Genomic DNA, 71,234 nt, shown 5'->3' on the forward strand with positions numbered 1-71,234 from the left:
TCCCTTTCCCCACAACAGACACCCTGTGAGGTAGGTGGGGCTGAGAAAGCCCTGATATTACTGCTCAGTCAGAAAAACTTTGTCAGTACTGTGGCTGCTCTTGAGGGTGGACTCTAGAGCAGTGGTCCCCAACCTTTTTATCACCGGGGAATGGTCAACGCTTGACAATTTTACTGAGGCCCGGGGGGGGGGGAGGTTAGTCTTTTGCCAAGGGACATCGCCACCGCCACCTGAGCCCTGCTACACTTGCTTTCCCACCGACGCCCCAGACTTCCCACCACCCGCTGGGGAGCACTGCTAGCAGCAGCTGTGCAGTGCCACACCGAGGGGGAGCCCCAGCCATGTCAGCCGCTGGAGAGCACCAAAGGTGAGCTAGAGGCAGAGTGGCAGGGCAGCCCCCGAGGCAGCCGCCGGGGAGGAGGAGAAGGAGGAGCCACGGCCCTATACTGACTGATCCACGAATCGGTCCCAGTCCCCGGACCGGGGGTTGGGGACCACTGCTCTAGAGCATTATAGCCCACTAAGGTCTCTCCCCAAAACTTGAGCTTCCAGGCTCTATCCCCAAATATACAGGGATTTCCTAACGCCACATTGGCAACCCTACTACACACTAGTTTTACCCTGGCTAGGGGAAGTTAGTCTACATGTTAAAAAATATACATACTTCTTACTTACTTGGAACTTGATCTGGAAGCAAACCGGTAACCAGTGCAGCCACCACAGCACTGGCTGGATATGGGCCCTCCAAGATGACCGAGTGAGGACCCTAACAGCCGCATTTTGTACCAGTTGCAATTTCCGGCTATTCCATACAACATGTAAAGGAGGGCTTGAAGGTTAACTAACCATCAACTGAACTATAATAAGGGACCAATCCAGGGGCCTGGTTAAAGGCCAATCAGGCTTCCCCATTAAGGGCCAATAAGAGCTCTTGATGGGCTGCCTGAAATATATATGTTGCCTGCATGCCTGTTTGTTCCCTGTTTGGTGTTTGGAGTAGGAGTTGTTAATAAAGAGCTGTTGTTTTGAAGAACCTGCAATCTGTGTGTTGCTGAAGCCACATATTACTAAGATTGCATGCAACCTAAAAGATATGGAGTACAAAAACATAATGCAAGAGGGCAGTGTATCGCTCCCCTCATCCGCACACTCAGTTTTTGTTTAAAAAATAGGTTCTCTATCCACCCCTTGCCTTAGTTGATACATATATAAATAGATGTGTTTCCTCCAACAAACATCTAGTTTGAATATCCCATAATAAATCTTTCCCTGGTCTACAGTGCTTCAGGCTGAAGGTGGAGGTTCACCCATGTAGGAGGGACTATGGCTCAGTGGTACAGCAGTGGTCCTGTGTGCAGAAGGTCCCAGGTTCAATGTCCAGCAGAAAGAACATGACTCGGTTTGAAATTTTGGAGAGGAGCTCCTAGCAGACAATGCTGGATAGATCTTTGTGTTCACATGTTAATGATGCTACATATACAAAATCCATTAGAGAGACCTCTTAGTAACTCTGCCCAGCCATGTGGGCAGTAGAGTAAAAATACCAGGGCAAATGGGGTGATTAGCATTGGGCTAGTTCCGCATTCTCGATTGGGAAATACCTGGGGATATTACGGCTGGAGGTGGGAGTGGGTGGTATTTGGAGAGGGAAGGTGCCTCAGTGGAGTATAATGCTAGCGTTTACCCTCCATGGCAGCCATTTTCTCCAGGGGAACTGATTTCTGTTGCCTGGAGCTGAGCCATAGATTACTAAGATTGCATGCAACCTAAAAGATATGGAGTACAAAAACATAATGCAAGAGGGCAGTGTATCGCTCCTCTCATCACCAGGGGATCTCTAGGTTGATGCCTGGACATTCACCAAACCAATGAAATTTCAGGCTGGCAACTCTGTCTCCTGAACACAGATAACTAGCATGTTGAGGGGATGCTAGTGGAGGAAGTTTTCAGTGGTGGTGCCGTAGTCCAGACTTACGCTTACCATCACAGAGAGAGGACTAGGCCTGTCTCATGCTCCCTAAATTTAGTCTTGGATCCTAGCCACAGAGGCTAGTGGCACAGTCCCTTCTGCTCTTATCTCTGCTATCCTTAATCAAATATAAATGTTACCATTACCTTCTTTGTCCCAGGTTAGTTTACCGTGTCATGGTGTTTTGTTTACACTTTTTTTGGCTTCTTTACTAACTTGAATTGCATGAGAGTTGCAATCTTGGACAAACCATAGGCGTATAGGTATGTTTAATGTGGACATACTCCAAAGCACTGTTCAAACTTATTAGCAAGACATTTATAAGTGATGATTCAGCCCAGTATTTCTTAAAAGTGCCATTTTGCCTCAGTCTTTTAGTTTGGATGTTCTGAATATGTATTAATTAAGCATATCATAAAACAAACAAAAGGGAGAAATATAATTTGAGATACAAAAGATGTATTTCTTAGTTTTAAAAACATTTCATTGTTACATTAAATGTTAAGGTCTCTCTGAAGATTTGTTTGACTTCAGTTCCATCAAATCCCAGCCAAAGCTCACAAAATGAATGCATTGTTTGTCCAATGAGAATTTGTTAGAAGTGAAAGGCTGTAAAAAAGAGCCCTGCTGAATCGATCAAGAGTCATTCTAGTCCAACATCTTACTTCCAACACTAGAGAGCCAGTTGCTTTGAAGGGGTGGGAGAATGTGTTAAAATACTGTTTTTTGTTTGGTCATAAAATCCAAATTACCAGAAAAATAAAGATTTCTTGCTATGAGACATTCAATGAAGGTACGATTACCGAGTGTATTCAAAATGATATTCATCTGTTTTTGTGTCCCCAAAATTTACCTCCAGATAGGCTTGCAATTTAGCTATACATTCACTCATTTGTGATAAAAGAACTATTATCACTTCTAAGATGACAATTTGTTTCACTATCAGCCAAACAAAATTATGGCATTTATTTTCTTAGGGACAACCTCCTTCCTTTCTGTTCAGTCTATTATTTTCTCCAGAGACAGACCATTGGTTGGAGTTGAAATTTCATCCTTTGAGGCGGGAAACAGAGGAAACCAACTAGACTCTTTTGTGCTTCCACTTTAGGTAACCGTGTCTGTCCCAGGGGGACATGTAGGAATCCAGTTTTATCAGCATTCACAAACCGTGGGGCAAACAGGGAGCACATTCAGAATTGTGCCTGAATCATGAGATTTCTGCATGAAAATGCTAGTAATTCCACAGAGCATCAAGACAGGCATTGTGTCATTTTTTTGTGGGGGTGGAAACAGCGATCTCTCCAGCCCCAGTCTGCCTATTAGGGAAGTTTCCTTGACACCTTATTTGGCATCGGTGAGAATTTCCTTAGCCCTAAAGTTGTTTTCTTTATATTCTTTATTCAAGGACTAAAATATGAAGTATCCATAAAATCTTAAAAGATGAATAAGCACACCACATGACCCTCTGATTTGATAAGGCATCTCCAGCATAACATATCAGATCATGGGGTTACTACCTAAGAGCTGATCTACTCACCCAGTAAACTTACCCGTGCCCTTCTATCTCCTATTCCTGATGGCAGCTCTCCTTCTCTCTGGCAGTGTGCATCAAGTTCCAGCCAATTTCTGCCATCCCCACAGGATCTTCAAGGAGTGGGACATACTGTGTGGGGTTACCACTGCCATGCTTCTGCATTTGTCAGTAGCCATTCTAAAGTGCTGCTTTGCAATTATAAAACTGCATTTGTTCAAGTTTAGTTATAGCAAAATTATTTTCCAGATCAAGAACAACAAATGATACAATATGATAAAATTAACCTGTGACAAAATTAGTGTTGAAAGTGTTAATTTGATATAATTAGAGGAGAGAGAACATACAAGATATGGTGGGGAATTTTTTTTTTTAAGGGCAAGTAATTTCGCCTTAGCAAATGCTGCAGTTCATGTTAGGTATTCCCCAATTGAACTGAATTGAACTGAATTAATATTCCTCACTTTGCAAATGCCCATAACAATGGTTATCAAATTTTACAATTCACTGTAAGCTGATCACAGTAGTTAGGAAGAAATGTTTAAACTGTACCATTGCATAACGACTACAGTTAATGGTGAGTCTTTCACAACGTTGAAAGCAATCAGGTTATATTATCTTGATATATTTGGGCAAATATTATCTTGACATACTAGGACAAACGGGTCACACTGTTAGGGCAGAAATTCTTGCACGTACACACAAAAATAGCAGCCAGCAGAGGTGATAGGTTTAAAGAGCAAAAGCATTTAAAATCCAGTAGCCAGTTCAGGACATTAATATTATTATAGCACTAAACATCCCATTCAAACAATGTATACATTTTCCTTTTAGTACTATATAGTACTATATACATGTATTCTCTTGTGTCACACTCTTATTTTTCAAGTCTATGTTGTGAGTACTGCTTCATCTTTGCTGAAATCTGTTTCCTCAAGAATGCTTGCACATGGTCTCTTATTAGCAAAAACAATTTGCAGAATTTTTATACAAAAAAACATTGATTCTCTGCAAAGTTGCTAATGTTAGTAAAATCATCATCTGATCTGATAAGAAATAAGACATCACAGGAGAATTGGATAGTAACTAGACAAGTGACCCCCCCACCCCCATGTCAAGCATATTTTACAGACAAGTGGCATCTGTCAATATGTTTCCTACTTCCTTCTTCTTTAAAGCATCTCCTCTTCAAATCAAAAGGCCAGTCTTGGTTTTCCTTATTCTTGTTGGAGCAGGAAGAACATCAGAAGAGCCCAGGCCAGAGGCATGATATTTATGTCTACAATGAGTACCTATTTGCCATTGTAAACAGCTGCCTCCATCACAGGCAGATTGGCCTTTGCCCCCTGGCATTTTGTGCCTGGCCATGTTCCTTTATGGTAGCCAATTTGTAATGGTGCTCACTAGACCTAAAGAAAGAATGCTCAAAGCAGGTATCATTAGCAGACTGAGGATTCTTTATACCATATTTCCTGATGACCTAATCTAGCAGCTTCATGCAGAGACTTTAGGGCTTAGGTCAGCCTTTCTCAACTTTTTTACCATTGAGAAACTCCTGAAACATTCTTCAGGCTTTGAGAAACCCCACTAGTGGGGCACTCTCCAGAGACCGCCTATCGCCCTACGCCCCTTGCAGGGCCTTACGCTCTGCGGGGGCTAACCTATTGGTCATTCCCGGTCTTAAGGAAGCTCGCCTGGCCTTGACCAGGGCCAGGGCCTTTTCGGTCCTGGCCCCAACCTGGTGGAATGAGCTCCCGGAAGAGCTGCGGGCCCTGCGGGAATTGTCATCATTCCGCAGGGCCTGCAAGATGGAGCTCTTCCGCCAGGCTTTCCTTTGAGGCCAGGCAGCAAGAAGATCTAGCCCCCCTCACAAATGTGACGGTTGCGTCTGTCATCTGCCCCCTCCCTTTCCCTTCTTAGTGGGTGCGGAATTGGGTTAGCTATATTGAATTTTGCCGCCATTCTTGTCTTAACTTTTGTATTAATTGTATTATGGTTTATTGTGCTTTTATTGTTTTAGGGGATTGGTTTTTATGTGACCCACCTCGAGCCTCCAGGGGGAGGCGGGATATAAATTTAATAATAATAATAATTAATAATAATAATAATCATACAGAATATGGTTGGGAAGCATAGCTGTGGACATGCCCTCCCAGGGCCCCGCCTCTTCCCACACGTTCCAGGCCCAATATGGGGCATTTTGTGAGGAAGGGATGTGTCTCAACATGACCATATACGGTCATATCACCTGATAAACGTTAAACAAATTATATATATATATATATATATATATATATATATATATATATATATATATATATATATATATATATATATATATATATATATATATATAATTATTTCTCTCACTCATTCAGGAAACCCTTCCAGGGCTATCAAGAAACGCTGGTTTAAGGAATGATGAAACCTTGTGGTATCCATCAAAGTAGGTGCCATAGGGTACCTTAGAACTTCTCTAGCACCATCGTTTGGTGAGGTTTAAGAACTCAGGAATAGGCAAACATTTTTGCCCAAGTGCCAAAAAACTGTTAGTGTGTCAGTAAAGGGGGGGTGGGGGAGAATGGAAATTGTACCTGGCAAGACACACTCAGGGCAAGCTGAGCCCTAGCAACATTGCCTGCAATTCAAGAGCTCACCTTGGTCTGTTGGGTGAAGAACAGCTCTTGCGTCTATGTGAATCAATGGAAAACATACTGTGTTGGTTGGTAGCCCAAACAGGAAGGCCAGCTCATAGGGAACTAAAAGTAAAAGGATTCAGATGCCTTTATACTAATGCCTGAAACATGGGCAATAAGGAAGAGCTGGAACTTTTCAAGCTGATGGAAAGGTATGATCTAGTAGGCATCACAGAAACTTGGTGGAATGATTCTCATGACTGGAATGTAATAGTGGATGGATATGAACTTTTCATAAAAAAACAGAAAAGATTGAAGAGGTGGAGGAGTGGCACTGTACGTGAGGAAAGGGCTTACTTGTCGGGAAATTCTAGTGAATTCGAAAGCATCTGGGTGAAAATAAACGAGGGGAAAATAAACAGTGTGGTGGTTGGTGTCTGCTACCGACCGCCTGACCAACGAGAGGATGTGGATGCTGCACTTTGGGAGCAGCTTGGGAAAATATCCAAGCGGCAGAACCTTGTAATCATGGGCGACTTCAATTTCCCAGATGTGTGCTGGGAAACAAACTCTGTGAAGCGTCCTCAGTCATGCTGAGAGGGGACATGATAGCCCTCTTTAAATATTTGAAAGGTTGTCATTTGGAGGAGGGCAGGATGCTGTTCCTGTTGGCTGCAGAGGAAAGGACACGCAGTAATGGGTTTAAACTACAAGTACAATGATATAGGCTAGATATAAGGAAATTTTTTTTCACAGTCAGAGTAGTTCAGCAGTGGAATAGGCTGCCTAAGGAGGTGGTGAGCTCCCCCTCACTGACAGTCTTCAAGCAAAGGTTGGATACACACTTTTCTTGGATGCTTTAGGATGCTTTGGGCTGATCCTGCATTGAGCAGAGGGTTGGACTAGATGGCCTGTATGGCCCCTTCCAACTCTATGATTCTATGATTCCAATCCCATACATGGCAGTGTATAAAAGTAGGTCTGTCACACGAAGAAACCTTAGTCAATCTTACGAATCAATTCTGTACCTGTATAAAAACAAGCCCTGATAGGGGGGAAATACTTGAATCTTGAAGGTAATATATATGTTATAGGCTTAAAGATAAAAAAACAGTATTGCAACATTTAGCTACCATCGTACAAACAGGAATCCCAGCAGGGATTTTTTTTTACATATTCAAAATGCAAGGTACCTTTTGATTTTTATATGCACCTATGAGATGTATATACCAATCTATGTGATGTCCCTCTTTCACTGCCACATTTGACACCCTTTTCTGGGCAGAATGGTTATTAGTAGTTTATCTCCTGCTGCTCTTATGAATGCCAAGGGAGTGTATGGACAATACAAGATATGTACTTGTCATTCATTTTAAAAATCCTAAAAATCTGTTGCCCTGACTAATCAGGGAACACTGCGTAAATGACCAAAAGCTTTAAAGGCGGCCTTCCGTGTATGCTGCTGGGCAGTGTGCTGAGTATGCAGTAGGCCACTCACATTTGCCTTCTAACAAATGAATAGCCACAGCTGCCCAATACATTTATGCCCTCTTCCCCAAGTACAGTTGTCCTGTCATTTTAAAGCAGAGCCGATTTTAAATGGCTGGGTTTTTTTATTCTGCAGTGCTTAAATATTAAAAGTCATTCAAAGCAGCGCCCTGGGTGCTGCTGCCAACCTCAGCATTCTGACTTGGATTGCCAACACAGTTGGAGAAAGATTCAGGTGGGTGGCGACGATGGTCTGAAATTGCAACAGAACAAAGTTTGAGTCTCATGGCATCTTGAAGACCAACAAAGTTTCATTCTGGGTCTAAATTTTCATGTGTCTGCACACTAAAGCTTACACCCCAAATTAGACTCTGTTAGACTTACAGGTGCCAAAGGATTCAAGCTTTGTTCTATAGCTGGAGAACAACAGCCTGTTCCCTTGCATAGAAATGAACATTTGAAGCTTTTCCTGGCATGAAGATAAAGAACATTACCAGTTAAATCTAAGTAACATCAGATGAAACCTGTATTAAACCTTCTAGGGAGTTGGCAACCCCACTGGCTGTGCTCATAAGTGAACTCATTTCGCCCCCGAAGTCCAATTTAGGCAGGTGCTGAACTCATTAGCTCCACGTATTCGCTCCGTACGGGTGTTAGTTAACTCAGGGGACGCGAACTTCCCGGAGAGTGCAAAGTTCCCCGGGGAAGGAAGCGCTTTTTGCTGCGCCAGGCCGCCACCTGCCACTCGGGCCCCGCGGGGCCTCCCTTTTCACATCCGCTTGCTCCGCGGCAATAAGCAGCAGCTCCTTTCGCTCTCCATACCACTCCAAGCGTCCTTTGCAGATTATACGTTTCCGAAAGGCCCAGGTGCGGCCAGCCTACAGGGCTCTTTGCTTTTCCCCTTCCCCTTGTGGACTGCCCGCCGAGTATCCCCTGCACCGTTTCCAACTGGGCGGCTGGGGAGGGGGGGCCGGGGCTGCCCGCAACAGGTGAGGGGGGGGCTCTGGTGGGAGAAAGGACAGCAGCTGCCGCGTCACCCAGGCCCCTTGTTGAAAGGTCTCCTAGCAACCTCGCGGCCAATAGGGTGCGGCGAGGAGACTGGGGGGGAGCGGAGAGCGCCAGTAATCCCGCGAGGAGTTCGTGGGCGGGGCCAGGTCGGTTGGCTCGGAGAGGGGAGGCAGAAACCGCGGAGATTAAGCACCGGCGCTGGCGGACCCGAGGGGGGGTGACTCCGCCCCCGCTGCAGCAGCAGCAGCAGGTGTGTGGGGAGGGCGGAGAGGTGCCGTTTACGGCAGAGAGAGGGAGGGCTGGATTTCTCGCGGGGGAGGGGAGCTGTCGAGGCGCACATGGAGGCGCGTGGGGAGGGGGCAGCCTAAAGTTCTTGCTCTCGGCCTGCGTGGGGAAGGGCAATCCGGCAGGGGCTCCCTGGCGCGCGCGTCCCGGTTGGCCAAGAGCAGCCTTTGGGCAGGGAAGGAAGGCAGGAGGCGCGCTGCTCGGTGTGCGGGCGAGGACTGCTCTCCGGTGGGCGCTCGGGGCGCTTCTGGCGGGGCGGCCAGGAAGGAGGCGCAGCGCTGCGGACTGGGCAAGGCGGGGGGCCAGTGAGTGGCAAGGTCCTGTCCGTCCCGTCCCCCCCTCCGAGCCCTGTCGCGGGAGGTATGCGTAGCGGGGCGGCATGTCGTAGCGCTGCCTTCGGTCTTCCAGCCCCCGTTTGGAAAAACAATAAACGAGACACATTTTTGGCCCCTTGCATTCACAGTGGGTTTAAAAAGACAATATTGCCCCGTTGATCTGACGAACTTTTTCTCCTTGCTAGCACGAATTTGTGCCAGATCCTTACTTGGCGTGTGTGTGTGTGTGTGTGTCTGGTGGGGGTATGATTTGAAGGGACTCCAGCCCATGTACAGTGGCTTGCAAAAGTATTCACCCCCTCTCAATGCCTGTTGCATTACAACCTGGAATTAAGCGTGGGGAGGGAGTTAGCACTTTGAAGGTGCAAAGTATTTTTTTTTTATTGTGACATAAATAGTACTAAAGAAAAAACAGAAATCATGACTGTGTGTAAATATCATCTGCCTTGCTATGGCACCTCTAAATAAGATCTCGTCCAATCACTTAACTTCAGAAGTCACACAGTAAGTTAATTAGGGTCCCCCAGTATGCAATCTGCCACAAGTCGTCTGGATAAATAGACCTGTTCTGAAAGGCTCGTGACTCTGCAGCACCACTAAGCAAGCAATGTGATGACCAAGGAGCATTCCAACAGGTCAGAGGCAATGTTTTGGAGAAGTATAGATCAGGGATGGGTTATAAACAGAAATCCCAAACTTTGGATATCCCACGGAGCACCATTAAATCCATTATAACAAAAAGGAAAGAAAATGGCACCATTACAAACCTGCTGAGAGAAGGCCACCCTCCAGAACTTACAGATCAGGCAAAGAGGGCATGAATCAGAGATGCAACAAAGACACCAAGGATAACTCAAAGAGCTGCAAAGATCTATCCATAGGAACACTTCAAGCCATGTACTCCACAGTGGGGCTTTATGGGAGGGTGGCCAGAAAAAAAGCCATTGCTTAAAGAAAGGAATAAGAAGACTCATTTGGAATTTGCCTAACTGTATGTGGCAGACTCCCCAAACACGTGGGAGAAGGTTCTCTTGTCAGATGGGACAAAAGCTGAACTTTTGGGCCAGCATGGGAAACACCATGTGTTGTGCAAACCCAACACTTCCCATCACCCCTAGAACACCATTCCCACAGTGAAGCATGGTGGTGGTAGCATCATGCTGTTGGACAGCTGAAACAGTCCAACCGGTCAGGATTGAAAGAAATATGGGTGGCAATAAATACAGGGCGATCCTTGAGGAAAACTTGGTTCTGTCTGCCGGAGGTTTGAAACTGGGTTAACATTCCAGCAGGACAGTGGCCCTAAACATATGGTGGAAGCAACATTGGAATGGTTTAAAGGGAAGAATGTTAATGTCCTGAAATGGCTTAGTGAAAGCCCAGACCTCAATCCAATTGAGAATCTGTGGCATGACTTGAAGATTGCTGTATACCAACACTACCCATCTAACTTAAAGGAGCTGGAGCAGTTTTGCCTTGAGGAATGGGCAAACCCCCCCCCCCCCATGGCTAGATGTGCTAAAACTGATAGGGTCATACCCCAAGAAACTTGGATCTGTAAGTGCAGCAAAAGGTAGTGATACAACATATTGATTTTGTGGGATGAATACTTACGCACAGTCATGATTTCTGTCAATATTTTACATCTTCAAAGTGGTCGGCTAGTTGTGAGAATCATATAGTGCTCCCCCCAACTTAGTTCCAGGTTGTAATGTGAGAAAACAGGACAGACACCAAGGGGTGTGTGTGAATACTTTTGCAGACCACTGTAGTATTTCCTTTGATTTGTCTGAAAATAACACTTCCCTAGGTTATCTATTCTGTGCAGTTTTCTGATTAAGAACTGTGAAGAGAATTTAGCATGATGCATCCTGCATTACTATGGCCTTGATGATAGCAGATTTTTTTTAAGGCTTAAAAGTTTATTTTTTGTTCAACGGATTGTCAACACTATGTCATTTGCTATGTTAAGTTCGAGTCCAGTGGCACTTTTATGACCAACAAGGTTTAATTCTGGTGCCACTGGACTCAAACTTTGTTCTGTTGCTTCAGACCAACATGAATCAATGTTACTACATTAGTTACACTCTCTAGTTTTAGTTGAATGGACATGAATGGCACTAATGTATTTCATTTGTGTGTTCCTCAGCAAGTATGCTAATACAGTCCCAAGTGGCAACTCATGTCAAAACAGAGATTGGCCACAAGACATTTAAACAAAGTTCACATCTCCTCTTCTGCTTGGCCCTGTTAATGTTCATGTGTCTCTCCTTCCACTGTTGATAGTAGTCAAGTTCTTGACTTGAAAAACAAAATTACCTTTAAGTCTAGGGATAGATTTGGACACTGAACTTCTGTGGCCCCTTCAATCATCCTTTGGAAAATCGTTTTTGTTGCCTCATGATAACGATGCAGTCTGAGAAGTGGATTACTCTCTAATGAATGGCTTAAGCTTTTATAAGCTCCCTTTGTAGTCTAATCTTAACAGTGTCATTCCCACTTATGGGTAGTACGTTCTGATGGGCCAGCTCAGTATAGATGCTCACATAAAAGCTGATCTTTGAAATACATGTGTACCATTGCGAATTTGGAGTATGTTAACTGACGTTGACTACTTCAGTGCTTTGTTTCAATCATCAGGGTACAATCTGGTGCTGCCGAAGGATAACTTCTCCTCTAGTCAATTAATCTGGTTCCTTCCTGTAGAAATATGCCTTCTGTAATGTTGTCCTAATCTTACGAAATTATAACCAAGGAAGTTGTAACGCCACTGTCCTTATCAGTCTTTTAAAAAAAGTCTTATTCAACAGGCTGTTTTTGTTGCTCTTTTTATGGTCACCAATGACACCGCTACTATTTGTTATTTCATAGAGTTTGTTGAATCTGTAGTAGCATGTTAAATCTGTCTGGTTTTTAATACAGCTATATCTCTTTATTTGCCTAGGGTCCTTTAGAGAAAAGTGGGGAAAATAGCTAGAGGAAATAAAAATACTGAGGAAAACAGCTGGTGTGTAGCATTTTTAGGCTTTTGGGTGGTACAGTATGTGGTATTGAGAGGTCAGCTGGTGCTGTGTGATTGCCCTGAAGTGCTGAAAATATATTATTTTCTGTCACTTAATTCTAAGAGCAGTAGGAGTAGAATAGCTTTCATTTTAGCAGTGTCACAGAGTTGTGGGTGTTTATATAAGACATCACACAAGAATCCTTTTCTGTTGACTTGTCCTTCTGGTAACTTCACCGGCAATATGATTCTTTGCATGCATATGGTGGTTGTGATAAAATGGAGGAAAGAAGAATGATGTAAGCTCTTTTAGGGAGAAAAGGCTGGGTGTGACTGGAGGAAATACATAAACGATTCCACGTTTAAGCGCTGCTTAACTGTCTTTACTGTGTTGTCTGCAAACATTTGTTCCTGGATGAACTCTCAAGGACCCAGCAGAAAAATATGAGGCAGCTGTGTTGAGCCAATCAAGCCCTGTCTTTTGTTTAAAACAGCAAGTTGTTTTAGGCAGTACAGAACACATGAACCCAAGGACAACGTACATAACTCAGGTACTCCTAGTGTAGGATGAATTTTGTACTACCTATAAGTATACTTTCATTCAAACAATATTGACATACTGATAGGTCAGGAAGGGCCTTTCTCTCTTCAACTATAACTCATTCTGTTCTCTGAGTCACTTTATGTCAGATTATATCTGTTGCAGCAGGAGGTGAGGTAACTGGTAGGAATAGATAATTATGGATCATGGAAATTATGGATTTTTGATATATCATCTCTTTGAACATAAATCACCCAGGTATTATTTCTGCTTTGTCAGTTTCACGTGGTGGCTCTTTCTGATGGCTGTGGTGAGTAGTTAGCAGCTTCTCTATCACTTGCTGCACACATCCATCAGTAGAAAATGCAATTTAGGTGTTCTTGAAAAACCACCACATGTCAGATTGGAAGAGTTAAATTGTATTTGTGCAGCTGGGAATTATTTATTGACTAGGAACAAAGCTCGTTTTGAAAATGGGAGGAAGAAAGGCATGGCGGGCGAGGCAGCAAGGTGGGATGGTACACTGATGCACAGATAGTTGGCCTCCTTTCTCGACATGCAGGAAGGTGGGGCAGCAGCAGCACACGCCCTGCCAGCCTCTGTTGATCAGGAGGCTGGCTTGGGAGATGCAGCAAGTAGAAGCATGGCAAGATGGCCTCCTGCACCCTCTCAGTGGCAAGGACTGAAGGGAGTGTAGTGCATCGCTGTAGAGGGCACCCCAGCAGGCTCTGTTGACCTCCCAGCATCCAGGACAGTGGGGAGGCCGGGGAGGCTCAGTGGAGCGTGCCCCACCAGCCTCTGTCAAATTTGTGGCAGCCTGGATGGCAGGGTGTGCTGGGGGCCACAGGGGACCACACCCAGGCGGGCTTCATGGAACTCGCAGTAGGCAAGACAGCAGAGAGCACCAGGTGCTGCAGGGGAGCACACCCAGCTGGGCTTTGTCATTCTCCCACTGCTTGTTCTCCCCCAGCTCTGCGGCTTGCCTTGTGTCAGCTCCGTGGGGTAGGAGGTGAGGGGGTGAGAAAGAGCCACTGATTGGCCCTCAGTGGGGGATAGCTATCCCACTGATGGCCAATTAGTGGGAAGTGCCGTGCCACTGAGGGCCAATTAGAGGGCTGGCACATCATTGAAAGGACCCAACACTTTTTATTAGACATAATGAGATGATATTGGCTCAGCAGGCCCAAATATGGCTTGGTTTTACTCATTTCAGGTAGAATTGAACATGGTATGTTGTGGATTCTGCAAGAGTCTGTTGTTCTGCTATTGGTCTTAACAAGTCCTGATAACCAGGATGTAGAATAGACTGAAAAATGTCTGGAAAATAAGGAAGTGGTAATGTCAACCTCTGCTGGTAGAACTTTATACCAGATAAGGATTTACTTGGAGAAATAAGCCGTAGCCTACAGAAGTTCTTGATTGCCATTAAGAATATGACAGTTGTTTAAACCGTACAGAACTCTTTTGGGAATACGTGCAGGGCAAAATTAAATGGTAAATAGTCATTGCCTTTACCCAAGGAACTCAAGGTCAGTAAGGTGGCTGTTGTTGTTAGGTGCGAAGTCGTGTCCGACCCATCGCGACCCCATGGATAATGATCCTCCAGGCCTTCCTGTCCTCTACCATTCCCTGGAGCCCATTTAAGTTTGTACCTACTGCTTCAGTGACTCCATCCAGCCACCTCATTCTCTGTCGTCCCCTTCTTCTTTTGCCCTCAATCGCTCCCAGCATTAGGCTCTTCTCCAGGGAGTCCTTCCTTCTCATGAGGTGGCCAAAGTATTTGAGTTTCATCTTCAGGATCTGGCCTTCTAAGGAGCAGTCAGGGCTGATCTCTAGGACTGACCGGTTTGTTCGCCTTGCAGTCCAAGGGACTCGCAAGAGTCTTCTCCAGTACCAGAGTTCAGAAGCCTCAATTCTTTGACGCTCGGCTTTCCTTATGGTCCAACTTTCACAGCCATACATTGCAACTGGGAAGACCATAGCCTTGACTAAACGCACTTTTGTTGGCAGGGTGATGTCTCTGCTTTTTAGGATGCTGTCTAGATTTGCCATTGCTTTCCTCCCCAGGAGCAAGCGTCTTTTAATTTCTTTGCTGCAGTCACCATCTGCAGTGGTCTTGGAGCCCAGGAAAATAAAATCTCTCACTATCTCCATTTCTTCCCCATCTATTTGGCAGGAATTGAGGGGGCTGGATGCCATGATCTTTGTTTTCTTGATGTTGAGTTTCAAGCCAACTTTTGCACTCTCCTCCTTCACCCGCATCAACAGGCTCTTTAGTTCCTCTTCACTTTCTGCCATTAGAGTGGTATCATCTGCATATCTGAGGTTGTTAATATTTCTCCCTGCAATCTTGATCCCAATTTGTGAGTCTTCTAATCTCGCCTTTCTCATGATGTGCTCTGCATACAGGTTAAATAGGCAAGGTGACAGTATACTCCCTTCTCAATTTTGAACCAATCAGTGATTCCATGTTCAGTTCTCACTGTTGCTTCTTGACCTGCATATAAGTTTCTCAAGAGACAAATAAGATGCTCTGGTATTCCCATCTCTTTAAGAACTTGCCACAATTTGTTGTGCTCCACACAATCAAAGGCTTTAGCATAGTCAATGAAGCAGAAGTAGATGTTCTTCTGGAACTCCCTGGCTTTCTCCATGATCCAGCGTATGTTGGCAATTTGATCTCTAGTTCCTCTGCCTCTTCGAAATCCTGTCTGTACTTCTGGAAGTAAGGTGGCTAGGATCTCTTAAAAAGAGAAATTCTTTGAAGGGAGCCATAACACCCTTATTGGCTTCATACTCATTTAAGTTTGTAATTTGTGTACATGCATTGTTCTTGTTGCAACAGACAAACATAACTACTCCTGAAATATGTATTTAAAAAACAAAACAATATGGAGCCTACTTACTTATTATTCTTCAGTAGAATTCAACACTGTATAAATTGCAAGTGTGTATTTGACCATCCTCCTAATCGGAGGAAGAAAACAGTGAGTGATGCTAGCCACATATGTTATGTTTGTCAGTTAGAACATTATCTTCCTGATGTGGCTAAATGCCCTGTTACTCCCTGGGGAGAGGATTGGTTGATGGGAACAAACGATATCCCATTAATCACTGTACAACCATATTCTCTCACTTTCTGTCTTGGAAATACTAATTGAGTTGGTCCTCCAAGTGATATCCTCTAAGTATGATCCATTTTTTGACATAACATATTTCAAATAGTGAGACATTGAGTAGCACGGTGAGGGATCCATTCAATTCTGGAGAATGCAAAATATTTTTAAATCTGGATATTTTAATGGGGAATTTTTACCTGATGTAACCCGCCAGAAGCCTTCTTGGGAGTGGTGGGCTAAATCAATCAATCAATCAATCAATCAATCAATCAATCAAGTCCACAGTGGAACAGCTAATTGGCAACTATCAACCACTTTCCCCCTGCCCAGTGGAAGTGCAAGTATAACTGCTGCTTTGTCTCCAAGTTGCTAGTATTTTGCCATTGTCTTCTGCTTTCTTTTTCTTTTCGTTTTTTTGGTCATCATGTTGCAGCTGATTTATAACTACCCCATAGCTGTTCAGAGATGAATTGCAACTGCTTGCCTCCACTTCATGACCATGGTATTTCTTGGTGGTCTCTCATCTAAACACTGACCAGGGCAGACTCTGTTTGACATTTGAGATTGTGTTAGCCTGGTTCTATGCAGGTCAAGTGGCCTTCTGCTATAGGAGGCGCTAAAGACTGACCATCTGAGTCTTCAACATGGTAAATGCAAGGAGGTGAAGTGAAATTAAACAGCATGTTTCTGATAAGCTTTTGAATGATAAAGCCTGTGTAATGGGCTCAGAAGCCTCCTTATCATTCATGGAATGATACACATAGAAGGCAAATTGCATTAGATAAAATTGTTCTGTCATTATCAGTTCTCTTTACTGGGAGCTGGTACCTTGTTTTTGAATTTGAGATTGACTTAAATCTCACAGATTGAAATAGCTTTCTGTTTAGCAATGCATTTTCAAATACCGTATTTCCGGCGTATACTCTTGCGAGTCCCTTGGACTGCAAGGCGAACAAACCAGTCAGTCCTAGAGGAGATCAGCCCTGACTGCTCCTTAGAAGGCCAGATCCTGAAGATGAAACTCAAATACTTTGGCCACCTCATGAGAAGGAAGGACTCCCTGGAGAAGAGCCTAATGCTGGGAGTGATCGAGGGCAAAAGAAGAAGGGGACGACAGAGAATGAGGTGGCTGGATGGAGTCACTGAAGCAGTAGGTGCAAACTTAAATGGACTCCGGGGAGTGGTAGAGGACAGGAAAGCCTGGAGGATCATTGTCCATGGGGTTGCGATAGGTCGGACACGACTTTGCACCTAACAACAACAACAAAGACGACTGGGCGTATAAGACGACCCCCCCCCCCAACATTTCGACTCAAAATATAGATTTTGTTATATACCTGGCCCGCCCCTGCATCTCCCTGTGACCGGCACTAGTGCGCAAGTGCGAGCTCTGCGTAGACAAGGGGTGGGCCGGAGCGCCGCTGCTTCTGGCCGAGCAGAATGAGCCAGTCACGCCAAAAAGGCTGTCTTGCTGCTGATGCTCGCCGCAGCCATGCTTATGACCCGCCGCGGCTGCGTTGGATACTGTGCGATACTGGATGGAATGTAGAATGAGGTGGGTGGGCATCGGGAGGCCACTATGGGCAGCTATGTCTATCCCAACTGAAGTGCACCCCGCGTATAGGACGACCCCCCCACTTGGAGGCATGTTTTTCAGGGGGGAAAAGTAGTATTTGTCTAGTCATGAAAATCTAAACATCCAAAAAAAGTATTTAATGAAATGCAATGTCTACAATGCCTGCTTTATCTTCCAGTTTGAATTAAATCAATTAATCTAAGACATTCTTGCTATTTTAGGACATGCTGACGTAGGAGGCTTAACCCACAATGGTCCTAATGCTCCTCTCTTGAAGCAGTTGATCAGGTACTCTGGATGCATTTGTTGCTATGGGAGATTGGAACACTATTGCAGTGCCAGGACAATTACCAGGTAAAATACTGAAATCAAAAGTTGAAATGTGGGAGTGTTTAATGCAGGGGAATAATTACTTAGCTGTTTATAAACCACTTAATAATTGCTGATCTTTTAAATGCTCAATTTGTTTTTAAAAATGGAAATGCTGAATGGTGTGGCTTTAGAATGCATTGTGTTGCAATTGCTGGCTTTTCCAGAATTGTGATATATCCTTCTATATATGTGATGTCTTTAGAATAGTAATTTAACATCACGCTTCTAGAGTCCGAATAGTACACTGAAATGTTCGGAAGACAAGGAAGATCCACCATGAAATACTTGATTTTACTTAACATTTATTTGAGAGGCTGCTTTGCCATAATAAGCAAGCCCAAGGTGGCTGAAAAGTAAAATGAAATAAAGTAATAAAACCTCAGTACATAAAATAACGTCTAGTATATGGAAGAAGTATGTTTTTTAATCAATTGGGAAGTTTCATAGCAAGCATTAGCCCCAGGGTTGTTTTGAAATTGTTCTGATAAATAACGTTATCAATATTGGTGTTTTCTTCCTCTTATACCTGAATAATTCTAAATGCTTAGTTGGCAGTGACCTACTGGAGTTGCACATTTTGTTCTTCATTGTTAAAGATTTACAGTAATCAGTAGTAGCATGCCTGATTTGCTTTGGAATAGTTGGGGTTTTCTTTCCCATAGATAACAGCATTCCTTGGTATACCTCAGCCAAAAAGATGTCCCCCTCAAGCTTAAGTGTACACATTCTGAGCTCACCACAGCCTTTGTCCAAAAGTGCGCACAGCTTTCCCGGTGCCTTTTGCACAGAAGAGAATGTTGAGCAGAGCCTCTCCTATCTTGACACGGTAAGCCAGCTGGTTGCTCAGTTGCATTTTTGAATGCAAAGAAGCTCTCAGGATATTCCCCACCCCCACTGGCCTCCTTAGTGGCAGAAGCTTTGGTGGAATTTGATGCCGTCTGAAGTACTGCTTGGAAAACGAGTTTTCTCTTTTTCCTGAGGTAGGAGCTGACCACACTTGGCTTCCCTTCACTTTATGCTGATTCCAGAGGGAAAGAGTTGCATGTGGTGTCGGTTTTAAACTGTATGAACGAACTGCTCCAACTCCAGCGAAAGCATCTTCGAGCTCAGGAAGAAGCTGAAACTCAGCATCTCAAAGTGAGCAGTGATATGGACCATCTGCAGAACTGCTATGCTAAATTAAAGGTACAGTAACTTTTTGATACCTTTCACTCTAGCATCTTTTTATCCTGCCCTTCCACCTAAGAGCTCAGGGGTATGGTTCTGTCCACCGTTTCATCCTCCATACAGCCCTGTGAAGTATATTTACCTGAGAGAGAAGAGACTGACTGGGTTGAGGTTATTCAGTGAGTGTCATGGTACGTTGTGACATTTGCAAAACCAAAAAAGGAACACAACCCAACCTTAACAGGTAGGAACTCAGAAGTTGATCTGTACAATAAAATAATGTAAAACTTGTTGATTATTATAGTGCACAATTAAAAACAGAATAAAAACTTCATAAAAACTATACAGAACTAACAGCACATAAGACCAAACGCGTTTTGACCCTTCCGGGTCTTCCTCAGTGGTCAGAACTGTGATAATACACTCTGTATAAAATATCTATATTAAACTGTTTACATTGTGACATTTGAACACAAGTCTCCAGGAGCCTATACTGGCCTTCTAACAGCTACTTCCCAAACTCTCCAATTTGTGAAAGTGTTTTAGGGTTTTTTTTCCTAACAGGAAATTTGCCAAGCAAATTAATATGGGGGAAAAGTTGAGTATCAGAAAGTTATAAATTCTCATATCTCCACCATACCTAGAATTTGCATTCCATGTACTCTCTAGCCTCTGTGCACAGAAGTGCAGGAATTGGTCATTATTTACCCTTGTGATTAATTTCTAATCAAGTAGAAGCTGAGGCTAGGCTAGAAGTTAAAACTTTAAATCTGCTTTACATGATCCAGAGAGACTGCCTCGTGTCTGACCTTATTAGTGCTGCAGTCACTCAGACTGGCCTCATTGTTGAAGCAGGCACTGAATCAGTTTGCCATACAATCCTTAACTCCTGACTTGGTGTGTCTGATTCAAAAGTAATGCAGTGGCTTGAACATAAAATAATACTTTTGTCTAAGCAAAAGTGATGCATTCATTTATTTAATCCAGGAAGGCATCCAGCCAGTGTAATAATTCAGTTCTTCCAAAGCTGTTGAAACTGGGTTGTTAGTCTCTGTGGTGTAATGATCTCCCTACTCCTAAGAAGATCATTCAGTACAGGCAGGCTTCATAGCACTGCACTTCTTTCAGAGCAGTGGTATGGTGGATTTACATGTGGCTTTCTCTTTCAAGATGGCACTGTTCTGTCTTTGACATGCAGTGTGTTCTGTGTGGCTTTCATCTTCCCTTGTCAAGCCTTAGAATGATAACAGATCTTAGATCAGCAATTAAATGGATTGCTATATGTGCAGCTGCTGTAGTTTTGTGCTATGGCGGTACTGAATGTGGTACTGCTCTTGAATAAATAGCCATGTGTGGAGCTTGGTTCATCTGGGGCTAACCCCCTGAGTGTATGTGGCAAATTGAAGTGAAATGACTACAGTCAAGAAGTGAAGAAAGGTAGAAATCCTGTTTGAGCAGGGGGTTGGACTAGATGGCCTGCATGGCTCCTTCCAACTCTATGGTTCTATGATTCTATGGTTCTATGATGCATGAGCGTAGCTAATGCACTAATGCTTTAAAATGCCAAGGTAATAGTAGCCAATTTGCAGATGCTTTTTTTTTTTGGCCCTTTTTTAATAGGAACAGCTGGAAACCTCTAGAAGAGAAACAGTTGGGCTCCAAGAACGAGATAGACAACTGCAATGCAAGAACAGAAATTTGCTCCAATTACTCAAAACTGAAAAAGATGAGGTTAGTCAGCCTGCACTGTGTGGAAACTGTGTGGTAGACTAGGAGGCCTTCATAAGCATGGCTCATCTTTTCATTTTATAGGAAACTAGATTTAAAGCCCATTTCACAAGCAAATGAAATGGGCGCTAGATGGCCTGGGAGAAGGCCTACCCCCCACCCGTGGCTCTCTGGAGCCTTCTCCCCACCCGTGGCTCTCTTGAGCCTTGAAATTGACTTAGGGAGGAGCTGTTGACACTTGTTCTGGCTGCAGTCTCCTGTGGTCATATGTAAGATGAATTTGCCATAAACGTCTGTGTACAGTTTGTGATTCCTCACAATATCTGCCTAGTCTTAAGCTGCTCTTTGACCACCTGTGCACATGCTGGTCTGTAATGGAATGGTTGTGGCCAGGATATTATTATTATTATTATTTAACTTACTTTATTTATACCCCACCTTTCTCCTAATGGAAATCCAAAGCAGCTTACATCATTTTTGTCTTACCTATTTTTTCACAACAACTTTGTGTGGTGTGTTAGGCTGTGACTGTGTGCGACTGGGTCACTGAACATTGTATCATTCCTTAGGGTCTCTGAGTTTTAAACCAGATGTGACTTAGCCCTTTCATATGTAAGAAACTGGAGGGTGGTGGTGTGATGGAATGGCAGGTTGACTAATATTTCATACAGAAGATTGTTAAATCTGATTTGTTAAACCCAAACTTCATTTTAATCATTTTTTTGCATTCAGAAGATGTTGGTTGAACCTGCATAGACAAAATAACTGCAACATATTCCAGTCCTGCCAGTCAGCTGCCTTGATTATCTTGGCTTACTGTCTGCTACTAGAGAATTCTCCACTCAGTTTGCTTCTTATTAGTACAGACAACTAGCTTTATTTGTACAGTTGCTTATACTGCACTCTCAGATGACAGTGAATCAAGAGTAGGGGTAGGCAGGTACCCAAAAAACCTGCTTTGGGCAGCCCCTGAAGCAAACCCTGAACTGAGCCGCAAAGCCCCCACCTGAACCGAGCTGGTCTGGCAAGCTTGGTTCCTCCTTAGTCCTGGACATGACTTACCACAGCTCAGTTATTAGATTTAAATGGCCCCGAACAACTGAATGGGACAAAAGTCTGGTAAATGTTCGAGGAAAGTGCCTTCTACAAACATTACATCCCATAATATTTGTCTTGTGGTGGTGGCCGAGAGGAGCTGTGACTCAGTGGTTGAACACCTTCTTTAGATGCAGAAATCCCCGGCTCGGTCCCTGACATGTACAGTTAAAGGGTAACAGGCAAGAAGGAGAACTTTTGAGTCTTTGGCAGGAAGAGTAGATGATAGTGAACTAGATAGCACAATGGTCTAACTCTATACAAGCTAAGCTTGTACAGCTGAGTACCAATGGTTTTTGACTTCCCTCTTCTTCCAGCCTTTGATTCACTCCTTGAACATATAAACAGTCAAGAGACCAAGAGATCTGGGTCAAATAATGATTATCTGAGTGAGCTGCTCACCAAAAAAGCCTTTAATCATATTCTTCCTTGTAATTACTGCCATCTTAGCTTTCAGTTGTGGTCAACATCTGCTTCAGTTGACCATTGGAATTCCCTTGTTATTGCGTAGCTAGTGATGCTGAGTATAGTTGCTGATCCTAAGCAGGTTTCTTATTAGGGTGATGGGCACTTTAATTTAAAAACTTGAGTAAGCTTTTTAAAATGATGGTATTTTTTTAGGTGCAGAAGCTACAGAGCGTAGTTTCAAGTCGAGCTACCCAGTACAATCATGATATGAAGAGAAAAGAGAGAGAGTACAACAAACTGAAAGAACGTTTTCACCAGCTGCTCATGAACAAAAAGGATAAAAAGATTGGTGTGTATATTACAAGCCTGTTGAAGCAAGAATGTTGGTGCCAGGCCTTGACCATTTGCTTTCTGTTCCATCTTTAGTGGGTCCCTCATTTATCTCCTCAGGAACTTTTATGCAAAGAATAATAAAGATGTAGTATATGTTAAGGTGGGGCCATTAACATGTACAGAGAAATGGCATGGCAGAGTTCTGACTTAGAAATGGATTTGGCCACTTTACATGGCAGGGTCATATTTCTGAATGTGCCCCTATGCAAACAGAAAACTACCTTAAAAACCAAACAAGAAAGTCTCTGTTTTTTAATCTTCTGTTTAAATGAGGAACGTTTTGTGGGAGGAAACATTTAAAAGTTGAACCCATCTCTTACAAGCTGAATTATCACAGTTCAGGGCTCTGCTATTTCATTCCTTGTGTGAATCAAACCTAGCTCATAGCTAATTGTAGCAGCACATCTTGAAACTTCAGGGAACACTGTTCCTTGGGATATCTATATCCAAACTGTTTGGGTGTAGGAAGAAAAGCAGTATGTTTTAAATACAATATTGATCCCCTCCCCCCCTCCAGACTGAGGATTCAGCCTAAAGGTAGAGCTCACGGTGAGTTGTCTTGATGTTTCTTAGTATGTTCTTAGAAAGAGAAATTTGTGTGTAGAGGATGTGGAGTTGGGGTGGGGGTGGAAAGTCTGTTGAAGGCTTAGCAAAACTATGTCTGCATACCTGAAAGTAGAATGGGCCATCCATTTGTCTCATGTTCTGTCGCTTTTCATCTTCCCACATTGGGAACAGCTCAAGGTATCCTCTTCCTAGTATCTCTACTCCCTTCTAGCAGTTTTAACCATCAAGTCAGCTGACCAGGTTCCCTTGCTGCCATGGAAACAAAAACATTGCCATTGTTGTCTCAAAAGCATTTAAGAGAATAATACAGTGTTATAGGTTAAATCTGCAGACCATGTTATGGTACAGAAGGGACTGTTTGAAGTGCACTCAGTTTGGGACCAAAACAGTGCTTTCTGATATTCTTTGGGTCTGTTCTGTCTGGGTGAAGCCCATAGTTTCACAACCATTATGCAACTAAAACAATGGTGTCTATTTTTTAACATTCGTTGAGTGTGATTTTCTCTCCTTGTAGCTATGGATGTTCTGAACTATGTTGGGAGAGTTGATGGCAAGCGAGGTGGATGGAGGACTGGAAAAACAGAGGCTAGGTAAATGTGTCTTTGTGTAACTATTATTGCTGATTCTCACTTATTAGAATAACTTTATTCTGCCTTTCTAGAAAAATATGCCTAATATGATACAAAACCAAAATGGGAACCAGAACCCAACCTAACTAGACAACTTAGGAACCCAAAGGTTCCTACAAGGATAATTTTAAAATGCAAATATTTATTACAATAAAGTGTACAAGTTCAAAATTAAAAACATAGATAATTCACAATTGGATACTGCATAGTATTTCACAACTACACATGGGACTGAGACTGAGACTGGGACTGAGACCAAATGCGTTTTGACCCAAATGGTCTTCCTCAGTGGGCAAGTTATTTTATAATGCACTAATACATAAAATTTTGGAGCTTGTTGGGTGATAAAGAAATTCTTTACTGTGTTGCTTCAACTGATCTATCTATGCAATAAAAAAAATGTCTGGTTTGGAGCCCACAGTTTAAAATATAGTTCCAAAGGCCACCACTCTCTGCATATGCCTGGCTCTCATCCAACAGTGCAGGGGTAGTCAAACTGCGGCCCTCCAGATGTCCGTGGACTACAATTCCCAGGAGCCCCTGCCAGCATTCACTGGCAAGGGCTCCTGGGAATTGTAGTCCATGGACATCTGGAGGGCCGCAGTTTGACTACCCCTGCAACAGTGCATTCTCACATGTCGTGTAAACAAAGCATATGATGGCATGTTGGACTGAAGCACAGGAGTTTTGTGTTCCCTTAAAGACCAACCAGTTTTTGTCCTAGCATAAATGTTCATGGTCTAACAAATAACAAATAACAAATAAAAACAAATAACAAATAAAAACTTCACATAGCATTTAAGGTGCCACAAGACTTTTGTTTACTTTTTGACCCAACCAGGTTTATGTGATTGCCTCTTTGGAATCACTTCAGATATCATTATTTTAAATTCTCTGCTTTCAGGAATGAAGAAGAGATGTACAAAGTTCTCCTCAGTGAGTATGAACAGCGGCAGAAGCAGCTTCTGGTTGAAAATGCAGAGCTCAAAAAACTGCTTCAGCAAATGAAAAAGGAGATCATTTCTCTCCTTCCACCACAAAAACAGAAACCTAGAGAACGGCCTGGAGATGGCAGTGGAAATGTAAATGTGTGTGTTTTGTATTTACTTTATATTTATTTTAGCAGCATTGCTCCATGATGTGGTAGTGTCACAGGTTCCTGAGAAAATGTTTGTTTCTGTTGCATTTGATTCCTGGAACTCTGCTTTCCGAAGGAGAGAATTTCACCTTCTACCAGCTACCTCTTAGGTAGCTCTGAAAAGTAGGGTAGATGAAATTCATGGGTCTGGTTCTGTGGGTAAATGGCTGAGCTTTGGTCCAGGATTGCCCTGGATCAAATCTCATCTCTCCTACAAATTCACTAGGTGGTCTTAGACGTAAGCCTTTCTCTCTCATCCTTAGCTCCTGATTGATAACACATTTCATCAGGATCATGTATGTAAAGTGCTTTGAACACTGAAAGTGCTAAGTACTATTAATGATTCATTTTTTTCCCTATATGACAAAATAGGAAAGCAAGTTCCTATGTGCCTTGCAGAAGAGCACAATTTACTTCTAGGAGTGCTTTTCAAGAATTGCTGGAAACTGTTGCTCTCTATATTCAGAATATTCCCCATGTATAGTACTCCTGAATAGCATTTTATTTTCCTTATTACACAAACTGCAGTGCAAGATTAAATGCGGTGGTCTGGGTTTGTAATCCTTTAGGATCTTTACTATGCTACAGTGACTACCTTACAAAAGAAAGGCTGCATTCAGAAACATGACAACAAGCCATGACTTGTCATCCCTTCCTTCCTTCCTTCCTTCCTTCCTTCCTTCCTTCCTTCCTTCCTTCCTTCCTTCCTTCCTTCCTTCCTTCCTTCCTTCCTTCCTTCCTTCCTTCCTTCCTTCCTTCCTTCCTTCCTTCCTTCCTTCCTTCTTATATTTATATACCACCCTCCACAAAGGCTCAGGGCGGTTCACATGAAACAGAAATGATACAGATAACTCAATTTAACAAAATACAATGATAACGGCCAGCAACATAGTAGAACAATAGAATAACATGGGGAACATTAATGCATACTGATAGGCCAGTGGGTTAGGCGGAACTGTAGTGGGTGACATAGGAGGAAGGCTCAGGAGGAGGGCCCATGGGAAGTAGTAGTTCAGGTCAACCTGGGGATGACAAGGCACAGGAGGACTCTGTGGAAATATTTACTTCTGCAAGCATTTTTGTTCATGGGAATTGAGGTCCAGCCCAGAGGGTTTTGACTTCACTATGGGCTTTGGTTACTTAAGTTGTAAAGCTTGCTCTTACAGGCCCTGTCGGATGTGGAGGATGACTCTGGCGAAATAAATAAAGAGAATGTGTGGGAACTGTCTTGTGACACAGTGCGTGAACAGCTGGCTAATAGCATTCGAAAGCAGTGGAGAATGCTGAAAAACCATGTGGAAAAGCTGGACAATCAAGGTAAAGAAACTGAGATCAAAATTGTGCTTGTGAAAGTTTTGTTTGTTTTCTGTACTTGTCACAGACACTGAAAATTAATAAATACACGAAGGTAATAGCATACTTTTGAAAACTAATGATGTAGCAATCTTTGCAAGACAACATTTGGCAGTGGAAATATGGGGTGGACCAAAGAATGGGAAGTGAAGCAGATTCTTAGTTGTCCTTCCTTCGTCCCTTTGTCTGTATACACTTGGACAAAGGAGGATGTGAGATGGATCCAGCTCAGAAGCTCTCCCTGCCTGCAGAACAAAATATTGAATATTACAGTTTTTTATTTAGTTAAGAAACACTGCTGGGGGGGGGCAGTTCCCACTGCCTCCTACTCACTATTTGGGCAGGGCATGTGCACATTTCTGGCAAGAGTTTTGATTACCCTGAGGAGGCACTTGATTGCCCCAGTCTGTGTTTTATTAACTCTATGGGCAGATGAGCTTCCGCAGCTTTCTCACCTCATTGAGGGGGGAAATGCAGAATACCGGAGGAAACCAGCATTGGCTTCCTCTGCTTTCTGTATGCTGGCAGCATCAACAAGAGGAAAGAAGAAGCTGTCTTGGATAGATCACTCCAAGACAGCAACTGGAGCCAGGCTTGTTCTCAGGACAAGGATCTATGATGGCTGCCTGAACCTCTTCTTTAGCTACTGCTCTCCTCTCGCTGCTGAAGCAACAGCAAGGACAAGGAGTGGACCGCTTGCACTCTGTCAATGGAGACCTACACTCCTTATCTCAGCCAGCACTTCTTGCCCCTGTGGCTTCACAAGGCCTTGAGCCTCTGCAAGTATAAGAGCTGAAAGATGGTTTCTTTCCCCCGCCCTCCATGGGAAGGGAGCCCCAAGCAGGCAACAAGGGGTTTCATTTGCCTTCAGAAGGTTGTTCTTCCCTTCCTTCCTTCCTTCCTCACCCATCATCATTGACAGGGCTTTACACCACCTGGAACTCTGTGCCTGTAATAACTATAACTAAAAGAGCTTAATAATTAGAAAAGGACATAAAACGGGCCTGAAGGGGAAATGCTTAATGTCTTTTTTAATGTACTACTTAATAAAATAAATGAGAGTAATTGTTCAAACTTGTAGTATTACATGTGCACTCTGGAACACTGAACAGTAACAATACAGTCTCAAGAGAAGAACATGAAATGGAAGTTGAGAGACTACAGATGGAAATTCATCAGTGTAAGGAAATGATCAAAACTCAACAGCAGCTCTTACAGGTAAGCATATTTCCCCAGAAAAGTGCTTATGATTGAGAATGGTTAGAGTATGAGATTGGAGTGTGAGAGACCTGGATTAAAAGCTCCTTTTAGCCACAAAGCTTGTCTGGGTGACCTCTAGCCTCTTGTTCTCTGTTGGCCTAATTCTACCACCCAGAGTTGTTGTGAGGAGAACATAAATGAGGGAGGAACTCTCTGTACTGGTTTAACTCCTCAGAGGAAGGTTCAAATTAAAATGTGACAAATAGGAATGCAAATAACAAAATACTTTTGAGTCTAATATATGCATGTGGTGAGACTTTCCCAGACAGAATACTGACAATAAACGGAGTCTTAAAACCGCCACTGGACTCAAACTTTGTTCTGTTTAGTATTCCTCTCCCCCCATTTGATCATGTGTGACTAACGTATGGAAGTTAATTTTGTGTTTTAAAATTGTATATCCTGCAGTCTTTAAGATGAAGATTCAGAAGTGGCTAATAATCCCTAAAGCAATTCTGTAGCGAGCAGAACAGTAATTTCCAAATAATCCCTGTTGATGCTTCTGTGTGTCACTCCCTTCTTCCTAGCAACAGCTAACTTCTCCGTCTGATGATGATACCAGTCTGTTGCTAAAGGACTGTTACCTGCTAGAAGAGAAAGAGCGGTTGAAGGAGGAATGGAAACTTTTCAAAGAACAGAAGAAGAATTTTGAGAAAGAGCGCAAAAGTTTTACAGAGGCTGCTATTAGGCTAGGACTTGAGGTACTCTGATACTTCATTATGTTTGCCTATGATCCTGGCACTCATCCCCTTCAGTAGTTGTCAGAAGCTGAAACTAAGACCAGTTTATGCAGAAGGTTTGGTTTTTAGTATGTGTCCCATGAAACAGTTGAAAGGAGATGTGCCAGGAAGTAGCAATCGACCGCCATTCCTCAGCACTGATCTGATAGGTCTTCCTTTTCATGTTAAAAGCATATTAAGTGTGAAGAAGCTTTTTGTTTTCAACCATACTTGATGGCAGAACCAGTTGGGTACCATTTTAACTAACTTTACCATTTCTGCAGAGCTCTGCAAGAATTCTCTCTAGTTTTTTGATAGTTTCCCACTGTTGTAAGCTGGTCTCTGCTTTAGAAAAAATGATTTTGTGCCTAGATGGGTGGATGTTCATCCTCTGTGAGTGTACTTTTAAGGGCTAAAGATGTTTCCTATTTTTCCTTCGTAGAGGAAGGCTTTTGAGGAAGACCGTGGAACTTGGCTGAAGCAACAGTTCTTAAATATGACTTCTGAACCTAATAAGTTTGAATATGTAAAACATCCAAGTGCCTTCTCAGGAAGTAAGACTTTTAATATTATGAAATACATGACATTCCCTTTACTACAAGCATGCATATGGAAGAGAGGGAGGTGTAAATTACCATCGCTCAGATATTTATCAAGTGCTGTTTAGCCTATACCATTTCTAGGTTGGATCCGGTGTAAAATTTCCAGTTGTGTTAGAACTTTCTGTGCAGGTAGAAGACATAGGTGGCGGCAGACAGCCACTTCTGTTATGTCTGACTTCTTGTATTCCCACTTACATTTCTGCTTGAGTGAGATCTCATGCAGTAGGTGTTACATCAGGTCTTGAATAAGTTGAATGTGCTAAGTCTGTTTCTGCTTGTGCATAACTGGATCCAAATCCTAATATACAAAATTGCACATTTTACAGTCAATTCATTGGTTATCAGTGTCCAGGTTCAACTCAAAGTGCTCGCCCTTCATGGCCTTGGACCTGTATATCTGCAGGACTACCTCTCCTGTCTCACCTCTATTCACCTGACCGTGGCCTTTTTGAAGATATAGAGACATCTGAGATCTGTCACAACCAATGTAAGATAGTTACAGTGATAGCAACATGTCCCATAAAGACGCTCTCACGGGACCTAACTGGGGACTAGCAATTTTACTAAGATAAAGCACCATCAAGTAAAGCTACAGCAAGGAACTGAACAACAGATGCAACATAATAAGCAGCTTAGTGAAACATAACTACAAATTCACTTAGACACAATTGAATATATAATAGCCTCTGCCTCAGGATTTTTCAGTTGTGGCTCTTACTGGGTGGAACAATTTATCAGAAAAAAATTAGGAAAGTCCTCCATGCTGCTATTCTTTTGCAGACTTTGGAAAACAGATTTTTTTAGCACATTCTGTTTTTGGTATTGTGTTAGAGAGAGATCTCACTGTGCAAGTTGGCTTTAAATATTTTAATTGATCCACCTAGTATCTTTTTGAGACATGGAAACTACAAATGCAGCTTATCATATCAGGACACTGAGACCAAGGCACTCAACTATGTCTCAGAAAAATCTCCACTGAAAACCTGAACACAGAATTGGATAGTAAACTGTCATTAAATGCAGATAAGGGTCTAGCCACCCCCTTCCCCCATATGAGTTCTGTCCCAGTAACATTTGGTGCATGTTTTGGTACACATTCCTCACTGCACCCAGTAAGTGATGTAGAGAGGGAAAATGCAAATCTGGGAAACAGGCTGAGTACTAGATGCTTGGAGAGCGGGAGGCTAGAGTTTTCTCAGGTGGTCATTGGGTCTTATGTAGATCTTTGGCGTATGGCTGTAGTGCAGTCATTTGCTGCCATGCTGTTAAATTTCTTCCTCTGGAGGCAGTGGAGGTCTGCCCAGTGTATCCTCTTCCAGCACTAATTTCGCCTCCACCATATGCTGGATGGTGGACCCAGGTTAGACATGGGGAAGTCAGAAAGGATTTGAAGCCTTTAAGTCTTGGCAAGTACATGCAGGTAGATTTTTGTGGATGTGTGTATCTTACATGGGCTCACCAAATGTTACTTTGCGTGTTGCCTCCAAGCAATCTGTGGTGCAGGAGAGGAAAAAACAAAGTCAAACAGAAACAGAGGCATGTTTAAGGTCTTCTCCATTTCCCAAGCTTGTGATTTCATTGAGGCTTATTGTGCATGGGCTTGCATTTATTTTCTCTGCCCTAAATTGACTGCTTGCATGTGCTTGTGGGTTGCTCTTTCTCTCCTCTCCACCCACACTCAGTGTTTCAGTGTGTTGTCTACGTGTCCTTCCTTATCCACTTTGATAGCTTCCTAATGAGAAGTATTTATCTTATAGGTTCTGACTCTGATAATCCATTGACAAACTTCAGATCTCGCCAGAAGAAACCTAGTGACTTGTCTAAAGCATCCACCTTTTCCGACATTTGTCAAACTACTGAGCATGACCTTGCGAACAGGTATCTGCATTTTCCCATCACTCTTCCCTCTCCCTTCCCCCAAATACTAAGTACTGAGGTATGAAATGCACCTGATGTTTCTCCCAGACTCGTGCTTCTGATGGCACATCTGAGTCTGCAGAGGTATGGCCCAGGGCAAATCTGTCCCCACTCCAATTGTATTACTGATAATAACCTACCATATTTGGGTACATCAAGGAGTGACTTAGTGTATTATAAAATATGGTCTGTAGAATTTAATGGTAGTACATTAGTTAGTCATAAATGCCAGTTCATTAGATAGGCAAGCAAAGCCATGTCCTGAAGATGAAAATCTGGACAGATCCAAATATATGCTTGTCATTTAACTGGGTACCATATAAACCAATATGTTGGTGTCCTCAGCATTGGAGGTCCCCAGGGCAGCTTACCACTTTGTCCCCCCCATTCCTCCCCCCATACACTGGGTAACACTACTGTGACTGCCAAGTCACACTCAGTTTACAGCTATGCATCAATGCCTGATGGATAATCCATAATCCTGCAAGGGAATCCATAATCTGTAATCTGTTTGTCACTGCAGAAGCAAAGGGTTATCATTACCAGCTGGTGAGCAATGTTTGGCTTGATGGGTTGCAAATTGGGCAAGGTTTTGGATACATATTCCATGCTTGTGTTTGTATATGGGAATATATATAAGTGCAAGCAAACATTCTTTTCTCTTTGGTTTCCTCGTAGCTCATGCTCTCTTCTGGATAAAACACCCAGGGACAGAAAATCAAACCAGGTTAAAAGGGAGCAGCTGCAAAAGACACAGCATAATGGCCCTGGCCCCGTTGCCCAGGACAACACTTACAGTTTACACACGTGGTTACCATCAAACTCGTGCACAGAGCGCCTGGATCACTTGCCTTAGATTTTTAGCCTAGCACTCTTTATTAAGCAAATGTGCCCATCAACTTTCTGACTTTATTTGGTGAAACAGGGTGTGATGAGTAGAATTGCTTGGCGATCACAGTCATGCCGCATGTGTGGCTTTTTTAGGGTTCTCTTTCCCCTTCCCCCAGTCTTTCTAGTCTATACCTTTATGAAAGGCTATTAAAATGTTTGGGTATCTGTATAGTCTTGTGACAGAAGTCTTGGTTCTTTGACTTGGAATGTATAGGGAGCTTCTGGTAATGATATACTGTAGCCTTTTGTATTTTTTACTTCAGGCAAAAGTAGCACTTTTAACAGTAATTTATGGTAAACTCTTCACTGAAGTGAACATGGACAATTGAAACTCTTTTCCTTCACTTGAATGTACAGTATATTGTAGAAGGTTAATGTGGCAGATTCTGTATTTATTGTGTGTATGTGCGCGCGCACACACGTGTGTATGTACAGATTACCTCTTTCATATCTGTTAAATAAAGGGCAAATCTTAGGTTGTGTCTAGAATGAAAGAGAAATGATTGTGTGACAATGCCATGAAATGAAATGCACAGATCCCCCAAATCGTAGTATTTTACATGCCAAATATAATCTGATTTTTAAAATTGTGATGCTATGTTTACAGAAGAATGTTTGTTCCTTAAAAGTCATGAATAAAATTTTCTTAAAATGTACCTGCAAAATTAATGTAATATGTATATTCTTCAGAATGCAGAAGAAGGTTTGAGTTTTCTTGCAAATATGGAATGCCTTGAATCGATGGTAACACATCCCCCCCCCCCCGGGTGTGTGTGCTCTTTGGCTTGCGGAAGTTCCCTACTTGGATATCAGAATCCAAAAACCCAATGGAATAACTCAAAATGAAAGAGACAAAAAAAGCATATGCCACATATCTTGGTTCAGAGATTGATCACATGCTGATAGGGCCAGATTCAGTCCCTGACATCTCCTGGTTAAATACCTTAAATAGCAAGAGTTGGGGAAGACCTGACTAACACAAGAGCCCAGGCAGAAAATGATTATCTAAATGATGTGTTAGATTACTAGCCTCTTACTCAGTATAACGTAACTTCATGTGTAACATGCATAAGGATATAAAACATGAAATAGATGGTTGTAGGTTTATTCCATATATATATATATATATATTCCATATATATTCCATATATATATATATATATATTGCCACAAACTTTTCTTAAGATCTAAAACATTGGCAAAAAACCCATGCATTCCAGGGAAGTCTTGGCCTACACATCATGTGTGTCAGTACCTGGCTTTCTGTTGTTTGCTCAGAAGACTGGCACCAGAGTAAGCTGATGAGACAGCTTTTAAAAAAATCAATAGCAGAGCTAATCGTACATGCTAGATAGGTATGCTAGATAGATCATAATGCAGGAGGGACAGAATTTTGTGTTGTCAGTGAGAATGTCTTGGAAGGAGAGAAAACCAGAAAAATGAACCATGCAGAGTCAGAGTTCGGCAGGGCCTGTAAAATGGAGCTCTTTCGCCATGTCTTTGGTTGAGACCAGGCTTAAGATCAATGGGCCCCTCTCAGGCTACACTATAACACTGAGCGATCCGGCCATCTTGATCCATTGGGATTAAGTTTGGTTTAGAGGGCTAGTATCTTATGTAACTTGCCTTTAGTCTTTGGAGTAAATTGGCTATAAATCTAATAAATACTACTACTACTAGTAGTAATAATAATAGTAATAATAATAGATATGAGGGTCCCAGACTCTTGAGGGCTTTAAAGATCAGCACCCCAAATTGTACCTGAGCCAGTCTCCAATCTGGAGCCAGTGCAGCTGCGAGAGCACAGGTTGAATATGAGCCCTTCATTGGATCCAAGTAAAGGCCTGGGGCAGCTGCATTCAATTACTCTCACACTGAATTGGCCGATGTGTGCTCAAGCCATCCTATAGAAATGTTTCTCATTGGCATAGCTAGTCATGAAGGTAATGGGAGGGGCAGTGTGTGACTTTGATCTTTATTTTGAGAGTAACTTGAGACCTGGTGCAAGATGTAGATGACGTTGCATTGGCTAAGCGCAGTCACTGCAATGGTTTTGGCAGAATATTCATGTCAATGGAAAGTTGCGGTAAAAGTCTGAAATAATTGCATTTGATTTCAAAAGCAGGAACTTTACAAAATTTAGGGGACACCAGAAGTAAGTTAAAAGAGAAGACTGTCAAATACCTTTAGGATGCTTGGAAACAACATAAAAATGCAACCACATAGAGGCTCAGATAGAATGCGCACCTCACACTGGGAAAGGTGGTGGTGCAAGTGGCGTCAGTTCACAGCTGATTTATGGTGACTGGAGGATTTTCAGAATAAGAGACATTTGCAATTGTCTGCCTTTGCGTAATCTCCCATCCAAATAGTAATCAGGGCTGACCGTGCTTTGCTTCCAAGATATCAAAAGTTCAGGCTAGCTTGGGCCATCCAGGTCATGAAACTTACTGCCAAGTCTAAAAGGATTCCTGTGTGGTTAATGATTACAGGAAGACACATAAGACAAAAACGCTTTTCAGAAAAGGGGGGTTCCTAAATGAAGTTAACAGAAGAGAGCACAAACAAGTGTACACTGATATGAGTGGAAGCAAAAAGAGAATTCCGGGAGTGGATTGCTAAAAACATTAAAACAAACAATCAGCACTTCTTCACATATATTAAGACTTTAAAGACAATGGGGATATGAGAGAGAAATACAATTATTTGCATCCCTTTTCACTATGATAAATGGGCCACATATCCATGCAAAAGCTGTTGTTTTGGGGAAGGAGGGTCTGAAGTACTGAATTCAATTCCAGTGGTAAGATCTGAAGTTATAGGACCGCCATACAAATTTTAAAAGCATAAGTCTCTGAATCTAGATGGTACACATTCAAAGAAATCTAATATGAAAATGTTGATAATGTCAGTAATATATGTAATGTATATGTAATACCACTAAAATCAACACTATCAGACAACTGGAAAGTAGCAAATCTCACACTGATTTTTAAAAAGGGGTCTAAGGATCTTTAGGACATTACAAGGCAGCCTAATATCTGGACCTTCAATTCTTAGCCTGAGGGTTGCAGCCTCACGCTGGCAGGATGAGAGAAAGCCCCTCTCTATACTCAGAAGCATCTCTTCCCCTCTTTCTCTGGTTTATGTCTGGTGCATTTTCTCTTTTGTACTGTAAGTTGATTTGGTTCTCCACTGGGGAGAAAAGTAAGATGCAAATAAACAAACTTTGTGGAGTTCTTTGAGAAGGTTAACAATCAGGTGGACAGTGGTGATCCAGTAGACATTATATACTTGAATTTCCAAAAGTGTTTTGACAAAGTACCTAATTGAAGACTCTGAAGTAAGCTCAGCAGTAAGGGGGTTGGGAGTTCAATCCCAGCAGCCGGCTCAAGGTTGTGAGATTTATTATTTTCTCAGATATAAGGCATCATATAGGCATCTGCTCTGATATAATGTGGAGTTGTTCTTTGACATACCCCAAAAGGATTCAATAAACTTTCGTTTTAGAGGTCAACATGCATAAGTAAGTATTCTTACAGGTGTCATGCATTTAAATGATTGAAGAGTATCAAGTTCTTTCATAAAAAGCAACTCAAATCCCAATTTGTGTTCAAAGCTTTTGGAGATAAGTATCCAAATTAAAAATGAAGTAGCATTCACATTGTAGTAAACAAATTTGGCTGTTCAAGAAATTGACCTAGTTTAATTATTTATCAACCGAAAAAGGCAAAGTAATCTAATTTGTGTTTTTGTTCAATCCAATGATGGACAATGGGCAACTCTGTGGGGCGGATGTTCATTCCTTGTGTCAGGCTGGCTTCCTAGAAGCCTGAGGCTGGCCACTTTGGAAAACAGGACGTTGGAGGTTAGACCTTTGGTTTGATCAGTGGGGCTCTTCTTCTGAAAGGCACAGGGCAGGGGAGTATTCTATCCACAGTGAAAAACAGAATTCAAGGAACTCTCATCCCCTCCAAATCTTTTCAGTATGCTATTGAGTACTGAAGGGTGTGGGGACAATCCTTGGAAGTGGACAAATAAGTAATGTTGAGGAAGGACCTGAAGAAGAGCTGGAAGATGATGGGGAAATGCTCTTGTGAACATTAAATCCTTCTTCTTGAAGATCTTGCCAGATCTTCCATTTCCCTTGGGTCTTTAACATGTTACTCCAGGAGGTTATAAAATTATTTTTGTTTCTCCTATTTTTAACATAATAAGCTGCTCTTGGAGGTTTCCACGGAGAGTTGGGGAGCACAGTAAGCTCCCACAAGAAAATCAAACTCTCAAAAGTCCCTCTCAGATCAGATGGAGATTTGACACTCGAAAGCTCCTCCACTGAAAACCTCATTGATCTCCTCTGAAATCCTTCCAGATTAAAATCGAGCAATATAGGCACTTGGTATTATATTGGTGTATAAAGCCTACAACCTTGGTTCAAATTAGTACAATTTGTTTTAATGAAAAGCAGAAACATTGAAATCCACAGGTGATCTCTGCCGGGCAAGCCTGGTGATGACACAGGGACACATGTTCCGGTGTAGGGCAGCGGCCCATTTCCCAACAGGTCCTCTGGATTCTATGTGTGGTTTGGCTTCTCCAAAAGCTCAGCTAGACACAGTCTTGCAAGGCAGAAACAGGCGGTAAGCAGGGATCATGGACTCCCCTCTGCTGGCATCCTCCAAGGATTTCCACAGCCTTCAGTTGGCCAACATCCACTGGGGTCTGTCATCCACGGACTTCCACCTGAGAATTGCCACTGGCTCCCATTCATCCATCATCCATTCACGCCAGTGCGCTGCACTGAGGGCGGAAAGCCCCTCAGTAATGGAACACCCCCATTCACACACACATTCACACACACATACTCCCCAGCTGCCATTCACCAATTTCCACCCCCTTCCACCAGCCGAGTTCTGCCACCTTCCGTCAGCTAACATCATCAGGCGCTTCTGACCATGGCACTCCACCAGCTTCGAGTTGCCAGTTACCACTGCATACACTGCCTTCTGGCACTTCTCCACTCGGCAAGATCAGCCTCCTCCTCTCTGCATTGCTTCTCCTCCTCTGCTGGCCACTTGGATCTGGGTCCCTGCCTCTGTCTGAGACAGAGAAGCAGAGAGAGAAGCAGGCCTTGAAATCCTGCCTGATAAATTAGGGGCAGTTTGACTTCAGCCAGCGGGACAATCCTCCCAAGCTCTCTTCCCTGCTCCTCGGGAGGAAGATCCCCCAACCAGTCATCCAGGGAGGGCAGCAAATGCTTCATCACAGATCCCTCAGTTTCCATGGACTCCCACCCTTCCTCCAGAACGCTTGGGGTGAATCCTTTGGGTCTCCTATCCTCCTCACAGCCCCCCTGCTCCCCACTCTTCCTCTGACTAGCCTGCCCGCCCCTGAGCTTGCCATCCTCTGAAGTGGACACTGTCCCCACGGTAACAAGGCCTCCTTGGAGAAGTGGCCCTGTGATGTCAGAAAAGAGCATGGAAATGAGCCCCTCTTCCTTCTGGCCTCCCTCCAGCAAGGACATGAGGACTCCCTTACCCCCTTCTGAGGGGAGTGTTTGGGAAGGAGGGCTGGTGGTTGGCTGATCTTGTGTGTTTGGAGTCCTCCTCTCTTCAAGAGGCCGTGGTTTCGTCCTCCACTGTCATCCCACCCCTGGGCACCACTTGAGATTCGGAAGCCTACCAATGCCACAGTATTTTCCCCTTGATCTGGCATGCCTCTGAGCTTTGACTCATTGTCACAGGGAGGCCATGACAGCTTGGACTTTCCTTTTCCTACACAGTTCTCCTGTGACTCTGTGACCATCCTGAGTTATTCCCATACAGCCTGGCAGAAAGATCAATATACCCTCCTGAATTTTCCCATTCATCTTTAGGGCAGATGACACATTTCCCAGCCATCTCACAAACAAGTGCTTGAGAAATCTCCAGGGCCCACCTGGATCATAACAAACCAATGATCACTCAATTGTAGGACAATCAAACCAAGAAACAAGACATTGAGTTGAGGCTCCAAAATTTGCTGTGATAGATGTTACTGTTTATTTAAAACAACCGCTGAAAACCAGCACTTTTCTCAAACATGGCCTGGTAAATAAAAATCAGTGTTTGCCAGGAAGATCCTATTAAATGAAATGCATAAGTGGACCATAATTTGAAGTGGAGTTAGCTTTACAGGAAAGTAAACAGTGAGACTCTGGGGGAGAACGAGGTTATCCATTTTTATTCGGCAACAACTTGGCCTTGTGGACAACAGGGACTGCACTTGCCATCAGCAGGCTTCAAGCTTCAGAAGAGCAGACATCACCAGCCAAGCAACACACTGTGCTAGCCAAGGGGTGTCTGGGGCCACTTGCATTCCTTTTGAAGGGATGCATGTGAAGGGGAAGAGCTCCAGCCTAACTGCCTGGACATGAACTGCATTTCTAGGGGTCCTCAGATCCCAACTGGAGCCTGGCATCTCTAAACCTCAATGGGGTTTGATGCTCCAGAGTCAACCCTCCAAAGCAGCCATTTTTGCCTGGGGAGATGATGCCTGAGATGAGCAGTAATTCAAGGAAATCTCCAGGTCCCACCTGGAGGTTGCCTGTCCCTGGTCTGGAAATATTCTTGAGGTTTGGAAGTGCGGCCTCAAAAGGGTATAATACCCTTGCAGCCACCTAAGCAGCCACATAACACCCCCTGGTCTGTTTCAGGTCAAGAAAACATTGCAGAGAGGAAGTAAGGTTGCCAGATTAGTGCAGGTTCATGTTCTGGGATTCTGCATTTCCTAGGTGTGCATAAACCTGACGGGTCATGACTATCATGCACAGAGAGGCTTCCTCTTAGGGTTGCCAAGATTGTACAATATTGAGGGCCATTCCGCACTCGTTCAAAATTGCACAATGGTTGCAAATTGAAATCGCTACTAATTTGCTGTTATGCAAAACGTTGTTGACAATCTGCCACACTCCTGAAACCGATCCGCAAAAAGCGCTTCATTGTAGTGCTTTCAGGGAAATCCCAAAAAGTGGATTCACCCTCCGGAAAGCGCTACACTCTTGCAAACAATCTGCAACACTAGCGGGAAAGTTCTGTGCGTTACCATTGTTGCGGTTTCTGCAAAGTCCCTCCCCCTGGCTCTCTCCTCTGATTTTCCGGCGAAGCGATTTTCACTTTTTATTTCTCTGAGCGAGTGGAGATCAACGCACCGGTGAGCCTTCATTTACCCACCAAGGCTTCCCCGGCTGCAGTCCCTCCCCGAGCTGTTTTAAGTCACCAAGCACCAAGCACCACACAGCCCCGTTTGCTGGTTTATTTTCCCTTTATTTTTCACTCTATTTTCGGCCGAAAATCACGCCCGTGCGGGGGGGGGTTTCACTCTGGGGGAGCGTGGCAACGATGAAATGGCAGCTCAAACACCACCTGCTAGCTAGATGGGTCTCTCAGTTGCAACGAATCAATGCAGATTCATTGCAACATTTTTTTTTAAAAACCTTCCTTAAAGGGAAAGGGGCTTTTCGGGAGCATGATAATGGCCGCCCATTGGCTGCTTGTTTGATTGATGGCCAGGGGCGGGACAAAGCTCGGCAATATCGCTTCCTGGCTAGCGATTTTTGCCAAGACTGGAAACCTGTGGGAAACGATAGAAAGCAACTGGATTCCACTACAAAGGCAGGTATGCATAACGACGAATTCCACTATTTAAAATGGTGTTTTTTCGTTCCGAAACCAATTTGCAACATAGATCCTGGTGCGGAATGGCCCTGAATCATAGCATGGTTTCCAAGTCATGAATGTTGACCAAGATAGCAGATGTTTTTGACACTGAGGTAAAGTGGTAGAACATTTGCTTGGCACTCAGAAGGTCCCAGGTTCAATCCCCTTCCCCGCCATCTGCACTTAAAAGGATTGGATGGGAGATGATTTGAACGACCTCCACCTGAGAGTCTGGAGAGCCACTGCCATGCTGGAACTTGGATCTGATTTACAGTATTTGCTGGCGTATGACTACTTTGCCCCCCTGAAAAACATGCCTCCAAGTGGGGGGGTCGTCCTATATGCCGGGTGCACTTCAGTTAGACATAGCTGCCCATAGTGGCCCATAGTACTGTAATGTAATGTAACAAACTATATTTTGAGTGGAAATATTGGGGGGTCGTCTTATACACCCAGTCGTCTTATACGCCGGCAAATACGGTAGTATGAGGCAGCTTCATGCACATGTCCAAAGCTTTTGGACTTGTTCATAGTTTCTGGTAAAAAGGTACGGGTATCCCCTGTGCAAGCACCGAGTCATGTCTGACCCTTGGGGTGACGCCCTCTAGCGTTTTCATGGCAGACTCAATACGGGGTGGTTTGCCAGTGCCTTCCCCAGTCATTACCGTTTACCCGCCAGCAAGCTGGGTTCTCATTTTACCGACCTCAGAAGGATGGAAGGCTGAGTCAACCTTGAGCTGGCTGCTGGGATTGAACTCCCAGCCTCATGGGCAGAGCTTTCAGACTGAATGTCTGCTGTCTTACCACTCTGCGCCACAAGAGTATCTTCATAGTTTCTGGTACTTGTATGTAAAATTAGTAGGCCTTAGTAACTAATTCAAAGAGTAATTTTGTAGCTTACAAATGATGTTTCAAAAAAGAGATAACGATAATCAAGTAGGAGCTCAGCCCTAAGCATTCAATTGAAAAATTTCCACTGATTGCAGTAGAAATTCATAGTTAGATAATCAGTTAATTATCTGATAGATTATTGAAAATTTAGCGAGGGGTGGGAAGGCTAAAGCAGTGGCATTGCTCAGATCTGATGATAAACCTTGGTTTAACCTGTTTTATCAGGCAATTTGACTCTCTGTCAGTCAGTTATTTACCCCTGAACTGTGTGCCCGTTTAAGAAAAGGGCAGGATCACCTCCCTCTCCCTCTCAGGTTGACATGACAACAAATCCCACAAGCCAAAAGTACAGATTGTGCACATTTATTTCTCTTTACACATAAAAAAGGTACTGGGACAAATCCACAAAGGTGAAACACTACAGGCTGTAGAAAGCAAAACGGAAAAGATTGTCTAGCTAACTTATTTTATGTAAGGGGGGCACTAGGTTGTAGTCACACCATTCGGATTTTATGTCTGTTTCACCTGGGGGGGATTGATGGGAGAAGGGGAGGAAAAATCAGGCTGGTGGTGGCACGTAAAAAAAAAAAAAATCAGCCTTTCTCCTTTGCATTTTATAACACTGAGAGATATACAGAAATTAATCCCTAGATGGTCTTCCCAGCATGAAGCAAAGCACAAGGAAAAGCTTCATCTGTTTAATTTTTGTGCTGCTAAAAACATGGTGAAAACAGCAGCAAAACAAGATAACAACTGAATTCTCCAAATGTATATCTCAAACAATAATCCCAGCCCTCAATACTATTTGGAAGTTCTCATATTCAGTTTCATCATCAACCTGGTCCAATTTTGTTATGCTTCACAGCATAAATTATCCATCTTAAAGAAAAGGTTTTTATAACTGTTCAGTTATAACTGTTCAGAAAAAACAGAATAGATTGAAGAGGTGGAGGAGTGGCACTGTATGTGAGGAAAGGGCTTACCTGTCAGGAAATTCTAGTGAAGGAGAGCATATCTACAGTGGAAAGCATCTGGGTGAAAATAAGCGAGGGGAAAACAAACAGTGTGGTGGTTGGTGTCTGCTACCGACCGCCTGACCAGTGAGGGGATGTGGATGCTGCACTTTGTGAGCAGCTTGAGAAAATATCCAAGCGGCAGGACCTTGTCATCATGGGTGACTTCAATTTCCCAGATGTGTGCCGGGAAACAAACTCTGCGAAGCGTCCTCAGTCATGCAAGTTTCTGACCTGCCTGGCTGACAATTTCATTTATCAAATGGTAGATGAACCCACAAGAGGTTCAGCCATACTGGACTTAATACTGACCAACAGGCAAGAGTTGGTGGATGAGGTGAAGGAGGTGGGGACCCTAAGGGGGAAGTGACCATGTCCTCATAGAATTCCTTTTGAGATGGGGAGCCAAGGAAGCTTGTAGCCAGACGCGGATGTTGGATTTTCGTAGGGCAAACTTTAATAAACTCAGAGACATGATGAGTGTCATACCATGGACGAGAATGCTGGAAGGGAAGGGAGCATGTGAAGGGTGGGCGCTACTCAAACAAGAGCTATTGCATGCTCAATCAATGACTATCCCAGAAAGACGAACACACTGCAGGAGCTCTAAGAAGCCAATTTGGATGAACAGAGAACTTCAAGAGGAACTAAGAAAGAAAAGGAAAATGTTCAGGAAATGGAGGGAAGGACAGAGCTCTAAAGAAGATTATCTACAGGTTACTAGGCACTGTAGATCAATCATCAGAAAGGCCAAAACTGAGAGTGAGCTAAGATTGGCCAGGGAAGCCCATTGTAACAAGAAAAGTTTTTTCAGTTATGTGAGGAGCAAACGTAAAGTAAAGGAGGCAATAGGCCCACTGTTGGGTGCGGATGGACAAACTCTAACGGAGGATGCAGAGAAAGCAGAAAGGCTTAGTGCCTATTTTACATCTGTTTTTTTCCCACAGGTCAAAGTGTTTAGGCACATCTAGAGATGGCCGTAGCCAAAGGATAGTGTCTGGGTGGCAGGTTAACATGGATAGAGAGGTTGTCGAGAGGCATTTAGCTGCACTGGATGAGTTCAAATCCCCTGGTCCAGATGAAATGCACATGAGAGTGCTCAAAGAACTTTCCAGAGAACTTGCACAGCCCTTGTCCATCATCTTCAGGACCTCTTTAAGGACTGGAGATGTCCCGGAGGACTGGAAGAGAGCAAACATTATTCCGATCTTCAAAAAAGGGAGGAAGGATGACCCGGGAAACCTCAGACCAGTGAGTCTGACCTCTGTTGTGGGGAAGATAATGGAGCAGATATTAAAGGGAGCAATCTGCAAACATCTGGAGGACAATTTGGTGATCCAAGGTAGTCAGCATGGATTTGTCTCCAACAGGTCCTGCCAGACCAACCTGGTTTCCTTTTTTGACCAAGTAACAGGTTTGCTGGATCGGGGAAATTTGGTTGATGTCGTTTACTTGGATTTTAGTAAAGCTTTTGACAAGGTTCCCCATGATGTTCTGATGGATAAGTTTGAAGGACTGCAATCTGGATTTTCAGATAGTTAAGTGGATAGGGAATTGGTTAGAGAACCGCACTCAAAGAGTTGTTGTCAATAGTGTTTCATCAGACTGGAGAGAGGTAAGTAGCGGGGTACCTCAGGGCTCGGTGCTCGGCCCGGTACTTTTTAACATATTTATTAATGATCTAGATGAGGGGGTGGAGGGACTACTCATCAAGTTTGCAGATGACACCAAATTGGGAGGACTGGCAAATACTCCGGAAGATAGAGACAGAGTTCAATGAGATCTGAACACAATGGAAAAATGGGCAAATGAGAACAAGATGCAATTTAATAAAGATAAATGTAAAGTTCTGCATCTGGGACAGAAAAATGAAAAACATGCCTACTGGATGGGGGATACGCTTCAAGGTAGCACTGTGTGTGAACGAGACCTTGGGGTACTTGTGGATTGTAAACTAAACATGAGCAGGCAGTGTGATGCAGCAGTAAAAAAGGCGAATGCCATTTTGGGCTATATCAACAGGGGCATCACATCAAAATCACAAGATGTCATAGTCCCCTTGTATACGGCACTGGTCAGACCACACCTGGAGTACTGTGTGCAGTTCTGGAGGCCTCACTTCAAGAAGGACGTAGAGAAAATTGAAAGGGTACAGAGGAGAGCGACGAAGATGATCTGTGGCCAAGGGACCAAGCCCTATGAAGATAGGTTGAGGGACTTGGGAATGTTCAGCCTGGAGAAAAGGAGGTTGAGAGGGGACATGATAGCCCTCTTTAAATATTTTAAAGGTTGTCACTTGGAGGAGGGCAGGATGCTGTTTCTGTTGGCTGCAGAGGAGAGGACACACAGTAATGGGTTTAAACTTCAAGTACAACGATATAGGCTAGATATCAGGAAAAAAATTTTCACAGTCAGACTAGTTCAGCAGTGGAATAGGCTTCCTAAGGAGGTGGTGAGCTCCCCCTCACTGGCAGTCTTAAAGCAAAGGTTGGATGCACACTTTTCTTGGATGCTTTAGGATGCTTAGGGCTAATCCTGCGTTTAGCAGGGGGTTGGACTAGATGGCCTGTATGGCCCCTTCCAACTCTATGATTCTATGATAACATGACCTCTGTGTCTCTGGAAAGGATGCAGTATGGCCAAACCTGGATGCATTCAGCAACAATCAGACTGACATCAATGACACTTGCAATCTTCCTTGCTTTCCTAAGATAACCTGTCTCTGGAGAAATTCAAAAGTTCTCACTGACCTGTAACTGCCATTACTACTGAGAATCTCTGCAACTTTTCTGAAAGGTACAATATTTGCAGATTGCTGGTACATGAAGCAACTACCAAAAAAACCAGAAAACTCAGAGGTCATCAAGACCTGAATAAAAAAGCCACGTCATACATTACATTGCCAAAAAGCAAAATAACCCCAAAATATTAATTATATATATATAAATTAAGATTTTTAGTACACAGATATCCATTTGTCCTTTTCTTTATCTGCAATTTTTTTTAAAAAAATATTCAGGCTGAAAATTTAAAGAATTTTTTAAAAATAACTTTGAGGAAATGGCTTTTAAATTTTCCTTTCAACTTCTCTCATATATGACAGTATGCACAGTCTCTGTGTTAGAATGCGGGTTATGTCAAATAATCACAGACCAGAGGTGTTGTGGGAGCCATGCAGGGAGATGAGGTGGATAGACGGAGTACACAGGCAACTTCAACGTGCCTCCCTGCAGGTGCTTTTCTCCTGGGAGTCTGGCTAAGAGAAATGTTTCCACAGCTTAGCAAAGGTTTGGGCATAGTGAGTGCTTCCAAATGAGCCCTGAGTCTGCAACAGACCCCGATTCATTCCTTTAGCTGCATTGTCAACAACACATTTCTCATATAGTGAACAGCACTTTAAGTTACAAGCATTAAAATGGAGCATAGCAATTATAAAATTTGTTTAACAGGTTATTTCACCACCCAGGACTTGATCTCAATGGCTACATTGTAAAATACCGCTACTTGTTCTGAAACCTGTACATTCCCAACAGCAAGAAGTAGAGTAACTCGCTGATTTTCTGAAATAGAGCTATTGCACTCCCTCTAACCTCCTCATAGCTATGCACATGTGTTAGCAAGATGTTATAATATGCTGGGTTGAAAGCTCTCCTGTGCTTACCTGGATAGGTCGGGCTAGCACAATCCTGTCAAATATCAAAAGCTAAGCAGCATCCCTGACTAGTATTTGGACAGGTGACCAACACGGAATACCAGGAGCCAGTGCAGCTGCGAGAGCACAGGTTGAATATGAGCCCTTCATTGGATCCAAGTAAAGGCCTGGGGCAGCTGCATTCAATTACTCTCACACTGAATTGGCCGATGTGTGCTCAAGCCATCCTATAGAAATGTTTCTCATTGGCATAGCTAGTCATGAAGGTAATGGGAGGGGCAGTGTGTGACTTTGATCTTTATTTTGAGAGTAACTTGAGACCTGGTGCAAGATGTAGATGACGTTGCATTGGCTAAGCGCAGTCACTGCAATGGTTTTGGCAGAATATTCATGTCAATGGAAAGTTGCGGTAAAAGTCTGAAATAATTGCATTTGATTTCAAAAGCAGGAACTTTACAAAATTTAGGGGACACCAGAAGTAAGTTAAAAGAGAAGACTGTCAAATACCTTTAGGATGCTTGGAAACAACATAAAAATGCAACCACATAGAGGCTCAGATAGAATGCGCACCTCACACTGGGAAAGGTGGTGGTGCAAGTGGCGTCAGTTCACAGCTGATTTATGGTGACTGGAGGATTTTCAGAATAAGAGACATTTGCAATTGTCTGCCTTTGCGTAATCTCCCATCCAAATAGTAATCAGGGCTGACCGTGCTTTGCTTCCAAGATATCAAAAGTTCAGGCTAGCTTGGGCCATCCAGGTCATGAAACTTACTGCCAAGTCTAAAAGGATTCCTGTGTGGTTAATGATTACAGGAAGACACATAAGACAAAAACGCTTTTCAGAAAAGGGGGGTTCCTAAATGAAGTTAACAGAAGAGAGCACAAACAAGTGTACACTGATATGAGTGGAAGCAAAAAGAGAATTCCGGGAGTGGATTGCTAAAAACATTAAAACAAACAATCAGCACTTCTTCACATATATCAAGACTTTAAAGACAATGGGGATATGAGAGAGAAATACAATTATTTGCATCCCTTTTCACTATGATAAATGGGCCACATATCCATGCAAAAGCTGTTGTTTTGGGGAAGGAGGGTCTGAAGTACTGAATTCAATTCCAGTGGTAAGAACTGAAGTTATAGGACCGCCATACAAATTTAAAAAGCATCTCTGAATCTAGATGGTACGCATTCAAAGAAATCTAATATGAAAATGTTGATGTCAGTAATATATGTAATGTATATGTAATACCACTAAAATCAACACTCTATCAGACAACTGGAAAGTAGCAAATCTCACACTGATTTTTAAAAAGGGGTCTAAGGATCTTTAGGACATTACAAGGCAGCCTAATATCTGGACCTTCAATTCTTAGCCTGAGGGTTGCAGCCTCACGCTGGCAGGATGAGAGAAAGCCCCTCTCTATACTCAGAAGCATCTCTTCCCCTCTTTCTCTGGTTTATGTCTGGTGCATTTTCTCTTTTGTACTGTAAGTTGATTTGGTTCTCCACTGGGGAGAACAGTAAGATGCAAATAAACAAACTTTGTGGAGTTCTTTGAGAAGGTTAACAATGAGAAGGTGGACCTCTGTGTCTCTGGAAAGGATGCAGTGTGGCCAAACCTGGATGCATTCAGCAACAATCAGACTGACATCAATGACACTTGCAATCTTCCTTGCTTTCCTAAGATAACCTGTCTCTGGGGAAATTCAAAAGTTCTCACTGACCTGTAACTGCCATTACTACTGAGAATCTCTGCAACTTTTCTGAAAGGTACAATATTTGCAGATTGCTGGTACATGAAGCAGCTACCAAAAAACCCACAAAACTCAAAAGGTCATCAAGACCTGAATAAAAAAGCCACGTCATACATTACATTGCCAAAAAGCAAAATAACCCCAAAATATTAATTATATATATATATAAATTAAGATTTTTAGTACACAGATATCCATTTGTCCTTTTCTTTATCTGCAATTTTTTTTAAAAAATATTCAGGCTGAAAATTTAAAGAATGCTTTAAAAATAACTTTGAGGAAATGGCTTTTAAATTTTCCTTTCAACTTCTCTCATATATGACAGTATGCACAGTCTCTGGGTTAGAATGCGGGTTATGTCAAATAATCACAGACCAGAGGTGTTGTGGGAGCCATGCAGGGAGATGAGGTGGATAGACGGAGTACACAGGCAACTTCAACGTGCCTCCCTGCAGGTGCTTTTCTCCTGGGAGTCTGGCTAAGAGAAATGTTTCCACAGCTTAGCAAAGGTTTGGGCATAGTGAGTGCTTCCAAATGAGCCCTGAGTCTGCAACAGACCCCGATTCATTCCTTTAGCTGCATTGTCAACAACACATTTCTCATATAGTGAACAGCACTTTAAGTTACAAGCATTAAAATGGAGCATAGCAATTATAAAATTTGTTTAACAGGTTATTTCACCACCCAGGACTTGATCTCAATGGCTACATTGTAAAATACCGCTACTTGTTCTGAAACCTGTACATTCCCAACAGCAAGAAGTAGAGTAACTCGCTGATTTTCTGAAATAGAGCTATTGCACTCCCTCTAACCTCCTCATAGCTATGCACATGTGTTAGCAAGATGTTATAATATGCTGGGGTGAAAGCTCTCCTGTGCTTACCTGGATAGGTCGGGCTAACACAATCCTGTCAAATATCAAATGCTAAGCAGCATCCCTGACTAGTATTTGGACAGGTGACCAACACGGAATTCCAGGGTCATGACGTGGAGGCAGGCAATGGCAAACCACCTCTGAATGTCTCTTGCTTGGAAAACCCTATGAGGTTCGCTGTGATCTGATGACAAAGGACAACATCTCTCCTATATTTTGGGATTCTTAAGATATTTAAATAGTATCTCAAATTTAGGTTCACGTTTAAACCTAAGGTTTAAGGTCTATGTGCCAAGGCATACTTGTTATGGTGATCTACGTCACAAATGAAGGAGAACATTTTGCAGAGTTAATTTCTTGGGTTGAGGCCGGGGCAGCTCTCCCACTAATCCATCAGAGGATCCCCTCCAATATTGAGATCTCTAACATTGAGATCATTGTTAGATCTATTGCATTGGCGCCAGCCTCTTCTGAATATTATTCTTCCCACCAGGCTGAACTTGGGGGGAAGTCGGGTAAATGCCATCCGAATTGTGACCACTGCCACTTATATGTTATATGTGACTTGTTGTTGATATAAATTGGGTTGTTATGGGGATTTTATTGTGTTTTAACTGTTTATGTTGTAAACCGCCCTGAGACCTATTTGGAGAAGGGCGGTCTAAAAATTAAATAATAATTAATAATAATAAATAATAATAATAATAATAATAAAATATGTGATAAGTTCATTGTCAATTGACTGTATTCCAGTGTTGTTTCCCCATCTTCTTAAAGACAACAATATTTTCTGCAATTCAGTCCCATTAAATTTCACTGTTTTTTTATATTAAAAAACATTTTTATATCATTTGATCCCAGCTCTTATTAGGGTACCACAGCATTCTTAACTTTATTTATTTCATTTTTATCTGGCCTTTTCTCCATGGATCTTAGGGTGCCATGGGTGCATCTGTTCCCCATCTTATTGCCAATAACAGCCCTGTGAGGTAAGTTTGGTGGAGAGAGAGTGACCTGTCCAAGGTCATCTTCATGGTACAGTAGAGGTCCTCCAGATTCTAGTCTGACATTTGAATTGCACTAAATGATTAATCAACTGGGAAGGGCATTAATTATTGCTCTTTGAAATTATTGTTGGAGGGAGACTTTAAAACTGTTTTTATTATCTTAATCAATAATTTACAAAATCATAACTTAAAATATATATACTGAATAGTCCATTTAAAAATGCACTGAGTAGTACCAAGAAAAACAATATTTAAAGTCTCCTAGTATATATGTACTTATATCTTTGTGTGTATAACACCATGAATGGTACCTGATTAAGGATCCTTTCCGATTGCATAATAACAAACATAAAGTAATGAATTAAGCATACCGTATTTATGATATTATTTTCAAGTAAACATAATAATTTGACCATGGCCATGGATTTTCATGGAGAATACAATGCTACATGAAGTGATACGTGGAACTCTCTTTTAAATTCTTCTTGTACCATAATGTTGGAAAGGTATTCATCAGCAGCACAAAAGGGTCATGGGGTGGGATTGCCCACTTATAAGACAAGAATGCCCATTCCTTTCTTTTTGTCCATATTGTTTTGTACTCTACAGAAGCTAATAGCTAGATACAATGCACTAGAATTACCTTGTGAATTCCCTCTCTTTCCAATATGACAATTCCATCCTGCTTAAAGATGGTTTAAAAAAAATAACCTCAGGCCAATTACATATGCCTTTCTCCCAAATATAGAAATACATTCAAGCATAAATGTAGCTGAAAATATGCTTTGACTGAGAGCCATAGAGCTATTGAATTTTGAATTTAAAAGAGTAATTAAAATGTAGTGTGGATGAAGTTTCATTTATGATACAAGCTTAGCATGTGAGAGGTTGTTATCACTTATCCATTAGGTAAACTTTTGCATCATAGGAAAGGTCAGAATAACTTACTCCTATCTAAAATAGTGTCCAAGAGGACCATGAGCCTTTAAACAAATCAAGTAAAAGAATATTCAAAGTTTTTTTTTAACTTGAAATACATTTTCATGAAAGATTTCAATAGCATAGAAGAGTCATCAAAATAAAGGAAACTCAAAACTTATGACCGGTTTTGTGACTAAAAAAGAATTATCACCCTTCAGTATTAAAAGTCAGAATGCCTGGCCCAATCTTCCCTTCAAACATTTGCAAAAACTGATAAAAAACCGTAACCTCAGCAAAATTCTGATCAGCAGGCATCACGTGCTCCTGCAGCTCTCCCTATAAAAGACCCAAGAAGGGTACGGACTACCATTCACCTTCACCATGAAGGGAATCATACTTGCTCTCGTACTCACCCTTGCGGGTAAGTTCATGTATTCTTTTATCTATGATAAAATTTTGCATTATTTAACCACACTATGATTTATAACTCATATGTACTTCTTCACTGCTATACTCACAATAACATCTCCATTTTCTTTCCACCAGGGAGTGTGAACTCAGCTCCTCGTAAGTACACAGTTTTCTTTTCATATTTAGCAGCACATTTGTCTGAGGTGACCTTCAGGACAGTAAGACCTCAGGGGAGGGGGTGGAAATTAGTTGAACTGCTGTAGCATAATCACTTTTAGTGCATTTTATTCCACCCCTTCCTCCAAGGAACTCAGGGTGGTTTGTGCCATTTTCCCCTCCTTTGTTTTCTCCTTCCAGACACCCAGTGAGGAAGATTAGGGTGAGTGTCTGTGACAGGTCCAAGGTTGCCCAGAAAGCTTCCAAGGCAGAGTGTGTGTTTGGGGAGGGGGGATCCAAAACGGATCTCCTAGACACAAGTATGACTATTTTAGCAGTGTGCTCTGCTGTCTCTCTAAGAAACTGAAGGGCAAAAATTCCCATTTCAAATGGTGCCTCTGCTGAAATACACTGGGTAGATTTAGCAAGCCCCTCTTCAATTAAGATAATATTATAAAGCTATCTCTTAGGTACGTCTTGGATTTACAATGAAAGACTACTTATGTACACTTGGAGCATTCTAAAGTACTGTATAAATGCATTATAGTTTATAATCTGGCTCTAAATGATTAATTAGTTAATTACATTTCAATATATTTGCACCACACCTAAATCTCAAAAGATGTTTTTTTGAAATACATTGCAGGAAGTCTGAGATTTTCCATGACCTGGTAAAAGCTGCCACTCATTGTTCAGTTCTATCCCTTTCTACAGGGTTTCAGGTTCCTGCTGGGAAGTCACTCTTGTACACCTACAGAGGTGAAGCACTCACTGGACTGGAAGATGAAACATCAGGGAAGACTGGACTGAAGTTTGACTTCGACATAAAGTTGTATGGAATGAATGACACACGTTCAGTCTCAAAGTTTGGTCTCATGGTAAGCACTGCAGCACAGTACAGATAATTTATATATGAATTCAAAACAAAACTGTCTCCCAAAATGTTTTAATTGAATGACCACCCTGTGAGGATATTACATGAAATTACTTCAGTTGGCCCAGACGCTGGGAGATGGGTGCTCTCTCTCCTCTCTGGTTTCACTTTCTGAGCTTTTGTCCATCAACCCCTATGCATAGTGAAATATAATCTTATATTTATTATGTGTTCATATAGCACTAAAATGACTGGTAAATTAGGGTGTGTGTGTGTGAAAGTGCCATGGAGCTGCAGCTGACTTTAGAGCAATCTTTTGTGGGATTTTCAGTTGAAGAGACTAAGAGGTCATTTGCCATTACCTGCTTCTGTGTAGCAACCCTGGACTTCTTGGTGGTCTCCCATCCAAGTACTAACAAGGGCTAAGCTTGTTTAGTGGCTGAGGTATGACAAGATCATCCAAGCCTGGGTTATCCAAGTCTTCAGAAATGAGACGAGGTCAAATCTCTTTCTTGGTATCATTCATCCATTCCAAATCATAACTTTTGAGGGAGGATCATTTTTAGTTTTCATACATACAGAAGACTGATGCCTGTATTTGTACGTAGAGAAGACTGATGCACTTGGAACAGTGCTAAATAAATGTGTCCTGATCTTAAGAAAGTTTACTATGATCAGGTGCATAGTCAACATTTGCAAACCATTCATATTGAAGTTAGTAGAAGAGGTCAGAAGGAAAAAGCCTGCATCTTGCAAAATATGGCCTGGGGGAGGCAAGAAGTATGTATGTGTTTGTGTGGGGATGGGGATTGGAAGCAATCATTCTTCTCTTCTTGGGAAAGCCAAGAGAAATCTGGCTCAATTTATTTTCACAAACTTTTCCTGCTGTTGATTACAGGATCTAAACAATTTGTTTTTCGTGTACATTAATAAACTTGTTTCTCATTCACTTTTGAGAAACAGTGTATAATTCAAAAGGACACAGTTCAGTCCAAATTCATTAGGGTTAGATCTTTCCTGTTAAAAGAGCCTATACTGATCTGGATCATTATTCTTAATTCTTTTTCAATGCAAATAATTTTACCCTCAATTTTGTCCTCAGCTTTCAAATCCCCAAGTGGAAGACTGCATTGGGAAGTCCTTTGTTCGTTCCACCGAGCAAGTCCGGGAATTTGAACAATGCTGCCGCTTTCCCGCTGAGGTTGAAATGAGTGGCAGGGGTGTTGAGAAAATTTACTTTTCAAAAAATACCCCTAGATTCTGCAGAAACATCGTCAAAGGTGCCGTGGGTATGCTGATCATAACATACAAGAACCAGAAGACCTATGAAACACAAGAGGTTTGTTTCTTCCATTTGAAGTATTCTTGCACTCACTTGGTCGGGGGGCGGGGGTCACTCCTGTGGTAAAGGACCCCACTTTAATGTTTGCACAAATATTCCTGCTAGGTGGTTTCTAGCTGAATAGTTAAATGTTAATCAGCTGGTTTATTTTTCATTGAAATCCTAATTTATTATTAGAATTGTCAAATAGAATTGAAACCAAATAATTTGTAGTGTGGTATTCACAATGAAATCCATCAGCCAGACAGCACTGCCAACAGTTTGGGACTATTTAGTCATCTGCCAGATCTATTTCTGTTTCAGATCCAAGATGTACATGCTGTAAAAGTGGGGTGGGGGGAAGGAGGGGATAAATACCAGGAACTAGAAATAACAATTTACAGCTATGCAAAATGATATTGTCATTTTTTCTAAGACACATTTTCTTTCTGAAAGTTGTGGGGTTTTTTTTTTGTATTTTTATCTTAAAGAGTGGTATCCAAGGTGACTGTGATACTAAGTACACTGTCAATGAAAATGGGAAGAACGAATGGGTCAGACTTACAAAAGCAAAGAATTTGATAAATTGCAACAAGGAAGTGGTACAGAATATTGGAATGGCCTATATCCACACTCTTCCATTCTACCCACTGGTAAGAATGCTGTAAACATATTTGCTGGCAAATCAATGTAAAATTAGTCTGCATTCATACATGCTAAAGGTGACTTTTTCTATGGTTTAGAAAAACAGGTTGCTTTTAGGAGTTCAGACATCAGAATACAAGGTGAAATTTGAAGATGATACTATTCTGATCAGCAAAGCTGAAGCAAATGAACTATACAAAGTTTCTCCAGGCAGTGAATTTGATACTCCTGTAATTATGACAGCCAAGTAAGTAGAAAAAGGTTTTTTTTTAAGTTATCATGCAGCTCATTCTTCCAAGACTTCTGAGCAAAGCAGGGCAATTTTGTGGCAACCAGATCAGGCACTTCAATAATTTGAAGACTTCTCTCATTTTGATTTATACTGTGTAATCCGCCTTCAGTCTCAGTCAGAAAGACTTTAAATGACATAATTAACTAAATTTAACAATCAATATAATTTGTGACTTAACTGCTTAACCAATTTAATCAACATGCTACCATTCAAAAACCAGTAGACAACACGTGTATAATTAAACTGAACAAAAGTTGTCCATAAATTGTAAAATCCCAGTTCTAGTATATAGTAGCACCCCCGCATCATAGACCAATGCTAACCAGCCCTTCTGTGACCTCAAAGCAGCGGAGCCATTTGTTGGTTTCTATAGATCCTCACTGAAGTCAGTTGCTCCCTGTTAGCATGACTTAGATCATGCGGGTAGATCATACAAGTATCATACAAATTATACATTTTTTTTTGCACTGTATTTTGCAAATGCAAAATGCAAATGCAAATGCAAAACTCGGGGGTGGGGGAGGAGCAGGAGTGAACTGGGAGACCAGAAGAGCCCTGGAAAAGGTCCTGCACCCCTCCACTCTCATGTCTCCTGATAGAGGAAGACTTGCATTAGCTACCACCAGAGACTTAGTACACACATAATTTGGCTGGGTCTGGCTTGGCCCAGTGGCAGCCATTGCATGATTTGGGCCAGTCACCACACAACCCACTCCAGTGCCTCCCACCGGTGTGCCTGAGTAGACTTTACTTGGGAAGAGGCTGTCAGAGGTGGGGAAGAAGGGAAAGGAGGAGATGGGGACACATAAAAAGATAGCTTCTCTATTGCCTGTATTGGTTCTAATTGTTGTAATTCCATGGAGTTTGAGTGGGTCAGTATTGCATCTATTAATTTTCAGTTGTCTTTCTTTCTTTCTTTCTTTCTTTCTTTCTTTCTTTCTTTCTTTCTTTCTTTCTTTCTTTCTTTCTTTCTTTCTTTCTTTCTTTCTTTCTTTCTTTCTTTTGAATTTGTATGACGGCACCTCTCAGGAAGCTGGTTCAGGGCAGTTTACAACATAGCATAAAACATAACCTATCTTGTATAATATGTAATCATTACCCAATTAAAACAGATAAATAGTTAAAGTAATTAGATAGTTAATACATTTCAATTCCATTATGATACTACCATCTATGAGCCTTGTCTTCAGCGCTTCACCCATTCCTGGGGAGTCTCGTAGGAGGGGCCAACTTGATGTTCCTCTATAGTTCATTGGCCCCAACCAAATGTCTGGCAGAAGAGCTTAAAGTCTATTTGGAACTGAGCAAGTTTCCGAAGGGCCAGCAGCTGTTCTGGGAGCTTGTTCCACCAGGTGGGGGCCTGGTTGAGACCAAACATATGTTCTTCATTTTTCTCAGGCCAGTCTAGGATCTTTCATGGTACCTATTGTTTTCTGTTCCTTTCCAGACAAGAGCTTACTCTGACTGGGGTGAAAACTGAAAATCTTGAAGAGCAGCATCAGCAATCACGACGACCACAAGCACTCTGGCCACATGCTCAGGATATGGAGCATGAAAGCATTTATTACAAATTTTCAGAGCAGCCCCAGATGGCCATTCATATGGTAGAGACTGACAACGTTCCACAACAGGTAGAGAATGTTTAACATACTGGATGCTTCCACTGTCAGTAAAGGCTTGTTCCAATCAATTGCAGTGAATATACTCTAGCTACTATTGTGTTCTATTGAATCTAACAGATTATGGGAAAAATTCAAGAATTAGCTGAGAGCAACCCAACAGCCAACAAAGTCTATGCTAAAAAGTATCTACAGCTTGTCGAACTGGCCCGTAGAGCAAGTCTTAGTCAACTGGACACCATCTTAAAGAAGGTTGCAAGTCAGCCTCATGCCAGGTATGTTGGCTATAGGACAGTTAATTTGTAACACTATTTTATTCTGACACATTGACTGGTACTCACCCTAAACCTTTTCTTACCAGGAGAATAAAGTATAATGTTTGGCCCTGACATCTTGTCAGTTTCTTCTGCAAGGGAGAATAAAAACTAAAAGTTTCTTTCTGCTCTTTGCAGATTTACTCTGCTGAATGCAGTTGCTATGGCAGGCAATGATAGATCGCTGGAGCTCCTCAAAACTGCAGTCCATGACATTGAACTGACCTTCTCTGAAAAACTTCGGATTATTCCCGTAGCCTTACACCTTGCAACTCCTAATGAACATGCAGCTTTATTGGCAGCAGTGCGTATCTGTGAAATCTTATTCATTGTATCGAAATAAAATGGTGTGCAACCCCTTTACAGAGTGGTCCACCGAATACAATTCAAAATGATGATTGTTGCTCCTAAAACAAGACAAATCTTCCATCAGATTCCATCATATGCAACTACTTTTCTCATTCTTTTTCTCTTGAACAGGAAATTATTGCTATCCCCAGCATCAGGGATGATCACTGGCTTAACATGGTAGCTAACCTGGCACACGGAGCTCTGGTTTCCAGATGTCTTACTCAGTCTCCATCTCGCGCCAATGAAATTCTCAGGGTATGTGGCCTTATTTCAGGTTAATTTACTCTAGTTCATTTTCTGGAGGTGCAAAGCAGTTTCTTTATTCAGTTCTACCATACAAATCTTAGACTATTAATTTCAAAAACACCCATCAGAGTCATGACTAATATAGACGATAAGAATGTCAAGGAAAGGGGAGTGCAAGGAATGGAGTTGGTTTCATCAGAAGGATACAACTTTTATTGCTTTGCAGGGGGATACTGACCACCCCAAAAAGGACACTGGACTCTACTATTTTGGCATGAATATTGGCCACAGCTTTTATTCAAATTGAGGGTGGCAAGCATGGGTGATGGATCTGGCCGACCACAAGGATCAGGCGACCACAAGGCAGCCTATTTCAGCATGCTCCCTCAATGGGTTGCATTGGCTAGCCAGCCCGACTACCCGGACCTAATGGCATGCTAATAACAGGAGGAGGCAGCTTGGAGTGAACCCGCTGGGCATCCACCTCTGTTGGGTTCTCCTGCCACCTGGAAATGCCAGCCTTCAATTGGGCTCTGAATCCACACAGCCCCTTAAGCCCCCCCAAAAAACACGGGGAGGCCAGAGTGCAAGCTTAAAAGATCCACCCCATGTTTCCAATCCTCTGACTGTGACTATTAACAATAAGACAAACAAACCAAATCCCATAATAAACATTAAACCTATGCATAACAACAGGGAGGGAGGGTGAGCTGTGTCTCCAGGAGGGAAAAGAGGCTGAGCCTGGCTTGGCCCCACCCCTCCGCCGCTGTCCAGATGCAAAATGCTGCCCAGGGGATGCTGGGGCTGGAAGTTCCCTCCCACCAGCCAGGTCCTTCCCGGCGCTCCTTCCCCTGCAGCGGCAATTCAGTGAGTCTCAGGGGCTTTTTACTGTTAATGAACTTGATTTTGTTGTTCCCTTAGAAAAGAACAATTGTATGCTTGAAATGAGGTCTTTAGTTTGTTAATGAATATGGATGGCATTCAGTGTGACTGGAGTGGGATGAAACCAGGGCCCTGATCCTTTGCCTTCCATATTCTGAAACAGCACCTACACCCAATTGGTGACCACACAAGTGCCCCTTATATGCAACTCTTCATCACTTTCCCTCTGGAAAAAAGGCATCAACATGTATTCTATGAGGTATAGTTTGTACGCTTGTTAGCATCACTGTCTCTCTCTCTTTCTTGGTAGCATCTCCATGAACGCTTAGCTGAGGCAATCCGAAGGGGAGATGAACAAGAAATTATACTATGTTTGAAGTCCCTTGCCAATGCACCTCATCCATTCACCATGAAGCACCTCTTGAAAGTCCTGTTTGCACGTAGCAGATATTCTGACCAAGTTCAAGTGGAAACTGTTTTGGCCATAAGACAGGTAGCCAGGATGGACCCAAAGAAGGTAAGACAAATAAAGGCAACTCCTCTGAAATCTATGAAGCTCAAAGTATGTGCCCTTTGGAGCAAATGTATTTAGTAGCCATAGGGTTCTTATGGTTCGAAGAAACTGCTCATGGTCTTTTCAGTGTAATGCAAACTGACACTCCCAGTTGACCTGAGCACTAGGATTTGATGAAGTTTTATAGATTATAACCATGTCAAGCCTGTCCTCAGAGGGCTTTATTGGTACAAGCCCTGCACTTAATTGGGGCTCATTGCTGCTTTCATCGTTTTCCCTGCAACCTAGAGACTCAGTGTAGGACAGAGTGCTAGACTCAGTGAATTACAAGTGCCTTTACTGTGTGCCAGTTATTGGATTCTCCGCTAGCAGTAATAACACAGAATACATATATCCTAGATAACACACTCTACTTCAAAACCAGAACTATCCTCAGTACAATTTAAATCTCTGGGATATAATCCCCGCCCCTTTATAAAAATCAGTTTGTTCCTGTTGTGCTAGCCATCCTTGCACAGTATATAATTATTGATAGAAACACCTTGGAAATTTGACAGACATGTAATAAATGTTTTCTTTATTTCTAGGGGCAAGAGAATCTCATGATACCCTTTATGGACCATGAATATTGCACTTTGGCTAGAATAATGGCTTGTGTCAGCCTCTTGGAAATGAACATTTCTCTCCCCCTGGTAGTAACAATGGCTAAAGTGGCAGCCAATGATAACAATGTGCAATTTCAGAGATTTGTAATCGCACACATGACTGAGGTCGCTGCCCTCCGCGTCCCACAATACGCTGATGTGTAAGTAGTGATACAACCATACTGTTCATCCCACAAGTTAACTATTAGTGCTGTTGTTTATTATACCTCTCCTTTTAACAGAGACCATTTTTTCCATTCAGTAATAATGGCCAGCCAAACCACCTCTGTTTGTCTCTTGCCTTGAAAACCCTATGGGGTCTCCATAAATTGGCTATAACTTGACTGCAATTTCCACTTCCAGCACTGACCCAGTCCACATAAGGCCAGACCCAGGCAAGGGGCAGGAGCCTCTCATTCCGTCAGAAGTTTGGACAGAGTAGGTTTAGGCATCCCAGATGCTAACTGCCATTCCTTTGTGTCTTGACTCATTCACAGGCATGAACAGCAGGTGTACTGTATATAGTTAGTCTAATAAAAGGAACCAAAGCTTCAGTTCCTCAAAGTGTAAGCCTGTGCCATGTATGTAAATTGAGTGTAACATTTCATGTGTTTGACAAAACATGTTCTAGATCATGAAACTTTATGAAATGAAGCATCCTTTGATTTGTGGCATGCCATAAAGAATCTAGGCTGCTTTTCATTTCACCATTATTTATTTATTTATCTAGGTCTTCCGCTTGCAAGTTTGCCCTTAAACTTCTGAAGATCCGGTCTTTCAGAACGCAGTATTATTACACCAAGCCAAATATATTCAAGTTCTATGACAGTGAGTTGAAAATAATTATCTGTTTCCCAGTTTTTTACCAAATAAGTTGCATTCTTTTGAGTCTTATTATATGCTCCTTCCTAGGAAGTATTCACCACGAATTACAGCACACATTTAGCCATGCCCTCTCTGAACATTTATTTAACTTTGCTTTTATAACTCATTATGCTGTGTGTATTTTACACAATTTTACAAATGTAATTCATCTAAAATAGCCAAGCCAAAAGCAGCTTTCCAGCAACACGGGATTGCCCACTAGACACTCAGTAGATTGCTTGACTTTCATGCTTGCCTGGGGCCTGATTGTTTGGTGTGGGAGTGTTATATATTAAAATCTTTATTAGTTGGCCTTCCACTAAAGGATGCCCATATGATGTATAGCAAAACTGTACAGCACCAATAGCCACTGAAGCACGACACAAACAATAACTTATAAAAACAGAGAGAAGAGTAAGAAATAGCATTAACACAGTTTAATGTGTAAAAGAAACATAGTGTAAAACAGATTTTAAAACAAACTTTAATAAACAAACTTTTAAGCAACATTAATAGTTTATATTTATTTACTTGAAATATTTATACCCTGTTGTATCACATGATGCTGCCTTATACGGAATTATGCCATTGGTTCATCATGGTCAGTATTATCTGTTCAGACTGGCAGTGGCTCTTCAAGGTCTCAGATTGGAGATGGTGCACATCACCCACTAGCTGATCCTTTTAAAATGACATTGGATGGATTGGACTGGGACCTTCTGCATGTTGAGCAGGTGTTCTAGCATGATGAACCACAGCCCTTTGCCCAGAGAGGGGCTTAGTGCACTCAAGGCAGCTAAGAGAACAGAATAAGGGGGGAAAGTTTTTATAGTATTAAAAGTACAGAAGTCTCTAAAAATACCTCAGTGCTTTAAAAATCCAACAACAAAATTAGCAGAGAGTAACGGGGGCAGCTACAATGTTCTTTGGCTAGTCATTTTCTGAATTCACTAACAAGGCAGTTTTAGCACAGATGTTTAGGATTGAGTCAGCATTGGATCTCATAAATAAAAATGTGAATGACTGCAAGCTTCCTGAGAAAACAGTTCAAATGGCGTCAGCTTCATCTTTCAATTTCAGCATTGAGAAATCTAACTTGTCTCTGTTTTTCTTACAGGCCAACATGGATTTGGGTTTGTTGAAAAAGTTATCACAGGGACTGCAGCGAAAAGTACATTCCCCTCAAGTGCCATGTTATCCACACAACTACTGCTTCCTGGTGGAACAGCCAATGTGTTTGAGGTCTGTGTCAAACTGATATAATTGATTTCTTGATGAAATGTTTAAGAGTCTTATTCTGTTGCTCCATTGCTTCACAAATGATGACATGTTGTTGACTCTTATTATGCTCTCTAAAAACACAGACACGTTTAAGTAGCGGAGTCCTTGATGAATTTTTGAATGTCCCAAGCCAAAGCCAATTTAATCCAAAGACAAGCAAGGCTGGAAAAGCGGTATGTGAATTCATTCTGTTTTGGGTGACATCTTCCCTAGGGAAAATAGTAGCCGGGATTATGCCTGGGGCTTTTGTCAGATCAGCTGTGCTGGTGACACCCTGATTTAGGAGTCTGTCTCTCTCCCATCTTTCATTACCAAGTTTCGTAATGGCAAAAACTGCAGTAAAAGACCTCGTCTCCCAGTGGTCTTTACATTGTAAGATGGTGACTCTCACAAAGGGAAGTAGGCCTCTTTAAGAAGATGCAAATGGCATATGCTTAGAATTATTTCATTTCATAAATAATCAGATCATGTCTGCTGCTTTCTTTTACTTCAATGTGTATTTCAATAGATCCAATATTAAATCATTCATATTTCCCCCTTCTTTTCAGGTGCCTGGAACATATCCTGAAATCCAAGATCAGTCTATTAGTTTCAGTATGTTTGACAAAGAAATTGCTTATTTCATGAAACCTAACAAGGTAGGTTTGTGTGGGTTTTTGTGTGTGTGCATGATCTCATTAACAACGTGATCTGTTTGTCTTCCAACTTACTTCATATTCCTATTATTGCAGAATCTGAGAGACCAATATTTTCAGCCACTGATTAACAAGGCTGTCAGAGACCTCAAAGCAGGTGTTTCCGTAAAAGCTGTTAGTCCTGTGTTATTTGCAGACCTTCGTCACAGGTTTCCCAACTGTTTTGGTCTTCCATGGGAAGTGAGTGGTGCTGTAATGGTCGTCGCAGATATTGTAGCAAATGGTAAGCCTGAAGATAACTGTGTTTCCAAATAATATGGGAGAATACTGTGTAGTTGGGATGGCTGTATCTAGTGATAAAACTCAGATCAAAGTTACAAGGCCTAATGATTTTTCTTTATTCTAAATCCCCTCAAATATCAGAGTAATATCTAGCCAACTACATATTCACAGAACTAAATGTCACTTGACCTAACCTGGATTGTCCAGGCTAGCTTGATTTCATTAGGTCTTAGGAGGGTTGGCCCTTGATTGTACTTGAGTGGGAGACCACAAAAGAACTTTAGGGTTGCTATGCAGAGACAGGCAATGATAAACCACCTTGGAATGCCGCTTGATTTGAAAGCCCTCCAGGTCACTATAAGTTGACTGCTGTTGGATGGCATTTCCCACCGTCAAATGTCACTTACAGTTCTATTCCCCTCTGCTGCCTGATTCCTACGTTACAAGATTACTTTGCTGTGTATTAGTAGGGCCCGGCTGGAGTGATCCCAGGCAAATGTAGAATTTAATGAGCACTGTATTGTACCCTTAATAGTGCAGCCCAGCCTCACCTTCTCTATTAGCATGTCCCGAGGGTCTTATGCTCTCTGGACCACCAGCAAGGGCTGCCCCCAGTTCTAACCCTTACAGGGACAGGAAGGAGTGGCGATCTACTTACTTTGCCTCATATGAATCTAACTAGATTGAGTTACTTTTGATTTACCAAAACATAATACAAGCACAGTCCAGACTTCTTGTTAGCCACATAGATCCCTTGTGGCTCACAACAACAGTTTGGTTAATACCCTCCTAGCCCTAGTGTTCCTTGGGTCCTAGGACACACAGTTCTGCTTTAGAGGGACAGAGGGACAATGTACAGTCTAGAAGAAGAGTTGGTTTTTATATCCCACTTTTCACTACCCTAAGGATTTTCAGAATGGCTTACAATGACCTTCCCTACCACTCCCCATAACAGACACCCTATGAGCAGGGCTGGTTTATCCATGTAGCACACGTTGCACTTCCAGGGCCCCCACACAGTGCCCTCCCCCCCCCCGCCATGTATCAGAGCCTTAGCCTCTCTCTTCCTCCTTGCCCACCTTAAGGACACTTGAACTGACACTCCTTTGGGTGACCCCTCTGCCCTCAGTCTGGCTGCTCCTGCCACAATTGTGCTCTGCTAAAGGTAAAGGTAAAGGTATCCCCTGTGCTACAGACCCTGCAAATTCTTAAACCATTCCTACCTGTCAGGTAGGTGGGACTGAGAGAACTCTGACAGAACTGCTCTGCCAGAATAGCTCTAATAGTACTGTGACTAGCCCAATTTCACTCATCTGGCTGCATGTGGAGGAGTGGGGAATCAAACCTGGCTCTCCAGACTAGAGCACTGCTCTTAACAACTACACCAGTTGGCTGTATACTTCACCAATTGCTATTCCATCCAAAAGAGATTATAGTGATGAACTCTGCGTTACTTCATATAACACCAACAATCCACTATTTCATAATACCTAAACATTTTAAGAGGTTCTGGTCTTTAGAAGAAGAAGAAGAGGGTTCTTATATGCCGCTTTTCCCTACCCAAAGGAGGCTCAAAGCGGCTTACAGTCGCCTTCCCATTCCTCTCCCCATAACAGACACCCTGTGGGTGGGTGAGGCTGAGAGAGTGCTGATATCACTGCCCGGTCAGAACAGCTTTATCAGTGCCGTGGCGAGCCCAAGGTCACCCAGCTGGTTGCATGTGGGGGAGCGCAGATTCGAACCCGGCATGCCAGATTAGAAGTCTGCACTCCTAACCACTACACCAAACTGGGTCTCCTTTATGCTGTGGTTGTATGATCACTATTAACATGTTAGAAATGCTCACAACCTTTACATGTGATTGTTTTCATTTTCTCAGTTTCTTATTTAATCCTTTGCAGCAAATCTGGATGAACCTCCTGCTGTGGGTTCCAATTTCCATCTATCAGAACTGGCCAAACTAAAAATTACAACTGACATAACTACAGAGTAAGTTAAATTTTGATATTATTATTATTATTTTTAAATTATTGTTCTAAAATTCTGATTTTGGAAGAATACTAGTTAATTACAATTCAGGCTTTTCTGATAGAGATCATTTCCCATCTTTTTTTTAGAATCGATGGTTATGGTGCAATAAATGTGGGTATTGTTGCAAATGAATGGCAGAGAACCATGGAAATTAGCGGCGACGTCCAAATACGTGTCCCACTTAAGGCAACATTAGCAGTAGACTTGACAAAGAAGAGCTACAAGATTGGATTCCCTCCAGCCTGCAGGAAAACTGAGCTGGTGACAGCAAAGTACAGTAACTTTAGTTTATATAAAATCTTACCTCTTGTTTTGTGTTTGTCATAATCATTTTAACCAGATATGTCAGGAAGTGAAGCTGTACATTAAAAATCTGTCATATCACAGAGCTATGACATCTCCCACCAGTATAGCACTGGACCAGACAGGCTGACACCCTGACATGAATGCTTTTAAATTTAACCTATCACATCCCATATTTATATACATATTTATTTATCTAATCATTTTCATTGCACATCCATATAGACACATCTCACACTTGGTAGCCAGAAATGCAGCAGAGCCCACTGTTGAGAAGAAGATCCCACTTATTCCAGAAAAACGAGAAGCAAGTCTCCAGGATGAACATTTCCAGTCAGCAGAAGGAGCTTCAAGAGAAGAAGTAAATATCTGTTTCTCATGGGTGGAAAGTGCCTGTAACTTTTAGAAACCAATGTCCTCAGGGGTTGTTGCTAGGCAGATTGACAGATTTCAGTCATTGGTTGCTGTCAATAAAAGGCATGAGAAGGAGGCAGAGCCCTTTCCAAGATGCTTTTGGGCTTTGAGGGAGGACTTATTATGGCCTGGCCTGGCCTGGCCTGGTGACCTGCATGACTTACACAAGGTTGACTCCTTAGTTCTGTTCAACAGCAGCCACACCAACAAAGCCAGTGTATTTTTATCGTAATATCATAATAAAATACCTATAATCTACTTAGCTACTTTCTCAAAATTAATTCACAAACCTATCCATATTAAACTTTACCTACCTACAAACTCATAATTTTCCATCTGATAGATATAATAGTCATTTCAGATCATTCTTTCTCATTTCCTAGCCCCTTGCTCTACAGTTACACATCTATTACAACCCCGCACAATTATGTATATTGGATGTTAAATGATATTTCCTGTCCCAGAAGTTATAGAAAGCTCTGAGTCAAATAAGATCTCCCATCATACAATTGCATTAGTTCTTTCACAATTTGCAACATCTTGGTTTCCTACTTTTAAAATATTAACATATTTGGAAATTTCCAGTTACTAGGCATAATCATTCTTGTGATTGTAATCATGTCAGGCCTCACTGATCTAAGTTTTGTAGGGGGCTTTGAGCAATTTTTAAAGTATCATTCTTTGGCTTAGTTTATTCCACTTGGAGTCATTCCCACAACTGACAAAGAACATACTTATTGCAGAGAAAGATTGCTTCTAAGACTAAACTCAAGAAATCTGCTGATGCTGAGATGCCAATGATACAACCATGGGATGACAAAACCTTATACCACCCATTGCCAGACGTGGATCTGAGTCTGCGCATCAACAGGAAAGGAAGAAGAAATGCATTTTTATCAAAAGCAATGAAAATGATAACTGGAGAACATGAATTTACCATGGAAATTTTACCAGGTACTATATATAAATCAAATGTTCAGTTTATATGCTTACAGACACAGGTGAAATCATGCACATTTTCTAATGTATATATATATATATGAATTGCAGGCTCTAGGTGTACCGAAGTTCAGACAGTAGAGTTGGAATATGATAAAAGTGCCAGGGTACCTGACAGAACAATGGAGCTGCTAAGCAGAGAATCTGAAGCTGAGGTGGACCTCAAACTTCAAAAGGTATATAAAAGGCAATGGACTTAGAAAAAAGTATCATACCACTTGCCAACATTAAAGCATGTGTTTCAAGATCCTTCGCCTAGAAATGAAGTTCCTGTTTAAATGGATGGACACCTTTATTCCGTCTAAGTTATTCTCTGTGGCAGCTGTAATTGCCATACATTGTTCAAACATATATTAAATACAGTCACTCTGATCATTTTGTTTCCTTGGTAAGAAAAGGAAAGGGTCAAGCACAATGACATTGAAATATTTATTTTTAAACCAAAGTGCTTGTCAATTCTCTCATATCACCCTGTGCTTTACTCTTTATCATGCATTAGGTTTCAAGAAAAGCTCAGAAGAAGGTGCCATCTAACAAGAAACATATGCCGCGTTCTCATTCCTCCACCTCCTCCATCTCCTCCCGATCCTCCTCTCCATCCTCTTCCTCCTCCTCCTCCTCCTCCTCCTCCTCCTCCTCCTCCTCCTCCTCCTCCTCCTCCTCCTCCTCCTCCTCCTGGTCCTCCACTCCATTCTCTTCACCCTCCTCTTCCTCCTCCTCTTCCGAGAAGAAAAACAAAATGAAAGAAGGAAGAGGCGTCCGCAGCCAAGAGGATATTACTGAGAGCAGCAATGAGGGTGTCAGGGGCAGCTGGCCCAGGAACAAAGGCAGATCTCCCAGCACCAGGAAAGACAAGAGCAGCAGTAGCAGTAGCAGGAGCAGCAGCAGCAGCAGTAACGGACGTAGCTGCAGCAGCAGTGACACTGGCAGCTGTGAGGAGGGCCAAAGGTCCACTAGACGGGTAAAAATGCTGTCATTGTCATGAGTACAATAGATATTGTTTGGGGTGGGGATCAGGAAAAGGGATTTGCACCCAAAGCTCCACAAACCAGGTCCAGCTGACCGAGATGCCAAGCAGACCTCTTCATCTGGAGCAGGTCCGAATGAGAGCCATGCAAGACTGTACAGCTGTGTTCCTTTCAGGCAGCAGTGTCTAGCAAGGGTCTTCTGGGACGCAAAGCCATCCATCTGCTGATCTGTTGCACACATGTGCAACAGGATGAAGTGCATTAACGGCCAGTTCAACTGTAATATATAAAGTTTGACCTTTTGAGTCATAGAAGAAAACTCTGGCATGAGCTGTTAGAATTGGGATGCCAGGCAGCAGTCCTTAAATCCCTTATGCTAGCCTGGAAAGTCAATAGAACTGCTCTGAGTGAAGTTCAAGTCTACACAGATTGTGTTGTTTTGCTTGTGCTGTGTTGCATGAAGGCAGCTGCATACCTATACAAATAAGTCCATGGTGACATTGGGTGTTGTCACTATCACGTTCTTTCTTTTGGACTGTGAGCCCCTGTGCTGAGCCCACTAACTCCCTGGGCTGCGATTTGACTAGTAGGGACCATTGTACAGCTGTTGGTTAATGCATTTCCAATGCACTTTAGATGTCAATTTCCCTGTTTCATACAGGAAAATCCAGCTGCAAAAACACCCTGAAGGTCCATTATCTGACATGTGCGGAATTGGCCTAGCAGTCATACCTGTCTGTGCTGAATGCTGGATTTGTTGAAACAGTGCAAGTTCCACCTGAAACATTCTCAAAAAAACATGCACTTTGTTGTTTTGATAGGAAATAAAACAAGAAGGACCAGCCAGTGGCAATCGCAGACCAGCAAGCCGTGGCAGCAGTAGCAGTAGCAGCAGCAGTAATGGACGTAGCTGCAGCAGCAGTGACACTGGCAGCTGTGAGGAGGGCCAAAGGTCCACTAGACGGGTAAAAATGCTGTCATTGTCATGAGTACAATAGATATTGTTTGGGGTGGGGATCAGGAAAAGGGATTTGCACCCAAAGCTCCACAAACCAGGTCCAGCTGACCGAGATGCCAAGCAGACCTCTTCATCTGGAGCAGGTCCGAATGAGAGGCATGCAAGACTGTACAGCTGTGTTCCTTTCAGGCAGCAGTGTCTAGCAAGGGTCTTCTGGGACGCAAAGCCATCCATCTGCTGATCTGTTGCACACATGTGCAACAGGATGAAGTGCATTAACGGCTGATTCAACTGTAATATATAAAGTTTGACCTTTTGAGTCATAGAAGAAAACTCTGGCATGAGCTGTTAGAATTGGGATGCCAGGCAGCAGTCCTTAAATCCCTTATGCTAGCCTGGAAAGTCAATAGAACTGCTCTGAGTGAAGTTCAAGTCTACACAGATTGTGTTGTTTTGCTTGTGCTGTGTTGCATGAAGGCAGCTGCATACCTATACAAATAAGTCCATGGTGACATTGGGTGTTGTCACCATCACGTTCTTTCTTTTGGACTGTGAGCCCCTGTGCTGAGCCCACTAACTCCCTGGGCTGCGATTTGACTAGTAGGGACCATTGTACAGCTGTTGGTTAATGCATTTCCAATGCACTTTAGATGTCAATTTCCCTGTTTCATACAGGAAAATCCAGCTGCAAAAATCCCTGAAGGTCCATTATCTGACATGTGCGGAATTGGCCTAGCAGTCATACCTGTCTGTATTGAATGCTGGATTTGTTGAAACAGTGCAAGTTCCACCTGAAACATTCTCTGCTAGGAAGAGTCTCTAGTACCTAGTGCCAGTGATGTTCTCTAATTTCCAACATGGAAGTCTGGAAAACTTTGTGACCCATACTTTGTTTTAGATTCAGATAAGGCAGGTTTTTGTTTTTCTATCCAGTTATCTAACTAAAAAGTTTAGATGTTACATTTCAATCCCCACATTTTCTGACAGGACTTTCAAGAGGTTGACATTCAGGAAAAACTGATGCTTCTGATCATGCTGTTTGTCAATTAGTATCATTCATTTATCCTGGGCTCCATTTGTCACCTTATTATTTTAGCTTGGTCATTGAATGTCATTGCAAAAAGCCCCTAGAAGGCTCTTTAACTTTCTGCTTCTCTTTTTTTCTAAGCAACACTCAGGAAACCGCCACGCCTCACCCCATGTTGAGCTGAAGGTAAGATGTCCCAGCCACTTCTATTTCAGCAAGTGCTAAACTAGAAGTTTGGGCATGGCAAAAATTGAAAATGTCAGGCATGAAAGCATCAGCAGTGATAGTTCTTGAAAAGGTTCCCTCCTCCAGTTTGATGTGATAACGGGGAGTGAATTTCAGTTGATTTACTTATAGTTAAAAATAGTTGATGAGAGCAGTTACTACACTTCAAAAGGTTGGTTTCCAGAAATGACAACTGCAAGGGCCTCATGGAGGTGGATCAAAATGCTGTCAACTTTTGAATAGATTAACAGTATAAAAAGGAATATATACTCTGAAAAAAATGGGATGTGATTGGGGCAAGAGTTAAAGGACAGTGCCTGATGAATGTTCTGGGGTCGATAGAAATTATTTTTCTACATGTTTTAAATCCTTGTGCTTGATATTTTGGATGGATTAATTGTATTTAATGAAAAATTACCAATGTGTTTTGAAACTAGCAGCTGTAGGCTGCAGGGCTAGGTCTCATGCATCAAAATGTGTAGGAGAAAATATTCGAAATCCCACATGGCCACAGGCCATAGACTGCAAGGAAAGCTTTCTTCTTCATCATCCGCATGTAACTGCAAATCATTCTGCAAATCATTTTAGATCTTGAGGATGCACTTTGTTGTTTTGGTAGGAAATAAAACAAGAAGAACCAGCCAGTGGCAATCGCAGACCAGCCAGACGTGGCAGCAGCAGCAGCAGTAACGGACGTAGCTGCAGCAGCAGTGACACTGGCAGCTGTGAGGAGGGCCAAAGGTCCACTAGACGGGTAAAAATGCTGTCATTGTCATGAGTACAATAGATATTGTTTGGGGTGGGGATCAGGAAAAGGGATTTGCACCCAAAGCTCCACAAACCAGGTCCAGCTGACCGAGATGCCAAGCAGACCTCTTCATCTGGAGCAGGTCCGAATGAGAGCCATGCAAGACTGTACAGCTGTGTTCCTTTCAGGCAGCAGTGTCTAGCAAGGGTCTTCTGGGACGCAAAGCCATCCATCTGCTGATCTGTTGCACACATGTGCAACAGGATGAAGTGCATTAACGGCCAGTTCAACTGTAATATATAAAGTTTGACCTTTTGAGTCATAGAAGAAAACTCTGGCATGAGCTGTTAGAATTGGGATGCCAGGCAGCAGTCCTTAAATCCCTTATGCTAGCCTGGAAAGTCAATAGAACTGCTCTGAGTGAAGTTCAAGTCTACACAGATTGTGTTGTTTTGCTTGTGCTGTGTTGCATGAAGGCAGCTGCATACCTATACAAATAAGTCCATGGTGACATTGGGTGTTGTCACCATCACGTTCTTTCTTTTGGACTGTGAGCCCCTGTGCTGAGCCCACTAACTCCCTGGGCTGCGATTTGACTAGTAGGGACCATTGTACAGCTGTTGGTTAATGCATTTCCAATGCACTTTAGATGTCAATTTCCCTGTTTCATACAGGAAAATCCAGCTGCAAAAACACCCTGAAGGTCCATTATCTGACATGTGCGGAATTGGCCTAGCAGTCATACCTGTCTGTGCTGAATGCTGGATTTGTTGAAACAGTGCAAGTTCCACCTGAAACATTCTCAAAAAAACATGCACTTTGTTGTTTTGATAGGAAATAAAACAAGAAGAACCAGCCAGTGGCAATCGCAGACCAGCCAGCCATGGCAGCAGTAGCAGCAGCAGCAGCAGCAGCAGCAGCAGCAGAAGCAAGGGCAGCAGCAGCAGCAAGGGCAGCAGCAGCAGCAGCAGCAGCAGCAGTAGCAAGGGAAGCAGCAGCAGCAGCAGCAGCAGCAGCAGCAGCAGTAGCAAGGGCAGCAGTAGCAGCAGCAGCAGTAGCAAGGACAGCAGCAGCAGCAGCAGCAGCAGCAGCAGCAGCAGCAAGGTCAGCAGCAACAGCAGCAGCAGCAGTTCCTCTTCCTCCAGTTCTAGTTCCAGGGTCAGCTCGGAGGTGAGCCACAAAATGTTTAGTTTGTCAAATGCCAACACTGGTGGGATTTTGCTGTAGTTAGAAGTTGGGAGGGGCCATACAGGCTCAGTGCAGGATCAGTCTCAACTAGCATCCATGAAATGCTTTACACAGGAAACAGTGCTAGAATGTCTAAGTGGATATGATTTGTTCATGTTTTCATTAACTTATGTGTCTTTGAACCTGATTAGATCATCCAGCCTGTTTATAGTAAAATGCACATATGATACTTATATGCCATAGGTTGTTTTTTTTATTAAATACTGCAAAATAATTAGCAATTGTGTACTAACAGTAAAATATAAAATCAGAAAGAACAATTAGGCAAATCTCCACAGGTCTAGTTAATTAAATATTTCGAATTGCCCTACTAAAGGTTTCGAGAGAACTACCTTGTAAGCACATTCTCTAGAATGGTTTTTGAATTAAGGAAGCTTTTATTCCTTATTCTTGCTTTGGGGGGCAAAGGGATGTGGAGGAGAGTTTCATGTCATGACCTAAGTGAACATAGAGGTTCATGTGGAGAGCCAGAATGGATTAGTGATTAAAGTATCAGGACAGGACCTGACCCATGAAGCTTAGCTTGTGCCCTTGGGCCAGTCACTCCATCTTACCCCGTTCTACTGTACAGAGAAGGTACCGCATGCACTGGCCCTTGAGCTGCAGAGAAGAATGCACTCTGTGAAAATATCTGTTCCACTATATATTTCTGGTAAGGCCTTGGAGGAGGAGTGTGTCTCATGGCTTAAGTGCCACTAAGTGCTTCACACCCACTCAGGGCAGCTGTCCCGTCTCTGAGTGCCTCCTCCTCCTCCAACTGGCTTGCCTGTGTGTCCAGCAGCCAGCCAATCACCTTCCGTCCCCCACCCCTGACCATCCCCTCCTCCTTCCACTTCCCTCTGAGGCTTGGAGGTCCCTGCCGTGTGAGAGCTGCCCCTGCCAGTGAGTTCCCTAACAGCTGCCTGCAGGGGGAGGCCGTCCACAGAGTTCTTCCACTCCACCCCACCCCAATCTAGTGCCCATTGTATTCCTGAATACAACAGGCTTGGCCTCTGGTAATAAATAAAAAGGGAAAATATAATAAATAAAAATGTGACAAGGGTCTCAGATCTTTGTGCAGGAATTGAGGATCTTCTCTACTTCCTCCCCAGCAGTCCCTTCTGATCTTCGGAAAGATGATTCCTGAGTTATAATGGAATCTATGTGTAGTAATAGCCATGCTGGTTAGTGAAGTATCATGAGGAGGTGAAAGGAGGTAGTAAAACTGTTGCCTCCTCCCTCTTCCATCAGTGGTGCTGTCCTGACGAAAGAGGCAGGGAAAGTGATATTGCATCCTTCCTACATCTCACTACAGCCCATTAGCCCACGTAGCCTATTACTCCACATGGGCATTGTATTTTGAGAATGGACATTTCTAGGTCAGAAATTACTACTTTAGGGGGGAGAAAGCAGGGATGATTCCTGATGATTCAATGCTTTCCACTAGTGGATCATTGCATC

At 42.6% G+C, this 71,234-nt stretch overlaps 2 protein-coding genes across 5 annotated transcripts in view; both read left to right on the forward strand.

Moving 5' to 3' along the window:
* The first annotated feature begins 8,738 nt into the window (after nt 1-8,738).
* SSX2IP (SSX family member 2 interacting protein) lies at nt 8,739-32,318 on the forward strand. 3 transcript variants are annotated; one of them, XM_077333154.1, is made up of 14 exons: nt 8,739-8,882; nt 17,711-17,843; nt 18,524-18,687; nt 18,846-19,046; nt 20,649-20,759; nt 22,473-22,608; nt 23,734-23,809; nt 24,753-24,936; nt 26,153-26,303; nt 27,421-27,557; nt 28,127-28,300; nt 28,761-28,872; nt 30,678-30,798; nt 31,516-32,318. In XM_077333154.1, exons 2-14 carry the CDS (start codon nt 17,801-17,803, stop codon nt 31,691-31,693), a joined length of 1,788 nt encoding a protein of 595 aa, XP_077189269.1. In that variant the 5' UTR covers nt 8,739-8,882; nt 17,711-17,800; the 3' UTR covers nt 31,694-32,318. The 3 variants fall into 3 exon arrangements, with proteins under 3 accessions (XP_077189269.1, XP_077189270.1, XP_077189271.1); XM_077333155.1 differs by having other exon boundaries at nt 24,753-24,930; XM_077333156.1 differs by lacking the exon at nt 18,524-18,687.
* Nucleotides 32,319-49,839: 17,521 nt separating this feature from the next.
* The window catches only part of LOC143835486 (vitellogenin-2-like), a 29,041-nt gene continuing 7,646 nt past the window's right edge, over nt 49,840-71,234 (forward strand). The window contains exons 1-27 of one of the 2 annotated variants that reach the window (XM_077333157.1): nt 49,840-49,963; nt 50,089-50,109; nt 50,824-50,987; nt 52,086-52,322; nt 52,796-52,957; nt 53,048-53,196; nt 54,689-54,872; nt 54,981-55,135; nt 55,313-55,478; nt 55,655-55,780; nt 56,964-57,170; nt 57,755-57,972; nt 58,542-58,639; nt 59,793-59,917; nt 60,040-60,129; nt 60,505-60,594; nt 60,688-60,874; nt 62,775-62,862; nt 62,991-63,176; nt 63,433-63,568; nt 64,365-64,575; nt 64,672-64,796; nt 65,120-65,581; nt 66,410-66,553; nt 67,715-67,759; nt 68,418-68,552; nt 69,381-69,716. In XM_077333157.1, coding sequence (XP_077189272.1) covers nt 49,924-49,963; nt 50,089-50,109; nt 50,824-50,987; nt 52,086-52,322; nt 52,796-52,957; nt 53,048-53,196; nt 54,689-54,872; nt 54,981-55,135; nt 55,313-55,478; nt 55,655-55,780; nt 56,964-57,170; nt 57,755-57,972; nt 58,542-58,639; nt 59,793-59,917; nt 60,040-60,129; nt 60,505-60,594; nt 60,688-60,874; nt 62,775-62,862; nt 62,991-63,176; nt 63,433-63,568; nt 64,365-64,575; nt 64,672-64,796; nt 65,120-65,581; nt 66,410-66,553; nt 67,715-67,759; nt 68,418-68,552; nt 69,381-69,716 — 4,287 coding nt within the window. In that variant the 5' untranslated portion in view covers nt 49,840-49,923. The remainder of the gene's footprint in view (nt 49,964-50,088; nt 50,110-50,823; nt 50,988-52,085; nt 52,323-52,795; nt 52,958-53,047; nt 53,197-54,688; nt 54,873-54,980; nt 55,136-55,312; nt 55,479-55,654; nt 55,781-56,963; nt 57,171-57,754; nt 57,973-58,541; nt 58,640-59,792; nt 59,918-60,039; nt 60,130-60,504; nt 60,595-60,687; nt 60,875-62,774; nt 62,863-62,990; nt 63,177-63,432; nt 63,569-64,364; nt 64,576-64,671; nt 64,797-65,119; nt 65,582-66,409; nt 66,554-67,714; nt 67,760-68,417; nt 68,553-69,380; nt 69,717-71,234) is intronic. The other variant, XM_077333158.1, reaches the window with a different exon arrangement.

The sequence above is a fragment of the Paroedura picta genome, chromosome 4 (assembly GCF_049243985.1).
Source record: "Paroedura picta isolate Pp20150507F chromosome 4, Ppicta_v3.0, whole genome shotgun sequence".
NCBI classification, from domain to species: domain Eukaryota; kingdom Metazoa; phylum Chordata; class Lepidosauria; order Squamata; family Gekkonidae; genus Paroedura; species Paroedura picta.

What these genes read in the sequence shown, in the direction of transcription:
- SSX2IP (XM_077333154.1), top strand. Translation starts at nt 17,801, where the DNA reads ATGGGAGATTGGAACACTATTGCAGTGCCAGGACAATTACCAG. An exon ending in AGTGCCAGGACAATTACCAG is followed by an intron (nt 17,844 to 18,523) that starts GTAAAATACTGA and finishes TCTTTCCCATAG; the next exon opens with ATAACAGCATTCCTTGGTAT. An exon ending in ACTGCTATGCTAAATTAAAG is followed by an intron (nt 19,047 to 20,648) that starts GTACAGTAACTT and finishes CTTTTTTAATAG; the next exon opens with GAACAGCTGGAAACCTCTAG.